The sequence below is a fragment of the Diabrotica virgifera genome, chromosome 4 (assembly GCF_917563875.1).
Source record: "Diabrotica virgifera virgifera chromosome 4, PGI_DIABVI_V3a".
NCBI lineage: Eukaryota > Metazoa > Arthropoda > Insecta > Coleoptera > Chrysomelidae > Diabrotica > Diabrotica virgifera.
The window spans coordinates 209,466,490-209,538,578 of NC_065446.1; positions in this window are offsets into that span (position 1 = coordinate 209,466,490).

Sequence of the window (72,089 nt, forward strand, 5' to 3'; positions counted from 1 at the left end):
CAATTATTGTCTGAGATCGGTTACTCTTAACGTTCGACATGCTTATAACGTTTTTTGCACGATTGATACCATTATAAATTATAAAATTAAACATTTTCGTCATATTGACTAGTTTCATTAATTTTATCAAGATAGATACTTTGGTTGTTAGGTAGTAACTAGGGTGCATAACAACAATGGAGAATTGAGTTTTTATTTAGTTGTCAATAATTTTAAGTACAATTTTGATTATTATAAATTAAAATATGAGCGAAAGTGAATTTGAAGAAATTGAACGGGCTTGGGAAGAAGGGTGTTCCGCAATTATTCCCAAAAAATCCAAAATCCGTTATCAAAATACCTACCAAAGTTTTAAAAAATGGTGCGAAGGCAAGAATTTAAGAATCGAAGAAAAGACTCTATTGGCATATTTCGTTCAAAGACATATGCAGTTGAAAGCTCCTGGAAGCCTCTGGGCAGAATATTCAATGATTAAATCCACCGTTTTTCTTTATGATGGCATTGATATTTCCAAGTTTTCAACTTTGATCGCGTATTTGAAGAGAAAAAATATTGGATACTACTAATGTATGCGATTCTGCAGAAGTTTCTGTTAGAAGTGAAACCACAGCCCAAACAAGTGGGATTTCATTAAATAATTTAACAAATTGTACCATAAGTTTCAATATTAATAAATAATTCGTTAGTTTTCTTTATTCTTTCAAAAAATAAATTAAAATTAAGAGATTTTTTAACTCGACGGTAAGTGAATTACTTACCGTCGAGTTGGAGTACTTACCTTCGAGTTGGATTACTTACCGTCGAATTGCTAGTAAATGTCACCTACTGACGTAAAATCTGTCACGGTAAACAGTCAAAAATGATCAATCGTGCAAAAAGTACGTTCTTATTCGTCTAATTCCAAATCGAATAATTCAACGCGAAATCACCGAAGAAAGAAGCGTTTTTCGGGAAAACCTTATTAACATTTTTAAAGTATCGAAAAAAGCTTATTATTTTATTTTTACAAAAGTTTACAGCCTCAAAAATAAACGAGTTACACTGAAAAAAAGTTGGCCCCTTTTTTTTGGTAAAAAAATCGTGATAACCTCCCTCTATTTAGCACCCTAAATGAAATTAATCGTTTGGCTTTACCATCTATTTTAACTGTATGTGTATTGTTTATATGATCTGTAAGTTTAATTGGTTTGAAGTGCTTATTTTTAAAAACATTTGGTTTTATATTAAAAAACATTTTCTAAAAATTTTTGAAAAATTTCATTTTTTCAAAATAACTTAAAAAGTATTAGTGATAAGAAAAATCTTAAACAGTAAAAAATGTAGGTTTTCCTATTATAAATATGCTAGTTTGATTTTGTTTCTCCGTAAGACAAAAATTGGTTAAGATATGGCTGTTCAAAGTTTGCATACACTCGGGATTAGTGGCCCGTTCAAGCTTTTTCAATTATAACTCTCTCAAAAATAAACACTTTAAACCGGTGAGACTGACAGATCATATAAAAAATAGATAAGTAAGTAAATTGTTTGTAAAGCGGTAGCGATTAATTTCAGTTGGGGAGCTAAACAAGGCGAGATTTTCATGATTTTTTACAAAAAAAAAAGAGGCCATGATTTTTTACAAAAAAAAAAATGCTAATACTTTTGTTAACAATTAAAACAAAGCTTTTTATAAACACTTTAAAAAAGTTTAAATGGATTTTTCCCGAAAAGTGCCTAATTTTTCGGTGATTTCACTTTGAAATATTCGATTTGGAATTAGACGAATAAGAACGTATTTTTCATGAGCTACAACTTTGTTTTTATTTGATTGATAGACTTTACTGTTCCACCATTTTTGCGAGGAACCGTCTGAAAACGTAGTTTCTTTGTCGAAAAGTCAACATTTTCAATGGCAAATAACTCGAAAAGTATTGACTTACGTAAAAAACTCTATAGAACAAAAGTTGCTTAAAATCAGTTAATTAACCAATTTCCGGTCTTATCTTGAACGTATGTTTTTTCACCTTCAAGAGGGGTGACTGTCACCCCCTAAGTAAAAGCAACCAACGGCACAATTTCAACTTTGAAGTGGAGGGTAAGTAGAACCTAAATCCAAATTTTCGTGCAATTAGGAGTTGCCCCTGAAAATCACAAGGTATCGCCGAATTTCCCGTTCATTTACTGGGCTAAAAATTATATTATTTTAGGTTTTAAGGGGAAAAATAAAATTAATTTTTATACACAGTTGGTGACGCCGGTGGTCGCTTGATGAGAGAATCTCTCACATTAACGCACTGACTCAACAATGTGGTGATACTAAGTAAACTGAGTCACTATCTGAGCGGGCGAGTCTATTAGATTGTCGAGGGAGGATAGTTAGGAGACTAAAACGAACTACAGCGCGTATAATTTCCCAACAAAAAGTTGTGCGCAATTTTCTGAAACCGTGAGAGAAAATATCATATAGGCGGGTTAAAGATCAAAGATTTTATTTTTTCGTAAAATAATGATGTTTTAAAGCTGTTTTTCGCGTATAACTCAAAAACTACCAGCTATTCCAAAAAAGTTCTTATTGCCAAAATTAAAGATAATAAAAAACTGAATACACTGCTCACTTAAATAACTGGAAAACAATGCATTTTAAAATAAAAATAAGACATACGGCATTTGTTGGCCAGTTTAGAATGCATATTTTTGAAAAAAAATATATAATTAAAAAAATCATAATTTTTAAAATTATCGTAGTTTTCATTTTCTTTTGATAATAACTCCAAACATACTCAACATACCTAAAAAATGATAATTAACGAAATTTTAGTTTTTTCTGTAACAAATATTCTACCTTTTTTACTATTTCTGTAGGGTAAAAAATAACCGAGATAGGTTTAAAACTAAAATTTTGCTGGAAGAATCATGTAACCGGGGTCATATAACATTTTAGTATTAGAAAAGTAGGAGGTTTAAAAGATTATTTTTAACGTGGTTTAATAGCCCTTGGAATTAGCTTTCAAATGGTTTTTACGTGAACCTGATATCGTAAAATTAACGAGTTATTTAAGAGAAAATAACATTTTTTGGAAAAAATTTTAAAAGATGTATTTTGAACCAATTTTGAAGCATACATTTTAATGCTATCAGCTTCTTCGGGGGCTCATTTGATAGATATTTCTAAACAATCTAAGAAATGTTTAATAAGTTTATGTTCTAAACTGCATCATTTCCCGGTTATTTAAGCTTGATTACTTAGATTTGGGTACTGGCCGAAAAATATATACATTCAATTACCTATAACTCACTTAAAGTTAACACTAAAAGGGTTTTTCTAGTAACGAATTTATTTAATTTTTTATAAGCTTTAATTTTGTGAATAATAATGTTTTTTGTAAAAACATAGTTATTTAGTTATTTATGAAAAATCGGTTAAAAACGCATTTTTCTCATGAAAAATTTAAATCTTTGATCTTTAATAACTCAAAAAGTATTTATTTAAATTAATAATTTTATATAATAAATTTTGCTTAGAATTTGTCCCTCTATTGAATTGTGCGGTTATTTTAATAATAATCATTTTCACCCCCGAGAGGGGGTGGCATCCACCCCCAGGATAAAAGTGCAAGTTGTCACCTTTGTTCCTTGAGATATCCTCTAACCACTCAACAATTTTAATTCAAATCGATGGAGGTTGAACGAAATCGGAGGTAATAGATCATATACACCTTCAGTGACTGCACTAAATGTGGTGAGATATGAATGGCTAAATGATGTCCTCTTAAATCTACAATCTACAAAAATTTCTTGATATTCCATGGTAGACATAATAGCTTTAAGATGTGTCGTGGGACATGGTTAGTCCATCCAAAAATAAATGTAAAATATTCCTATTTTAGCATTTTAACAAATTTTAAATGCAATGTGATATTATATAAAAATATAAATAATGTGTATCTGCTTCCGATCATTTAATCCTTTACAATTAATTAATAACTTTGGAATAACTTTGATTAATTGTTTTTTTTTATTTTATTTAATATTGATTGTTATTTAATATTAATATTATTTAATATTAATAATAATTATTTAATATTAAAAAAATTAATTTGAATAAATATTAAGTGTTTCAAAGTAAAACTTAATACATTTTTTTTTGTTTCAGGTAAGTGATATTATCCAACATCTTTAATAGATTATCTAATACACGGTGAGTATATTTAAAGAAAAGACGATTAGAAAAACAAATTTTTTTACTTAAAATCCATAGAAGGCTTAGAAATAAATTTTTAATTAAAATCAACAGATTTTTTTTCAAATTAGAGTGTTACTATAGTTACCATATTAGCCGTTGTTTGTAAAGTTTTTCACCCTTGTTATATTTGTATATTAGTCCAGAGAAATAAGATTTTTTTCGTGCCACATCCCCCTCCAGGCCGAAACCAAATTTTTTTAGTATTATGGACATCTATATTAATAACCTATATGTTTCCTGCAGCCCATTTTGATGATACATATACATAGTTATAAACAAATGACAATCAAAAAACGTTAAATTTTCGCTTTTCTCCTTTATTACCAAAAAGTGAAGCATTCTAAACAAATTTGAGAATAAGAAACCCATTGCAAAATAAGTAATAAATTTTGAAATTTTATAAATGTTCATAACTTATGTAAAAATTAAGTTAGAACCTTCTTATTACACGGAATGCTGAGACTTCTTGTGCTTAAATTATATTTTAAATTTCAAATTGGTCAAATAGTTTAAAAGTTATTTAATTTGTTTATACCAAATTCATTTTTTTGCAACACTCTAGTCAGGATATTATAAGGTTACTGTAATACTTCGGACAGTTTATGAAAGAAGAACATTTATACATAAATAATAATTAATAAAAAATGACAAAAAGTAATTTTAAATAGTGTAAAATTATTTTGCAAAAACCTTTTGATTTTTTGCTTCCTTATAAACAATTTTTTTTATGTAATTATGTTTATTTACAATCTACATCATTAAAAGAGTATTAAGTAAATTTGTTCCATGTTTTTGGGCATGAAGAAGAGACTTCCAATGATGTCTTATTCTATTTATGTTAAAGTTTTAAAACAGGTCCTGAGGCCAGGTTCTATCTAGTCTCCTTGTGACAGGGCCATTATGGAATAATTCCCTTACTAACTCATTGTCATGGTGAATGGTACGCTCGTTTTGTGATTCAGATGCTCGATGGATTTCTTCTCTGATGAAAGATATATTTAAGTCTTCGTGAAGTGTTTGATTAGTTACATACCATGGTGCATCCACTATTGACCTTAAAACTTTAGACTGAAATCTTTGGATGATATTCTGTGATGTTGACTTTGCACAGCCCCAGAGGTGCAGTCGGTAGTACCAAATAGGTTTGATTATTGCTTTGTACAAAAGAATTTTGTTTTGGATGTTGAGTTTTGATCTGCGTCCAAGGAGCCAATACATTTGCCGAAATTTTAAGTCTAGTTGTCTTCTTTTAGTCTGTATATGTTTTTTCCAAGTAAGACGTTGGTCAAGATGGAGGCCAAGGTATTTAGCGTCTGTTACTGTTGGTATTCGTACATTTTCCATTCTTACAGGTGGGCATGTGTTGTGGCGATTTGTAAACGTTATTTGAGATGATTTTGTTTTATTTACTTTTGTTCGCCATTTTGTGTACCATTCACTGAGTATGTCCAGATGGTGTTGCAGGTCTTGTGAGGTGTTCATTTACCGCTAGTATTGCTACGTCATCAGCAAAAGAAGCGATCGTAGTATTATGAGACTCTGGTATATCGGCTGTGTAGAGGGAGAAAAGCAACTGCCCGAGAACACTACCTTGCGGAACTCCGGAGTTAATAGGACAGAGGCTGCGAGGCTGGATTGTTGGTCTTTGAATTTTACTGAGAAATATCTATTTGATAAGTAGGATTTGATTAGGAGGAAATAGTTACTAGATAGTGCTAATTTTACTTTGTAAAGCAGACCTCTGTGCCAAACTTTGTCAAACGCTTGTGAGATATCTAGGAATACAGCGTTGCAGTATTTCTTTTCTTCGAGAGTTTTTGATATTTCATTTACTATTCGATGGACTTGTTGTGTAGTAGAGTGATTTTCCCGAAAACCAAACTGATGTTCTGGTAGTAATGTTAGGAATTCATGATCTGCGTATATTCTTTGTAGCAGCAATCTTTCAAAAACTTTGCTAACGATTGGGAGTAGGCTGATGGGTCGATAAGATGTTACTTCATTGGGCGCTTTGCCTGGCTTAAGGATCATTATGATTTCTGCAAATTTCCATATTTTTGGAAAGTATGATAAACAGTTAGAATAAAATAAAATAAAATAAACAATTATAAACAATTAGAATAACTTTTTAACCGTCACCCGTAGAAAAATTATTTTTTCATATTTAGAAAGACCGAATTTTTATACAAATTTAGAAAGAAAAACAATTGTCCTAGGAAAATTAGGGTCGAAGTTAGCCTCCCCTTTTTTGAAAAATAATTTTGCAATATTTAAAATTATTATTTGTTGTCATATTTTTTAATTAAATTAATAGTGTAAATCTTATTCTTTCATAAACTATTTAAAATATTTCTGTAGCTTCATCATTTTCTGACTTATAGTGATGCAAAAAAATTAATTTGGGATAAACAGATTAAATAATTTTTAAACTATTTGACCAATTGCTTTGTAATTTAGGGTATAATTTTAACACCAGAAGTCTTAGCATTCCGTGTAATAAGGAGGTTCTAAGTTAATTTTTTACATAAGCTATGAATATTTATAAAAACTCAAAATTTATGATATATTTTCCAATTTTCTAAGCAACCAATAAGGATAGACACATTAAGCGAACGCCATATTGAAAGTTTTTTATACGATTCATGAGTTTCTTACTCTCAAATTTGTTTAAAATGCTTTTTGGTAATAGACCAAAAATCGAAAATTTACCGTTTTTTGATCTTCATTTGTTTATAACTATGTATATCATTAAAATCGGCTGCAGGAAACATATAGTTATTATTATACAGTATACAGGGTGTCTGCGTAACTTGGAACCATAAGGGAAACTTTTTTAATATCAATTTTACGAAAAAAAATCATTCTTTATAAAGTGCTCTGCATAGTCTAAAACCGAAGATGCAATCATCAGATAGCAAATTTTGTCAACAGTATACGAGGTATGTCAAAAAATATGAATTTCGCTCAAGAGCAAACTACCTTTAAATTTCAAAATATCAAAAAATTATATTATGAAAAGTTATTTGTAATTCAAAACCATATTCAAATATGCCATAACAGCCTTCTACTTAAAAAAAAATTCTGAAATTTTCCTAGATTACCGATTCCGAACATCATTTTTATTTATTAGATATGTAATAACTCTTTTATTAGTAATTTTAGGAAAAAAAGTTATTCTTCATAAAAATCTGTACATGGTTTAAACCTCAAGATGCAACCATCAGTTATCCAAGTTTGTTAATTTTATACAAGGTGTGTCAACTAATATGAATTTAGAAAGAATTTAGAAATTCTTAACTCTTTCTTTCTAAATTCATATTATTTGACACACCTCGTATAAAATTAACAAAACTGGATAACTGATGGTTGCATCTTGAGGTTTAGACCATGCACAAATGTTTATGAAGAATAACTTTTTTCCTAAAATTAATAATAAAAGAGTTATTACATGTCTAATAAATAAAAATGATGTTCGGAATCGGTAATTTAGGAAAATTTCAGAATTTTTTTTTTCAAGTAGAAGGCTGTTATTGCATATTTAAATATGGTTTTTAATTACAAATAACTTTTCATAATAAAATTTTTTAATATTTTGAAATATAAAGGTAGTTTGCTCTTGAGCGAAATTCAAATTTTTTGACATACCTCGTATACTGTTGACAAAATTTGATATCTGATGATTGCATCTTAGGTTTTAGACTACGCAGAGCACTTTATAGAGAATGACATTTTTCGTAAAATTGATATTAAAAAAGTTTCGCATATGGTTCCAAGTTACGCAGACAGCCTGTAGATGTCCGTCCATACTACTCAAAAAATTTGGTTTTGGTCTGGAGGGAGTTGCGTCACCACGAGGATATTTTTTTTCTTATTTCTCTGAATTATTTTGAAGAAAGTTTAACTTAACGACATACAAAACTCTAAAAATTTCAAACTTATCCACCATTTACATGTTTTTCCCAGCAAACATTTGCTGGGCTAGAAATCCAGTTCAGGCCCTTCCTGTAATTGTTTGTCGTCATTATTTAACCCGGATCTGTCCAATACCGGATACATGTCTCCATCAGTCTCTTCCATTTATTCCTGTTTTGTGCTGTTTTAATCCAATCTTTATCGATCCGTTTTGTCATCAAACCATCTTGTTGGCGGACGACCTCTATTCCGATATGATTCTTGTCGTGGTCTTCAGTGTATTATTCGTTGTGTCCATCTGTTATCCGAGATTCTAGCTATCAGCAGTTCCATTTAAGGGTCATAATTCTTTCTATGGCATCTGTCACTCCTGTTCTCCGTCTTCTTTCCTTGTTTGTAATCCGATCCCTACGAGAAATGCCTAACATGGAGCGTTCTATAGCTCTTCGTGTAACACACATTTTATTTAGGAAAATTTCAGAATTTTTTTTTCAAGTAGAAGCCTGTTATTGCATATTTAAATATGGTTTTTAATTACAAATAACTTTTCATAATAAAATTTTTTGATATTTTGAAATATAAAGGTAGTTTGCTCTTGAGCGAAATTCAAATTTTTTGACATACCTCGTATACTGTTGATATCTGATGATTGCATCTTAGGTTTTAGACTATGCAGAGCACTTTATAGAGAATGACTTTTTTCGTAAAATTGATATTAAAATAGTTTCGCATATGGTTCCAAGTTACGCAGACAGCCTGTAGATGTCCGTCCATACTACTCAAAAAATTTGGTTTTGGTCTGGAGGGAGTTGCGTCACCACGAGGATATTTTTTTTCTTATTTCTCGGAATTATTTTGAAGAAAGTTTAACTTAACGACATACAAAACTCTAAAAATTTCAAACTTATCCACCATTTACATGTTTTTCCCAGCAAACATTTGCTGGGCTAGAAATCCAGTCCAGGCCCTTCCTGTAATTGTTTGTCGTCATTATTTAACCCGGATCTGTCCAATACCGGATATATGTCTCCATCAGTCTCTTCCATTTATTCCTGTTTTGTGCTGTTTTAATCCAATTTTTATCGATCCGTTTTGTCATCAAACCATCTTGTTGGCGGACGACCTCTATTCCGATATGATTCTTGTCGTGGTCTTCAGTGTATTATTCGTTGTGTCCATCTGTTATCCGAGATTCTAGCTATCAGCAGTTCCATTTAAGGGTCATAATTCTTTCTATGGCATCTGTCACTCCTGTTCTCCGTCTTCTTTCCTTGTTTGAAATCCGATCCCTACGAGAAATGCCTAACATGGAGCGTTCTATAGCTCTTCGTGTAACACACATTTTATTTCTTATTTTCTTGGTTACTGTTAAAGTTTCTGCACCATATGTAAGTACTGGCAACACGCACTGATTAAAGACTTTTCTTTTGGGAAACATAGGCAGTTCTGACTTAAGGACATAGCTCAGCTTGCCGAATGCTACCCTTTGCGGCGGCTTAGTTCGCAAGTTTAATTATCTCTTCATATGCGTATCTCATATTATTAGCGACCTAGAATTCCAAAACTGGATCCCAGAATACCAATTTGGATTCCGGCAAACTTATTCTACAGTGCAACAATGCCATCGCATATCAAATGTAATCAATAGAGCTTTGAACAATAAACAGTATTGCACAGGAGCCTTTTTGGACATCAGCCAAGCATTTGATAAGGTATGGCACCCAGGATTACTTTATAAAATCAAAAAATCTCTACCCAACAAATACTTTGACTTATTAAAATCATATCTAAATCACAGAGAATTTGAAACTAAAGTGGAAGATGAACTATCAAACCGTAACAAAATTCAATCAGGAGTCCCACAAGGTAGTATATTGGGTCCACTTCTTTATGTACTGTACACATCCGATTTACCAACCTCTCCACAAACCACCATTGGAACTTTCGCTGATGACACAGCAATATTTGCAACTGAAGAGGATCCAACAGTGCAGTATTAAAACTTCAAGAACACCTAGACCAAATTGGACAGTGGTTAAAGAAATGGGAGATAAAAGCTAATGAAACTAAGTCAACACATATAACTTTCACACTAAGGAAAGACCAATGCCCAAATATTAGCCTTAATCAAGTCAACATACCACAACCGAATATCGTCAAATACCTGGGGCTTCATTTTGATTCTAAATTAAACTAGAAACAACACATTTTAAAAAAGAAGAAACAAATTGAGTTGAGAGTGAAAGAAATTAATTGGCTTATAGGTAGAAAATCTCGACTCTCAATTGAGAAAAAACTGCTGATTTATAAAACAGTCATTAAACCTATATGGACGTACGGTATAGAAATATGGAGCTGTGCCAGCAAATCAAACACAAAATTTATCCAAAGAACTCAATCAAAAATTCTACTCACCATCGCAAATGCCCCGTTGTACATTTCCAACCAAACCCTTCATAGAGTCCTAAACATCCCGTTCGTCAGCACAGTAATTCAAGAAAGAGCCAACAGACACCACGAGAAATTTGAAGGCCACCCCAACCACTACTGCAGCCACTAAACAACAGAAGATTGCGAAGATTATGGCCCATAGATCTTCGCTGAAACTGAGGTGAAACCGCTGGGTGATGTACCTCATAACGCCATTTTAGTGTACAATACTATAGTTGATATAAGTTATTGTACTTGTTATCAAATTAACTCATAGAATATGTAATTCTGATTGTTAATAAATGCTTACAAAAAAAAAAAATATGCGTAACTCATGCCCCAAGTACTTATAAGAGGTAGTTTCTTCGATTTAAATGCCGTTTACTGAAATCTTTTCACTTAACACAAAATTTGAATGAAAAGGTTTTGAATGTAATCCTTTTACTTCACGTACTTCACGTTAAGAAGTTATATTTGTAGTATTAAAGTGGTATTAAAGAACGTTCAACTTAACGATATACGAAACGCTTAAAATGTCAATCATGTACGTACTTTTCTGAGTAAAATAATAAATTTTCTGGGTTAGAAATCTAACTAGACCGCTCCTGTAATTGTTTGTACAAAGGGTTTAAATAAACATCGACTTTCTCTCTCTTGTAATCTTGTATAGAAGTGGAGTGACATCCATCCGGCATTTTCAGTATCCCGCCTCTTACCATCATTAATACCAATCTTAAACTAATCTTCTAATCTGAATCGGTCTCATAATATTTCGTGTCCTTTGCAAGGACGAAGGGTCCTTCATCGTTTTAACTTATGACGAGATGATATACTCAGAAAGAGCCCAAATGCACTGCCATAATTAAGTGTCACGAGGTGATAATAAATGAGGGTTTACAAGTTGTAAGGGGCCTCTGCCGACTACCATCTGATTAATGATCGTAACTCCATGTTGAACACGCCAGGTTTTGTCAACTAAACACTAAACAACGACACCGTGACGTCAGATGTCGGACGGGTGACAGCTGATGTTGCAGAGAAGGATTATGGTTAACTGGTTTGTACTAACGTATTATATTAAAATACTTCTTTAAGTATAAGTTATTACAACCTTACTTCATTTCAGTTCCATTAATATTGGCAAATATTGCTACACAAGACACGATTTAATATACGGTATAATGCAAAAGTATAGAATAATTTCATTATTTCACTAAAAACTTAAAATACGGCACTTTTAACGTTTTAATGCCCGTGCCCAAATTTAACCTTTTACACGCGCTGGCGTATTTTGTACGCCAGATATAAGAATTCTACTGTAAATATATTTAAAAATTTAATTTTTGACCTTGTTTGTCTCTCTAACCTATCACTGGAATGTGCTTTACAATTTGGTTTTAGTTTCGTTATAATCGGCGTTCTGGGAAGATCGTAATTTACAGTTTATTATTTGTTGTTTCCGGTGGTGGACAATATGCGCCACGATTATATTGATATAAGTCGCAATATGAGTACATATGGCACAAAATATATTTTTCTTTATAAACAATACTTTTTCCTCCTGTAAAAAATCACATTTCAAAAAATTGTTTATTAGTAATTTTATTTATCATGGAATCCAGTTATAAATCCCAATTGGCTTACTGAGAAGGACCTCTAAGTATTCACTGATGCCGAATAAGGTTTATACCAAACAACTAAGTGTAATTAAAAAAAAAATAAACAAATCCGCTGTTTTTAAGTGTATCTTCTTGTGACGTATAAAGTACGCCACGCGTGTAGTTATGTTATAACTTGATGCGCTGGTAGTTAAAGGTTAAGCATGGATAATTTCCATGACAATTTGCCGATATCGTTCTCGATCTTGTACGTCATATAATAATTATTCATCCGATGACATAGGATAAGGAAAGGTATATTGGTGATACAAGTAATTTGGTGATAATTTTTAATCAGATTACCACACAGTTCCCTATGTACGCACATTCATGACACAGGGCTAGTAAGTTGTTACGAGTATAAGCAGGACAAACATATATTACGATTTCGCAATGCGCGCACCCGCTTTTAGTAAACAGACTGTTTTGACCGTTGCGTTGTGCGACAGTCGACAATGGAGCCATTTCTTATTGAATGTGAGAGACGGTTACGTATTTATTGGAATAATTGCTGTTTTCTTTATAAAACTTTATAAAACCATTCAATAAACTAATTATCAATAAAGAAAGCTGCATTGAATTCGTGATATAGCCAAGGTAAGTTAAATTCCTTAAATTGCGGTTGTTTCACCAAATTTTCTAACCACTATCACCAATATAGTTTACAGTGTCACCAACTTGCCTAACATAAGTTTGTATGTCAATTTGACATTTACTATCATTATTATTCATTTTTTGTTAAATCATCCGACTTGAGTTCATTAGACTATTTCTTGTAGGATTAGTTAAAAATATCGTGTACAAAACAAAACCTTCCAATATTCAGAAATTAAAATTTAGAATTACCACAGCTTTCCCCTCTTTCATACCATTTGCCAATATTCAGATCCGTACATCAAAATTGATTATACAACCGACTTGTAGATTGTCATTTTTGTTCGTAAGGAGACCAAAAATATGAATTTACCGTACCACATTTCGTAAACCTTAATAACCATTCGGGGTCGGAAGAAGCAAGAGTTGGCCAAGAGAGGCTGATAGGAAAGATTAAAGAGACATTTTACTCAAGACCAGTTGAAAAAGTGTAAAATGTGAAGACTCTTATCTAGGGATGGCGGTTTTTGACAAAACACCGGTTTTCGGTTATACCGGTTCTTTTTGCTTACGGTTTAACCTGGCGGTTATAACCGGCCAAAAAAACCGGTTTATAAAAAAACCGGTTTTCGGTTTTTTTAATCCAATAGGTTACAAAGTTACATTTACAATACACTTTAGTTTGCGATACTCCATTCGACTCGATATCAATATGATCAAAATTAGTACTATCGAAAGATATTACTTTTAACACGTTTGTATATTTGTAGAATATACAAACATTTTAACATTTTAACTCATTTAATACTTCCTGTATGGGTGTATCGTTTTAAAAACGTAGCGAAATTCTTGGAGATTCGTATTCGTAATCAGTAATTCGATATTCATAGTCAGAGCATTATTTTTGGTAATCAGAAAAAGTCATTCACCCACTTTGAATGTCAAGAGTTAAGTGTAAAAAGTAGATGATGTTTGCGTCTAATTCAAACAGATCACTTCTTATGTAAAATTATGATTACAAATACCTTTTCAAGGAAATATTATAATAAAACTTAATAATTCTTTCTGGCTGATGTGAGATTGCAGTTTCAGTTTGATTCTGTATTTTATAAAATAAAATAAAATTTGAATTATGGTTTTGTTTGGAAAAATTACTTGAGAATAATAATTATGATTGGAATCCGAAATAATACCTACCCTAATCCTAATCACCGTAAAAACCTAATAACCGGTTTTTACTTTAAAAAGAAAAAACCGGTTATAACCGGGACAAAAAACAACCGGTAAAACCGGTTATTGCGAAGTAAAAAACTGGTTTTAGGTTTAAACCGGTAGGTTTTTCCATCCCTACTCTTATCACCCTCTAGGGACCGTTCAAGTATTACGTAACGCAGGTGGTTGGCGGGGGGGCGATCAAAAATCTTCAAAAATTGCGTTATGCAATAGTTAAACGCCCATTACAGTGCGTTACGTAGGGGGGAGGGGGGTCAAAAATCTTCAAAAATCGCGTTACGTAATACTTGAACGCTCCCCTAGGTGCGACTCATAAGCGTATGAGTACTATTACACTTTGTGTTCCCGCTCATACCTTGGTGTATGAGCGGGACCCAAAAAAAAATTTTTTTGAGAATGTAGGGTTGGAAATAAACTTTGGAAAAACTAAAACAATGATCAAGTTATTACCTAGCGGACTATTGAAACTAGAAAACTGCCACATAGAAACAGTTAGGAAATACATCTATCTTGGCCACGAAATACAAATAAGCAGAAACAACCAAACATGGGAATTATCTAGAAGAATAGCTTTAGGATGGGCAGCGTATGGCAAACTAACAGACATGTTCAAGGAGAACATCCCAATAAAGCTAAAAAGAAAAGCATTCAGCTAGTGCGTACTTCCGGTGCTCACTTATGGAGCTGAAACACTGGCATTGACTAAAGCATCAATAAGAAAATTACAAGTAGCACAACGAAAAATGGAAAGATCCATCCTTGGCCTAACCTTGAGAGACAGAATACGAAATGATAAGAACTGGAGTGAAAGGCATCATAAAACGCATTACGAAGTTGAAGTGGAAATGGTCAGGACACGTTGGAAGACAGAGATACAACAGATCGACAAAGAAGATTTCTGAGTGGCGTCCAAGGGCAGACAAACGAAGTCGTGGAAGTCCACTTACCAGATGGACTTACGACATTAATAAAATAGCGACAAACTGGATTGCAGCTGCGCAGGATAGAGAAGGATGGAGACATCTTGAGGAGGCCTATGTCCGACAGTGGACAAATTTGGATGTGTGATGGTGATGACCACATTTGGCCACTGTTGTATGTTATGCTGGATATTTCGTTTCGATTTTCCTTCCTTCGCCATTACTGTCTCTATGTAATTAAATTCTTTATATTTCTAATCGCGAGTTAGAGGAGTCCTTCCTCGCCCTCTATTCTAAGAGACTCCATTTTGTTAATGTTAATGATGAGTTCATGATTTGCATATTCTTTGGTTAACTTTAGAATTATATAATCCATGTCTTCCCCATCGTTTACCATATCACTTGATCGTCAGCGAAGAAAAGGTTCTTTTCTCATCCCTGTGCATATTCTCCTCCAGTTTTTTAATGCTTCCTGAATACATAAATTAAAGGCGGGGATAAAAATAACATCCTTGTCTCAAGCCTTTATCTATCTTAATTTTGTCTGGCACCTTATATTAATAATAGCGTTCTATGCTGATCAAATCAATTACATGTTGGTATTTTTTTTGCAATTTGTTTGTTTTAGTCCTGTCGCCAGTGGGGGTGCAACGGCCTCCTTAATTCAGATGGACTTACCCAAGTTTTTTTTATGTATTTTGACCCGTAGAACACGAATTTTTTGGGTAACAGTCGATCCGGATGTCGATAAGATTGTTATAAACAAAGAACTTGAGAAATCACATAACAGCGATTTTTCGCAAAACAAAACATGTTTTGTATTTTTTGGGCCATTCTAAGCAAAAAATGTTTGTACAAGTTTTTTCGTAGGATGCATAGTTTTCGACATAAACACGGTTGAACTTTCAAAAAATCGAAAAATTGCAATTTCTGAACCCGAATAACTTTTGATTGAAAAATAAAATATCAATTCTGCTTACCGCATTTGAAAGTTCAGTCAAATTCTATCGGTATTGATTACTTTCCTTGCTAAAAATTAATTGTTTTACTGTTAAACAAAGCTATAAACACATAGTGATTGAATGATGTTTGTATTTCTCATTTGAAATCGAACGAGTAGGCGCGCATACATACAATTTCTACGTAGATTAAGTACATTAAAACGCATGCATTGGGCACGGGAAACACTATGTGTTTATGGCTTTGTTTAACAAATAAAAACTTAATTTTTAGCAATGCAAATAATCAAAACCGATAGAATTTGACTTGAACTTTCAAATGCAGTAAGCAGAATTGCTATTTTATTTTTTAATCAAAAGTTATTCCGGTTCAAAAATTGCAATTTTTCGATTTTTTGAAAGTTCAACCGCATTTATGTCGAAAACTATGCATCCTACGAAAAAACTTGTAAAATCATTTTTTGCTTAGAATGGCCCAAAAAATACAAAAAAATGTTTTGTTCTGCGAAAAATCGCTGTTATGTGATTCCTCAAGTTCTTTGTTTATAACAATCTTATCGACATCCGGATCGACTGTTACCCAAAAAATTCGTGTTCTACGGGTCAAAATACATAAAAAAAACTTGGGTAAGTCCATCTGAATTAAGGAGGCCGTTGTAGCCCCCCTGGCGACATGACTATTTGGTTACATTCCATTATATTAAAAATATTGTATTTTATTGAATTTATTTATTTATTTATTGAATTTATTAATACTATTAGGATTAACAATTTCAATGGATATGTAATATGTTGATGCACAATCTAGGCACAAGAAACACTATTTCATATTTTTATAATTATTCAGTTCACTTAAATCTTTTTCCGCCACCTTCCATACATTCAAACTTTACCTAAAATATTACAAATATATTTGAGTCTCCAGAGTAATCCCGATAATGCTTCGCCTGACTAATCTTTATATTCTATTGACATGCATCTCGTTTATTAACTTCCTATACAAAAATACACAATTCTCAGAGACGACAACGAATTTCTTAAAGCCGGTCCGCCGTTTGAAGCAACAGATAGAAAATAAAAGTAAGAAAGGGCAGAAAAAGCGAAAGAATAAATAAAGTGTTGGATGTCGCAGAACCATTTGATTACCTGCATGTATTGGGGAAGCTGACATAGTAGAATGCATTTATATGATTAACTATCGATTTTCTAAAGTAAACATGAGCAACTTGGAGTAAAGTGGTTGTAGGGTAGACGACGAACGAAGACGTGAAAATTTTGAGAACATAGGCGAGCCGTCGTCGTTTTAATGGGATAACTAAGGGAAGCAGTTTAGAGGACTTTCAATTTAATTGCATTTCGTTAATAATAGTCCATTGAGATGTTCCATTAAGAGTTGCATTTTTTAGAGGACGCAATTTTTTTTCTTTAATGTGTAGGGGTGGTCAGTAGAAGCTTAAGTTCAAGTTTGTGAGGTCGCCACCCTGGTCGCCCGGTCGCCATCTTGGAAAAGGGGTGAAAAGGATTTTCGCGTTTTATCTCGCAAACTAGCAACCCCACAGAAAATTTAGGTAAGCATAAAATGTAGTAAATTAAATTTTCTAAAATTTTATTTGAATTACTTTTTATCGTCAAGTGACCAACAAAAAAGTTATAAACAAAAATAAAACAATATGAAAAAATTTTTTTAGATAACGCTTTTATTTAGTTATGAGTGACTAAAAGTTAATATACAGGGTGTCTGCGTAACTTGGAACCATATGGGAAACTTTTTTAATATCAATTTTACGAAAAAAAGTCATTCGTTATAAAGTGATCTGCATAGTTTAAAACCTAAGATGCAATCATCAGATATCAAATTTTGTCAACAGTATACGAGGTATGTCAAAAATATAAATTTCGCTCACGAGCAAACTACCTTTATATTTCAAAATATCAAAAAATTTCATAATGGAAAGTTATTTGCAATTAAAAACCATATTCAAATATGCAATAACAGCCTTCTACTTGAATAAAAAAATTCTGAAATTTTCCTAAATTACCGATTCCGAACATCATTTTAATTTATTAGACATGTAATAACTCTTTTATTAATAATTTTAGGAAAAATAGTACATTATATACCGCGGGACTGAAGTAGTACATTTAATCCTGAAGGTAAAGTTTATGGCCCGACCGCAGGGAGGGCCATAATTTACCTGAAGGATTAAATGTACTTCAGTCGCAAGGTATATACGATACTTTTCGTACTTCCGGTATGATTTTATTAATTATTTCAATAATTTCAATCAGTTTTTTCTCTCTTCAACTCATTTAATAAACTGTCTTTAAAATAAGTTACCATAGTAACATTGCGTTGTGACAGTTATAATTTAGAAACATTGTCATTACTAGTGTCATTGTAAAGAAACATTGTTATTGATAATTATTGGTATCATGAGTGAAGAAGGTGTATCTGATATTGATAAAAGAGCAGCCGAAGTAGGTGAAGAATTGTTACCACCGAAATCTAGAAAACTATACGAGCAGCAGTACGATGCTTTTAAAAAGTGGTGCCGCTTAAAAAATGTGAGACAACCTACTGAAAATGCGCTGTTAGTCTACTTCGATGATAAATCAAAAGCGGTTTGTGCCTCAACTCTCTGGGCACATTACTCAATGCTGAAATCGGTTATTAACATTAGAGAAGATATTGATATAAGTAAATTTCCAAAATTATTAGCTTTTTTGAAGAGAAGAAATGAGGGATTTAAGCCAAAGAAGTCAAGAATTCTCACGTCTGAGCAGGTAGATCAGTTCTTACGGGAGGCTCCGGATGATAAATATTTAATGCTTAAGGTAAATTTGGAAATTTGTTTATATTCAGAAATTTTAAGAAATCAATTTTTTTGTAGGTTGCACTTATTTTGGGCGTTGCGGGAGCTTGTCGTGGAAAAGAGTTGGTTGATTTAGAAATCGACGATGTGAGAGATTTGGGCGATTCCTTCCTAATTGCGATTAGAAACACCAAAAATAAAATTGACCGAAATTTTGTGATCAAAAATTCAGAAAACAGTGCCATCAGTTTTGTGGCGATATTTCGGAAATATGTGGCATTGCGAAAGACAGGGACAACTCATTCAAAATTTTTTGTTCAATACATCAACAAAGAATGTACTACGCGAGTAGTAGGAAAAAACATGTTTGGTACAATTCCACGGCAAATAGCAGCTTTCTTGAAATTAGAAAATGCGACGTCTTATACGGGACATTGTTTTAGACGCACATCTGCGTCTTTGTTAGCTGATTCGGGAGCAACAATAGACGTGCTGAAGAGACATGGAGGATGGAAATCCTCCAACGTGGCCGAGGGATATATTGAATCGTCTATTAAAAATAAACAAAAAATTTCAGATAAAATATTTGGTCAAGTCGCCGATTCGTCCACTATAGTTATGCCACAGTCCTCATTCTCGCTTCCTGTTTCCGCAGGATCTTCGAAACAAACACCAGTTCAATATGAAAAGGACCTATCTGTTACTCGTCAGTTACCTGCTGCATTAACCCAGGAAAGACTGGTCAATATGACGAACTGTCACAATATTAATTTGAATATTAACGTTAATTACCATTCTAATTAATTATATTTTTCAATAAAATATCCCTTAAATTCGTTTGTTTGTGATTTAATCGTTCCGGGAGTTTCGTCAATATTTAATCCCGGAGGGATTAAATGTGACACTTTAGTACCTGTCACAAGGGAGTGAAGTTGTCACTTTAGGCCCGGAAGTACGAAAAAGTTATTTTTCATAAAAATCTGTGCATGGTCTAAACCTCAAGATGAAACCATCAGTTATCCAAGTTTGTTAATTTTATACGAGGTGTGTCAAATTATATGAATTTAGAAAGAATTTAGAAGGAGTTCTTTCTAAATTCATATTATTTGACACACCTCGTATAAAATTAACAAACTTGGATAACTGATGGTTGCATCTTGAGGTTTAGACTATGCACAGATTTTTATGAAGAGTAGCTTTTTTCCTAAAATTATTAATAAAAGAGTTATTACATGTCTAATAAATTAAAGTGATGTTCGGAATCGGTAATTTGGGAAAATTTCAGAATTTTTTTTTCAAGTAGAAGGCTGTTATTGCATATTTGAATATAGTTTTTTAATTACAAATAACTTTTCATAATAAAATTTTTTGATATTTTGAAATATAAAGGTAGTTTGCTCTTGAGCGACATTCATATTTTTTGACATACCTCGTATACTGTTGACAAAATTTGATATCTGATGATTGCATCTTAGGTTTTAGACTATGCAGAGCACTTTATAAAGAATGACTTTTTTTCGTAAAATTGATATTAAAAAAGTTTCCCATATGGTTCCAAGTTACGCAGACACCCTGTATAAAAAAATTAAAAGAAAGCAAAAAATAAAAAAAATCAAACTCGACTGATTATCCGTTGAGTTTGATTTTTTTATTTTTTGCCTTTTAGTAGATTTTTTTATATTGTAACTTTTAGTCACTCATAACTAAATAAAAGCGTTTCTTAAAAAATTGTTTTTTCATATTGTTTTATTTTTTACTTTTTAGTCTTACACTTTTCAAACATTAAAATATATCGTCATGTTTAAAAAAAAAGGATGTAGGTATATGACAGATACCTTTTTTGCATTTATTTTAACTTTTGATACATACATTGTACATTTTCTGTAATTTCTTCATATATTTTTTAAATCAAAATCATTATTTACGGCTATTACAGTTTACGCAGTATTTCCTTCTCTTGTAATACTTTACTATTGTACGGTGTAGACGCTGTTAATTTCTCTCAATGCAGTTCTTCGATGCGCAAGCCGTATAAAGGTACGTATTCATACAAGGGTAAACCTCGCTCGGTGTAGTAGCTCCATTTAGTGGATACGTCGGTGATCGCCGCTTGGCGCGTACACTCTTCGTTTCAACCGGTTTGCGGTTTATATGTAAGGGAGCGCATGCTGTATCCATTTGAGCAGCTACACCGAGCGAAGTTCACCCTTGTATGGATACGTACCTTAATGATCGCACTCGGCTCAATGAAACGTAAGCTTTGCAGGCTCAATGCAGGCTTTTAAGCTTGTCCTTACGCAAACACTTTCGGGCCCAAGTTCACGACAGTGCAGCGTAGTCAACAGTCGAACCTTGCGTTCGAAGCCCACGACAATACTAAAGGCAGCATTCGTACCTCTGCGGTGCCTTAACTTTTTTCGCTGAAAACTGGATAGAAATCGGACAGAAACTGGATAAATTTAAAACTTTATTGTTTATATATGAAGCATAACGTAAACAAATAACGTAAAAAGTCAAACTATGTATAGTTCATATAATTAGCTACAATCTGTAAAAGTTTCAAGTTTCTACATTGTAAAAACAAGAGAATTTAATAATTTTTCATTAAAATCGTTTTTTTTTATTTAAACATTTCATATACATAAAAAAAAATTGTTCGACTATTCGTGTATTGTTCCCGCGAATCCATATGTCTGCAAAATTTCATTCATTTTCATTGAAGAAAAGGCAGTCAAATTAACGTATAAAGATTTGACGCAAACGATTGAACTAAATATAAAAGCGTTTAATAAAAGCGGTTAATAAGTGAAAATTTTGTATAGTTTCCTTTTGGAGGTTATAACGTTTTTTCAGTTCAATTTACAATAAAATGGCATCACAGCAATTTTGTAGAGGGTTTTTCAGCGAACAATTTTCACTATAATGTTGTTAAATTTTATTTATTTATCTAGGTTTTACAGCGATCCAAACGTGACCAGATTCTCGAATGCTCATAGGGATACAATAAAAACAAAACGTTAGGCATATTTTTTTCTCTATTTATTGTTTTGTTCATACAATTTATTATGATGTTAACATTACTATGCTATTAGCAATTTTTGACCATTCTCCCCACTACAAAACTTAGAACCCTAAGCAGGTAGAAAAGGCCCAAGTAGTTGTTTGAGAACGAGTCACCTGTCCGGAAGAAGAATGATGCAACTGCAAAAAGCAAAACTTTTCAGAAGAGCAAAAAATCGATTTTTAAAATTTTAAAATAGGGATTAAATAAAGAGTAATCGTCCAGGAGCATTGGTATGGATTTTATTCTTACAACGCAACGATGTCTTTTATTTTCATCGCTATTGGTGCGTTTAACAGTAGAGACTCCAACCGTGGAAGAAATAAGAGAAATCATACATAGTATGAAAAACAACAAAAGTGCAGGTAGCAATGGTACTACTGCAGAATTAATCAAGCATGGGGGAGAAGCACTTATAACGCGAATATGTAGCCTGTTGACGAAAATCTGGGAGCGAGAGGAAATGCCGGAAGTATGGAGAGAGGCCATAGTATGTCCCATTCATAAGAAGGGAGATAGAGCAGTGTGTGAAAACTATAGGGGTATCACTCTCCTAGACGTAACATATAAGGTCCTCGCCAGAGTCGTAAGAAGCAGACTGGAAAGGCACTTAAACGAGCAGGTTGGTGAATACCAGGGAGGATTCAAAAAGGGCAGATCCACCATTGATCAAATATTCGTATTGAAAATTATTCAAAGCAGTACATACGAGCAACAGTTAAAGTTAAACCTCCTCTTTATAGATTTCAAACAAGCTTACGATTCTGTGATAAGAAGGCGTTTGTACCAGGCCCTAAGAGTACTTGTAATTCCGGAAAAGATGATCAGACTCGTAAAAATGACCTTAGTGAAGACCGACAACAGAGTAAGGATAGAAGGAAGCCTATCAGGAAAATTTGAAGTTAAAAGGGGATTAAAGCAGGGAGATCCGCTGTCCACAGTACTTTTTAATTTCTTGTTGGAGGCAATATTGAGAGAGAGTGGAATACGAACGAAAGGTATGATCTTTGACAACAGAAACCAGGTTCTGGCCTTTGCGGACGATATAGTGCTAATGGCAAGAACGGAAAGGGAACTGCTGAGGATTTTCAAACTTTTTGAAGTAAAGGCTAAGCAGTATGGACTGAGAATTAATGAGCAAAAAACAAAGTATATGGAAATGGGACAGACCTCAAATGAAGACACACAACTGAAAACTACCGCAAACAATGAGAATAAAGAGTATTGCTTCAAAAAGGTGACGGAGTTTGAGTATCTAGGAGTAACGCTAACAAGTAAAGGGGAAGAAAGCCAGAAAATCGAAAGAAGAATCTCGAGAGGAAGAAAGACAGTCGGAGCCCTACACAAACTACTAAGAGCCAAAAACATCTCCAGAGAGGCAAAATGAAGACTTTATCGAACAGTGATCCAGCCCACAGTTCTCGACGGGAGCGAAACATGGGTCATGAATAAAAACCAAGAAAATATGCTGAACATCTGGGAGCGGAGTGTCCTAAGGAAGATATTCGGGGGAGTAAAAAACGATGAAGACATTTGGAGGAGACGAACAAATGCAGAGATCAGAGAGCTGTACCGGAAACCAGAAATAAGCCAGATGGTCAGAACAAAGAGACTAAGTTGGTTAGGTCATTTTGCGAGAATGGCTGACGGAAGGTGGGCAAAGGACTCGCTGCTGAGAGGGGAAGGAAAGAGGAGAAGAGGACGACCCAGGAAAAAGTGGCTAGAGGCATGTAAGGAAGACCTGCAAACAATCGGGATATCAAATTGGAGAACTGCGGCCATGGACAGGAGAAAATGGAGAAAAACCGTGGAGAAATTCCAAGCCATGGGCCTTTAAGGGCTATATTATATATATATATATATATATATATATATTGGTGCGTTTATCATTAGTGATTGTTTTATTTGTAAGAAACCTATCGGGAAAATTATTTTTCAGTGAGAAACTCGATCCATCTTTACTCAGTATTGTTGGTGAACGTTTTTTCTTCTTTTTATATGGCGGAAATAAAGACAATTCTTTGGAAAACCTGAGATACAAACGATTCGCTAAGACAGTGACAAAAATGCATTTGATCTCTTCTCACTTCCTCCAACACAAGATGCATCCCGTTTCCACAGACCGAGTGTTTCACCAGATTCAGTCATGGCTCGGTAAACATTGTGATCCAGAAAATTGGGGTTGAAAAAAGGATGGAAAATTTGGGATACCAATCCAAACTTCCAAGCCTCCAGTACCTCCGAGCTTATTAAATTCATCTTTTGCAGATGCAGTGGAAACTGGAAGTGCGTGCGGTTACCGAAAAACAGGCCTCAAATGTTCAACAGTGTGCCTTCATTGTGGTGGTGAAAGCTGCTGCAACATCGTGGACAAATCAACATTATTTGAATAAAGTGAATTGGAAGATGAATTGTCGACAATGACGCCAACGCTAACTCCCATTATACCACAAAAATTCACCTCGGATACTGATTCAGATCTTGACTCACAGCCTGGCCCATCGAAAAGAATAGAAAAAGAATAACCATGATAGACCTTTTTCTATATTAAATAATAAAAAATATTTTGTCTAGAAATTGTCCGTGGATTAGGCCCACCAGTGCCCACCGATTTAGGGGCGAAATCACTGAAAGTGCGGTCACTGAAGGTTTCTACCTCCGATTTCGATGAACCTCCATTGATTTTCATAAAAAATTAATCCTCTAAGTAGTTAGAGGATACATCAAGTAATAATAGTGATACGGTGCCAACTTGCGCTTTTTGTATTTTAGGGGTGAAATCCACCCTTTTTTATAATGGTAAAAATGCAGATTTCAGCGTTGGGTGGAAGTTATCTCGGTTAATTGAATAAAATCAATATGTTTTGAATATTATATGCACTATTTACAATTTTAATTAATTTTTCAGCTCTTTTGCAACCACCCCTGTAATCGAAAATCATGAAAAAAATATTTGCGATTGAAAATTTTCGCGGACAAGCTTATAAAATTTCACGGTAGTATATTGTTGTTGCAATTACTGTTTGGTGTGAATCCACAATAACTCACAATTAAAAGGAGTTAGGTATGTGAAATATGTACTGGGAGTACAGGGTGTGAAAATTGCTATGAAATTAACAAAAAAAAACGCTAATTTTTTAAACTACCTCCTATAACATTGTGAAACCTTATATTTTAAGAAACAAAATATCAAGGAAAATCCAAAAGTGTAAAAATATACAGGGTGTTCAATTAAAAAAAAAAGATAAGTTTGTTTCAATCTTTCAATACGGCTGGCCCTGTATATTTTCAAATATTTTTAATGCCCCAATCTCATCTAAATTATTTTTTTTTCGTATCTCTTACTACAAACGAGCAATTTGGCTTCTACGCACCCTTTATATGTACCTACAAAATCTCTGCTATCAAATTTTTTTCAAAAAAATGTTATTGGTTCTTTTAGAATAACTCTGTTAATTTTTACGATACCAGGTTTATCCGGTAACCATTTCAAAGATAATTGCAAGGACTATCACATCGTATTAAAATTATTAATATTTTAAATTAATTATCTTTTAAATGACAAAAGGTTAAATATGACCCTGGTTACATGGTACTCACAGTAAAATTTAGGTGTAAACGTTTCTATCTCGGTTATTGTATATCGTACGAAAATTAAAAGATAAGTAAAAGCTTTAAAAAAGGGAAAACTAAAACTTAATTTTATATCATTTTTTACGTACCTATATCGAGTATTTTTGGAGTTATTATCAAAAGAAAATGAAATTTACGAAAATTTAAAAAATTCAGATTTTTGTAAATCATATTTTTTTTCTCAAAAATATGCATTTTAAACCAGTCAAAATTTTTGAGGTCATTACACACGTTGAAATAAAGAAAGGTTTATAGGGATTACTTTAAAATTTAATTTTTGTTGAAATGACGTATGCTTTATTTTTCATTTTTTCCTAAAAAATTGGAAAGGGCCCTCCTATTAAATGAACTAAAATTTGCAGACATATGCATTCGCAGGAACAATACATAAATAGTCAATAAAAAAAAATGTTTATTAATTGTTTAAATAAAAAAAAACGATTTTAATGGAAAATGCGTAAATTCTCTTGTTTTTTACAATGTAGAAACTTGAAACTTTTACGGATTGTAGCTAATGATATGAACTATACATAATTTCACTTTTTACGTTAATTGTTTATCTTATGCTTCATAAATAAACAGTAAAGTTTCAAATTATGAACATTTATATATTTGTCTATATAAAAATCGGCGCTTATTCGTGTCAAATTTTAATACGATACGAAACAAAACTTCAACCAAAACACGAATTCAAAAATTCGTGTTTTCATCGTAGTTTTAGAGAAATAACCAGTAGAGACGTTTTGTGCTACAATTAACATTATAATTCCTTTTTGGCGTAGTAATTAATTAAACTCTTTTCTTTAGTTCAATCGTTTTTGTCAAATCTTTGGACGTTAATTTGACTGCCTTTTCTGCAATGCAAATTACTAAAAATTTGCAGACATATGGATTCGCTGGAACATTACACAAATACTCAAAAAATTTTTTGTTTATTGTTTAAATAAAAAACGATTTTAGCGGAAAATGCTTAAATTCACTTGTTTTCTACAATGTAGAAACTTGAAACTTTTACAGATTGTAGCTAATTATATGAACTATGCATAATTTCACTTTTTACGTAAATTGTTTACGTCATGCTTCATAAATAAACAATAACGTTTCGAATTTTTTGCCGATTCCGACTACTTTTCATGTTTGTACATTATATGTTTGATACATATTTAAATAAATATGACGATATATTTTAATGTCTGAAAAGTGTAAGAATAAGAACTAAAAAATAAAAAAATATGAGAGAAAAAGCTTGAAAGAAACGCTTTTCTTTAGTTACGAATGACTAAAATTAAAAACATTATAAAAAAATCAACCAAAAAGCAAAAAATAAAAGAAATTGAAAAATTCTAACACATTCGTTAAAGAAAAGCGTGGGGCGAAAACCGTATATTTGATGAAGACGCGCCACGCTTTTCTTTGGCGAATGTGTTAGATTTTTTTCAATTTGTGTTTATTTTTTGCTTTTTAGTTGATTTTTTTATAATATTTTTAATTTTAGTCACTGGTAACTAAATAAAAGCGTTTCTTATAATAGTTATTTATATTTATATTTTATATTAATATAAATAGTTATTTATGATATAAGTGTTAAAAGTACAATTTTAAGGCACGCATGTGAAAGTTTTCACGCAGGCACGCAGAATGAACGAAGCGAATTCTGCAATTCACATGAATGCCTTAAAATGGACTTTTTAACACGTATATCATACAATATTTTTTCTACAAACGTCTTACATATCAACAATTATAATATATTCATTCTCAATTACAGCACAATACCTACAAAATTTTTTACTTGAACTTGACTGACATTCCATTTTTATATTTTTCTTGACATTACATCAAAACTGCCTTTACTGTCAATACGTAAATCATAATAACTATAGAATAACATCTACTTTTATTGTTGTATATTCTAACAAATTTTAATAGTTTTTTTCTACAAACGTGTTAAAAATGCAATAATACAGTTTAAATTAAATTTTAAAAAACCTTTTAAACCAACCTTTTCAAATTGCGCAAGTTGTACTATTAAAATAATGTTAATATAGGAAATATAAATATTTTGACGTTTTACAATTTGACAATTCAGTTTTAACTACAGTGTCTTAAAATTTTTAAAGCACTAGTGCCTTAAAGTAGAATTTTTAACGCTCCTATGGAGTGCTAAAATAGTTATTTATGAAACAGTTCGTGAAGTATGCTTTTTTGCGAAGGCGCGCGATTTTTAGAGCACGAGCGACAATAGAGCGAGTGCTATAAATCGCGTAAGTTCGCAAAAAGTACTTCACAGTAAAACAAATAAAAAAAGCTGTAACTCTTCGTCACTGGAATTCATTTCTATACTACAATTTTTAGAACATTGACATTTAAAAATTCTAACTACTTTCAAACCACAAAACTGTCAAAACTTTTGTTGTAATTCATTGCTCATTTTGTCATCACCATGACAACGCGAAAGTTAAGGATTGTCACCATGACAACGCGAAGGTTAAAATTGTTACTTCACGCACAATGTAAATCCTTCACGCACTGCTATCTATAATGACAGTTTTTAGAAACTAAAATCTTGTACATAATATGACATATAGTAGATACATTGCATTTTTAACACGGTTGTAGAAAAAAAAAATTTCATATTTTTTATTTCATACTAACTTGCGTAATTTTAATGCTATCGACTTCTTCAATAGCTTGTTTGATAAGTATTTTAAAGTACTTTAAAAAGTGCTTACTAGCTTAATTTAATAAAATGCATCGTTTTCCTGTTGTTTAAGCTTAAATATTTTGATTTGAGTACTCGCCGAAAAAAATATATACATTCAATTACCTATAACTCACTTTATGTGTATACTAAAAGGTTACTGTGACAACGTGCTGATTTGGTTTTTTATTAGCTTCAATTTTGATAATTATAACTTTTCTGAAAAAAATTACTGTTTTTGAGTTATTTACGAAAAACCTTGTTAAAACATGCATTTTTTTCACTAAAAATCAAAATTTTTGATCTTTAACAATTCAAAAACTGTTCATTTATTTAAAAAATTTTATATAACATATTTTACTTAAAATTGGATCCTCTATAGATTTCTGGGTGTATTTTTAATCAAATAATTTCCTCCCCCGAAAAGGGGGGCCTCTCCCTCAAGGTAAAAGCGCAAATTGGCACCATGTCACCTTTGTTTCTCGAGGTATCTTCTAACTACTCACCAATTTTCATAAAAATCGATGAAGGTTCAACGAAATCGAAGGTGAAAACCTTTAGTGACTGCACTATTGAATCATTTAGGACATTCGTGTGCCTACTGATTTTAATATATAACGCATATTAAACAAGACAGAAACATTTTACGGTCTCCTATTGTATTTAATCGCCTTAGGCAATACCTCTCAAATTGCAAAAAAGTAGTGGAAAACAATGAGAAATTCCTTTTTCGGAATTAATTTATCCACTGAATAAATTTCCGATTGTCTGTTCGGGGAAAATCATTTCTCTATTTTCCATTCCCTTTAGAGTTGAATACACGAACGTAGACGAAACTGATAAAATAGGAATTAATTAGAAAATTATTTAAAACTTAAAAGTAAATATATGTGCTTATAATATTTAATATTATAATAACTTATTAGACTAATAATTGGCGGGTGTATGTGAAAAGGGATATAAGTCAAAAAAGTATAATTTTGGGAAAACGGGTTTTTGTGATTTTTGTGACGTAAATGCAATACAATATTATTTTTCAATAAACTGTGTATTTGCTTCTGTATATGACAATTAAATCGCAAGAACACATTTTTTGTAGTAAATATGGAGTATGTATATCGAATATTTTTTGAAAAAAATAAAACATAATATACCCCTTTCCACAATTTTTTTTTTATTAAAACAAAACATATCTAATCTAAAAACGTCTAAACAATAATAAATTACTAGTAATAATTATTATTACTAGTAATTTATTATTGTTAATTATCCTCTGTTAGTTACCCCGTAGTCAGATGCATCTGAAAAAATATCCCTTACACTATCTGTAGTAGGCAAATTTTTGTAGAAGTCATGAAAGGTTTGATTTATATAAATATGGCAACAACTCAATTAGGTTCTTTTTTTTCTCTTTAATAATCGTATTGGCATTTTTGTAAGACATTGGTATGTTAACATGCCGCGGCCACTCTTTTCCTTTTATATAAAGATAAATAATTTAAAGATTGAAATAGCTCTTCTTCTCTTAGGGATGTTTTGTATAATATTTGGCCAGGAACATTGGTATATCGTAACCATTTAATGTCCTTCCAAATAACTTTCTGCCCATCTTCATTTTTTTTTCTTTGCTGAAAAACTGATTTGAGAAAAGCAGAGTATTAAAAAAAGTTGGAAATGTCCATTTCAGTTACGTCAAAGGGTCTTTAACACCACAAAGCCTTACGAGATTCATCCAATCTCTTGGATGTTCAATGGGACAAGGATATCGTTTTTTCTTTTTTTCGATAATCGAGTGGTCGCTGTCACACTCCATATAAGTGTGACCAGAAGTTAAGAATTTATGGTCAATGTGTTAAAGACTGGAATGTTCTTTTAACGCAAGCATGAACATGATAGATACAAAACAATTCTTGTTTTGTCTAGCACATGTATCTGAATAAAATGTAATTGTTTTTGTCGTGGATGGAAGCTGCTTAATGTGTTTGCTTAGACACGATGCTATTTGGTTGGCGCCTCTTGCGGCAATGGCTTCGTCCCACATATAACAGAAAGCTTGTTGATCTTTGCATCTGTGGAGGATAAGGTTAAATGTCCAAAGTTGCCTTTTGTAAAAAGCAACCGATGTCTGTAGATTCGGAGTTGGAAGGCACTGCTGAAGGTCAAAGCTATATACTAACTTTGAAGGGTCTTGACGTGAGCTTTCTTTGTCTGCCTTTTTTGCATTATAAGCCATTTCAGCTTGTTGCTGGTGTTCACCTAATTCATTTTTTATGTTTTGTAAGTTTTCGTTTGCCTCGTCAGCTCTAATTAACATATTATATCGATTACATGTGGCGCATGTGTCTTTTTGGGCATTTTAATTTTTAAGTTTAACGAATGAAAGACGCGTTCGTAAATAAATCGTGAAACAGGTTGTTTATCAGCAGGAATCCATTTTTTATATTCCTGATAAAGTCCAGAAAGCGTTTAAGTTGAAGGAAGATATCTCATACCTGCATGTTCTCTACAGTAGTGACTTTCATAAGAAGGTATTGACTTAAAATGTTGCTCTGCCAAATTCCTATCCGAATCTGAAATTTTGCTTGACGTTGCCAAGCCTCTTTTATCATGACGACAAACACTTCAACTATTCCGTTTAATATTTATTATTTACAATTATTGATACCAGCAAACTGCTTAGAACCCACACAATGTAAAAAATAGATGCTAACGACACACGATACGTGCAAAAGTATTCAACTTGTAACAATTTATCAACCGGTTAGATTTGTCGCTAAGATCGTTAAATTTTTGTTTTTAACAAATCTTGTGAAAAGGGATATAAGTCGACATATTACTGTTGTCATTAAATTATTGTTCAAAATTATGTGAAGTAAATATGTTGACTTATATCTATTAACCCAAATGCAAATCAGAAAAAAATTTGAACGCGTTTGATCATATTATGTGAACATATACCTCTATTCACAGAATATTTTATTATTTTGACATATAAGTATACATAAGCCCGTATTACTTTAAAAATTTTATTTTTAATCAGTTATATCATTTTACACATACAAAATCTCGCGTAAATATGTGTAGAATGACTTATATCTCTTTTCCTCTAAGTGTAATATCCATTTTTGGTGTACTTAGCTCATTTTTAACATTTTTCGACTTATATCCCTCTTCACATACACCCGCCAATTAGTCATAAGATGCAAAAGACCATCGATTGAGTATTTAGGCCACTGCTAAACATGTGAACATTAAGCAAGAAATTCATAAACAAATGTTGCATTGAAAACTTATCATAATAAGGAAAGTGTATGAAAACCTCAGACTCCTAATTAAATCGTGAAAGATAACATCGTATAGCCGTAATTGATATTGAAAAAATTAAAAAATATATAAAAAAATAAACTCAAAAAATTTGAAAAAAGGATAATACTTAAATAAAAACAAAATTAATAGAAAATAACAAAATAAAAAAACAAAAACAAAACATAATTATTAAAAAATGGAAAAAGAGAAAATCATAAAAAAGCAAAAACATACTTAATATTTTTTTAAAAAATACACAAAGAGGGCCTCAGAGCGCTCGCAAACACAGAAACTTGTTGTCGCCACTGGTGGCTGCTACAAGCATGGACTCGGTGCACACACTGTGTTCCCGGTAGCAGGTTCTCGCTACTTAAAGCCGCTGGCGACCACAACTGGCTGTGTTTGCGAGCGCCCTAAATCTCTGATCTCTAAAGCCAAACAAAAAAACACAAAAAAAAACAAAAAAGGCGTAAGCCAACAAAAAAATCACACAAAAACAAAAAAATCATAAAATTCTTGAGTTCCGAGCCATTGGACCGAGCTCAATTGGGCTTGGTACAATGGCTTGGGGCCCAAGCAAGCAATTTTAGTTCCGCGGTTAAGTAAGTAAGAGGAGGATCACGCTGGACCTAATTTTTTTTGCATTCGATTAGGATACCACATGGAATCTTATTACCCAGGATTCCATTGTGAAGAGCATTTGGCTTCGATTGTTGTGCCCTCATTGCGCATCAGCGTGCTATGGGGGGGAAAGGGATGGCCTGGGGCATTGGAGCGAGGTGGGGTGATCCCTGTTTGTACTCGGGTCAAAACACCTCGCCCCAATGAATTGTTACACCCGAATGTACCTTTTCGATAGGGTGGACATCTCCCACAGGTCGGGTTGAATCAAATTGCTTGCTTGCTTGCAAATCTCTGATGTGTTGAAACGGATTTAAAATTTTAGCACTGTGACAAAAAATTAATATTTTAATATCTGTTAACTATCCTCGTTTTTAAATAGGTGTGATTCAAATTTACCCCGCCATAATGATTGTTTGTAATTGGTCCAACCACAGGCAAGTTTACACCACTAAATTATAAAGATTTGTCACTATTGACATTTATAAAATTTTGACACTAATGACATTTAAAATTCATAGATTAATTAAACGATGTCAGCGATTTTTTTTGTGTTTTCTGTCATAGTTTTTAATTTTTAGATTTTTAGTCTACGTTTATTTAAAAAACACTTGTTTTTAGAACTTTTTGGCGACGTATTAGTATAATATATTATTTATGGATTACCATCGAGTACCGACATGATCAACCAAAAAAGAAGATGGATCTGGTTATTTTTTTAGTGACATTAGTGGGTGTGAATCTGTCGCATTAGTTTACTCCTCCTATTTAAAAAATGAACCATAGTAATTAATATTTTCTAATATTTAGTATAGTATGTTTACTACAAAAGCCATATTATGTAGGTAAAAAATTTTGACGTAAGAGAACTGTCAAAACATTAGAATGTGACTTTTCATTATTGCCATGTTTATTATAAAGGTCAAAGGTCACATTCTAATGTTTTGACAGTTCTCTTACGTCAAAAATTTTGACATACGTAATATCGCTTTTGTAGTAAAAATACTATATTAGCATTATATAAGAACGGTCCTGGTAAACAGACAGTGTGGTCGATTTAAATCCACTCCGCAAAAAACTTCAAATACTGAGGCCTTGCGAGCAGATAAATCACCAAAATATTTGCAAAGTGTAAATAAGTGAGTTAAGTAATTTACAGTGTGAATTTAAAAAGAATTTTGAAAGTAAGATCCATACATTATTAATCTAACCTAGTTTTAATAAAATTATATTTTTCTACAGCCGTGCTAAAAGAGCCACTTTCACGCACGCATTTCGTTTCCGAAAGTTGCACTTTACCGCACGGCGTGCGTGAAAGTAAATTTTCCCGCACGGCGTACGGGAAAGTAAAATACCTTGTAATATGGCATTATAATATATTATAATACATGCAATAAACTAATATTTAGATAATATTTACTAATTTATTTCAAATTTATCTTATTTTGTTCATGTTTTAATGAAATTAGCGCGATAATTCGATGAAATAAAATTATTTTGACATATTATTTAAAATCAACTACATACTTTTAATGGGAAATAAGCCACAATTTTACCAAAAAAAATGATTTTATTAACGTTTCGAAGCCCAAACGTTTCGTTGTCAAAATACTACTAAATAAACAAAAATGTTGTTGCTAAGTAAAAAACTTCTAATAATTTATTTAATCTGACTCATTTATATTGGCAATTCAGACGTATATTTTACATTTTAAAGTAGAAGACTTTAAAATGATATCGCCAATATTTATTAGTTGCGTTCCTGGGACGACTTTACTAAAAGATAGTTCATTCGATTACATGAAATAAATCCCAACTTAAGAATATCCGTCACAAAAAAATCATAACATGTGATCTGTTTTTATCACGAGGTTTTTTTCCTGGTTTTCCCTCGTGATTTACTATGGAATTTCTAACACGAGAATTTTACTGCCATCGTTACATTTGGTTGTCTTTTTAAACAGATCATATGTTATGATTTTTTTGTGACGGATATTCTTAAGTTGGGATTAATTTCATGTAATCGAATGAACTATCTTTTAGTAAAGTCGTCCCAGGAACGCAACTCATAAATATTGGCGATATCATTTTAAAGTCTTCTACTTTAAAATGTAAAATATACGTCTGAATTGCCAATATAAATGAGTCAGATTAAATAAATTAATAGAAGAATTTTTTTACTTAGCAACAACATTTTTGTTTATTTAGTAGTATTTTGTATTTTGACAACGAAATTCGATTTGGGCTTCGAAACGTTAATAAAATCATTTTTTTTTTTGGTAAAATTGTGGCTTATTTCCCATTAAAAGTAGTTGATTATAAAAATGCCACAAGGAAATAGCTTCAGAACAACATAATATTTAAAGTCAGATCAGTAGACAATTACAATGGTTTTGAATCGTCGTCATGGAAACCAATATCGTCGTCGTGGTAACCCATTATATTGAAAGTTTGGTTTTGACAACCTTGTCAAAGAATTAATTTGTGTATTTTAACTTCTAAATAAAAATTGATATAACTAAATTTTTTGTGGTTTTTTTCCAAACGTACGGCCCTAGAAACATTATTGTTTCTAACTCATGCGGAAAGTGTTTCCCCGCACTCGACTGCTTGCCCGAACTCGGCTATCGCGTCGTTCTGGTCAACGGCAGTCTCGTGCGTGAAAGTATCACTTTCCGCACTAGTTAGGAAAATAACTATTTTAACTACTAACAGTAAAATTACAGTCATAGTCAAGTTTTTTGGCACTGATAAGAAGTCAAGGTCCTATGTGGGTCGACTAGCCGAGGCTTCTTTCCGCAGTGCTAATTACTAATACATTGGTTTAATTATAGGTAATTAAGGTACTTTGTACATACAGCGAAACCCCGATAACTCGGATTAATCGGGACCACGGCCGATCCGGGTTATCGAAAATCCGGGTTAGCCGGAGAATATAGTAAAAATTAATAAAATACGGTATACTTACAGATAAACTCCGTTATAATTGAAATACGACTGTATTACACACAATACAGTCACAATAGGAATGATGTTATGTTATTTAAGAACAGTGGAGACTAAGACCATTTTTAAAAAAATAATTTTTGAAGTTATACTTCTTTAGGCGCGATTGAGACTAAAATTTTATAATACTGCGCGCATGCGCACACAGAGAGTATGGCGTTTAGTTGCTAAATCTTTCAAGTTATGTATAAATATATCAGTGCAAGAAAGGTGTGAAAAGAATATATTAGTGTTTTTAGTAAATATATTTATTAAAAAATTTTGTCTTTAGATTTGTCTTCCTCATGAGTAAGATGTGTATTATTAAAACATTTTATTGTTTATTTATTATATTTCACCTTGTGTGTTTGTTACCGTGAATTGTCAGTAGGTACGTCCGAACCGATACAGACACAGTCCTCGTAGCCTATTTGGTATAGCATTCGGCTAGAGATCGAGAGGTATTGAGTTCGAATCCGGAGCAATCCTATACTTTTTTTTATTTTTTTGTAAGTGGTAAGCACAAAATTAGTTTCATGTTTAAAAAAAATTAAAACAAACTGTTTAAAGTATATTTATTTTTAAGAAATCATATAATAGAAGTATAACTTCTTACGTGCGTACAAAGTACACACACATTCTTTTTTTAAATAATCTTTTAGTCTTTTTTAAAAAATGCTAAAAAGACAGTTTGAAATAAATAAAGGAATAACAGGTGCTTGTTGTTTCCGATAATCCGAGACGTCACTCTGCCGCCGTGTGTCATGAGTCATTTTTACTATCGTATATATAGTTCAAATTACACAAATACCCATTATCTGTCAAATATTATATTACATACATTTTTATTGTTGAAATGTTTGTCTGATGAAAATCGGTCCGGGTTAGCCGGCCTTCCGGGTTATCGGGGGCCGACTTATCGGGGTTCCACTGTACTTATCTATCGAAAAATACAGAGTCGGATTTCTGAACTCGACCACCCTCGACTGATCGACCACCCTCGATTTGACGGTAAATTTTGTTCTTATTATTTTTCTAATTCGAATTTTTATCGAAGTATAAGCTTATTAGGTAATAAAATTAATTCGCTTGTTGCCTATATCCCTCTTAATTCCTCCGTAACTGTACTGTCGATAGTTTGCCAACAATACTTGAAATATTAGCTGCAAATTCGTAATTATTTCTTATACTCCGCGCCGGTGCATTCTGCAACTAATCAGAATCCAAAAAGAACACACAAACAACCGTTTCAATAAGTTAACCACGAAAACAAGCGCTCCTCATCACCATGGATATAAACAAGTGCAACAGCATCGTAGTTGGCCGTGCGATAGAGAACAGTTGAATGTTGGCGGCTCCGCCTCGCACTGCCAACAGGTCAATATCTAACTAGGTCAATCCTCGTACCCAACGAAAAATCTGTCTGGAGGTAGGCAACCCCGCCCGCCAAAAGGTCATTGGGTAATATGCACCCAATCGTGCAAATTATCATAATCCTGTGATTTTCTAGTGAAAGTCTGCGAAACTAGAAATCTGTGGAAATAGTCGTAGATCATGTGAAGCCTTGACCTAGGTTAATATTTATCTCCTGTTGTAGTCAAGTAACTACTAAATACACACTGTTAAGATTGATAAGAATAACATTAATAAGAATAAAATTTATTACGCATCATGTGCGATTTTTTGTGTTTAAAATTTAGGAGTTGTTATTACAGTGAGGAGAAATAAGTTTCAATTATATTGCGATGAAAAAAATTGTTGTTGTTTTTATTTACTACCTACTCATTAAAACTTTAATTAGGTTCTACTTTAAAAACAATAATTTGCATATATAGAAGTCCAAGTCTCCGTGTTTTGAATGTGTCTTTGAATTCCAGTTTTAATTACATACCGGGTGGTGATTCGTAAAACGGGCCATAGGAAACTCAATGTAAAATTCTAAACTGTTGAATTCCTGCTTCCCTAATTATTTTACATCAAAAATCATGAGAGAATATTTGTAGAGAATTGAAATCTGTATTATAATCAAAAGCTAAAATTGTTCTACGATTTAAATGCATTCCAAAATTTTGAAAAATATGATACATTTGCCACAGTAGGTATGTGTGTAAAAGTTAGGCCACACGTTACTATTTAACTGACAGTGCTCACACCATTGACTGAATAAAAAATCTTTAGTACTAATACTTTCTCCGGCGCAACTGAGCGTAGCTTATCAACCGTATTGTTTTTAAACAATAAATGATAAAATAAAAATATTGCCAGTTCAAAAATGTGAAAATAATAACTTCATTCTGACACATTATTGCACTGTGTGTGGCCTAATTTTGAGCTGAAAAACTGAAAAATCTATCACATTTTTACAAAATTTTGGAACATGTTTAATTCGTTGAACAATTTTAACATTTCATTTCAATACAGATTTCAATCCTCTACAAATAGTTTCTAATGTCTTTTGATGTAAAATAATTAGGGAAGCAGGAATTCAACAGTTTAGAATTTTACATTGAGTTTCCTATGGCCCGTTTTCCAATTCACCACCCGGTATAAACTCACCGGCACAAAATTCCTTCATCCAAAATTTTTGATTAAGTTTGACAATCTCTAACTTTATTATTTGTAGTCCAATTTTCAAGATTCTTACATCAGTTTGTAGGTACATGTATAAATACTGGTGTCGCGTGTTATTATTCCTGTAACAAAAATTGTTTGCTTTGATGTCATTATACGGGGGTGAATGGAAGTGTTGTTTTTTCTACTAATTTTAAAAAATTATGTGGAAAAATTGGAGGGCTGATTTTGTTTCATACTCCTTTTGTATTCTATTAGAGGTATCACCAAGGTTTTGTTTTTTGATTTATACGAATATCTCTTTTCTTGTAAGAGCTGTAAATAAAAACACTTCTTTGAAGGTTTATTTAATTAAAAATCTCAAACGCACTAAAATTAAAAAAAAAAAAACAAAACAAAATTAACAACAAAACAAAACAATTCAATAGCGGCTATGTCCACCTCTTGCAGCAACGACTGCTCGCAATATGTTCAGCATCGAATAAAGATGTGTTATCCTTGCATGGGGAATAGCTCGATATTCTTCTACCAGGGCCATAACTGTAATAAATTTTCTGGAGGCCCAGGATGACGACGAAATTTTTAATTCATCCCATAAATGCTCAATAGGATTGAGATATGGGCTGCATGCGGGCCTTTCTAATCTTATCAGTCTAACCTCGATTTTATGAGTCAATCAGTGTTTTTATTTACAAAAAATGGTACAGCTCTTACAAGAAAAGAGATATTCGGATAATTCAAAAAACAAAATTTTAGTAATATCTCTGGGATAATACGACAGGACTATGAAACAAAATCAGCTGTTCCATTTTTCCACAGAATTTTTTAAAGTTAGGAGAGAATACAACGCTTCCATTCATCCCAGTACAAACTGGTGCAATAATCTTGAAAATTGGTGCACAAATAATAATAAAGTTATAAATTATCTAACTTAATCAAAAATTTTGGGTGGCGCAATTTTGTGCCGGTGAGTGTATTATACTATTATATTAACTTTAAAATATTATCTCGCTAAGTATGTACCGGGTGTCCCAATAAGAATGCTCTCGGCCGTATCTCAGGAACCGTTTATAGTACAGCTTTCAGAAAAAAATATTTATAACAAATGTTGCCTCGGGAAAAGCCTGGAAATTATTTTCTTAATTGTAGGTTCACCGCTAAAGGGCGTAATTGAATATCAAAAATTAAAAAATCAAAATTTTACAAAATTGGCCAAATGAAAGGGCACTGGAAATCCGATCATCGTATTCTTCATAAAATTTTGCGCATATTTGATTTCACAAGTTTAAGTCTACCTTTACAAATAAGAGGTGGGGGTGAGTGGGAACCCTGTTTTGAAAAAATGGCTGTAAGTTCGGTTCTGCTAAATCGAATTTTGCAAACTTGGTCTTGTTGAAAACAGCTCTTTTTCGTTAATGTAACAGTTATAATCTCGAAACAGCCTCTTACGTAATGTGCCAGCTAGGAGGCGTTATTTAATTATTTTCAGAAATCTAGTTTTCTTTGGAAAATATTAAATACAAGTATGCATTTTTAATCCTTTATTACAAAATTAGATCAAATTAGCAACAGAATAGTAAAAAGCGCATGTCGATACATTTTTTCTGTCTCGAGATATTGTTACGCGATTGACTCTACTATTTTATTTATTTATATCTTTAGGCACTAAGTTTAATTTAAATAAAGGAAGACTTACTTATATTATTTTATTTACATCACTTATTTATTTTAATAATTACAAATAACACCAACTAACACATCTAATTTATTTACAACTCAAATTTATGATTTAATTAACTAAACATAATAACTTCGACAACTAATATATACATTTCATTAAATCCGATTCGAATACAATATATCACGCGTCGCGGCTCGTTCATTGACTGACTGCCCTGTGCTCGAATTCCTGTTCTTAAATACTCTGACAGCGGTCGCCTCGAATCGCCGTGGAAGGTCTGGCCTTTACTCGTAACCCCGGGAAGCATCGAGAATAATTAGGCCGGGTTGTGAGGCGTCACAATATCTTAAGAAACGTGTAAATTTTAAACGTAACCGTTACTGTTACTGTCACCGGTAAACAAAGTTGAGCAAAGGTAGTGTGCTGTGGAAAAAACAAAGAAACATTTTCCAGATCTCAACGTATATAATTAATTAAAACAACAATAAGACAAACAATACTATAAAATATAACAAGGAAATAAAAACAACTACTTAGTGACGACTTAAATGTTCAAATTATTGCCCATCATTTTTTATTCAAGCGTTTACTCTCTCAAGAGTAGATTGAACAGCAGTCTTAATTTGTGCTCTCGAAATGTTTTGAATGGGGTTTCGTATTCTCTGGATCATTTTTTCTCGAGTAAGCCTAGCTGCAAAAACAAGGTCTTTATCCGTCCCTATACCTAAATAAAAATGAAATACCAAACCGTCCCCACACCAAACAGTTAAATCTGGTGATATTCAGATAATTGGACCCTTGCTTTTCGATAATACTACTATTGGTGAACGCTATCTAATTTTTTTAAGGAATGAATTGCATCTTCTTTTGGAAGATATACCGCTAGCAGTTCGTAGGTCCATGTTCTTTCGGCACGATGGTTGCCCGCGCATTTTTCCAGAGTAGTAAGAGATTTTTTAGATGAGTCTTTCGCTGATAGATGGATAGGACGTGGAAGCCTATTTTTTGGCTCGCCAGATCACCAGGTTTAACTGTTTTAGACTTTTATTTATGGGGGCAGATTAAAGACCTTGTTTTTGCCGCTAGGCCCACTACTCGATAAAACATTATCCAGAGAGTAGGAAACGCCATGCAAAACATCACGAGAGCAGCAATTAAGACTGCTGTTCAATAGACTCTTAACCCTTAAACGCCCAAGGGTGGGTAAAAAATGTCCACCTAATGCGTATTCCCTTGTAACTTATTTATTACGTGTTTAAAAATTTTTCAAAAATTATTTATTGTTACAAATACAGCCCTTAATCTGATGTTAATTTGGTTTTACCGATATTTTTGAAAATACAAGTAATATCTTGAGTTAAATATGGGTGGGCATAAAAAGTACACCTTTGGTAAAACTTGTTACTAAAGGTTTCTCTATAATTTCTCGTTGGTAGGAACATAATCCATATAATTATCGACGTATAATTACATTATCGACATAATTATCCGCCAATGAGGAGGCTGAAAGGAAGAATGTGGAGAAAATCGACAAATCTGAATTAATGGCAGTTACTGGTATGTTAATTTTGATTTACATTGTAATTTTGTTTTAAGGTTTGTAAATTGTTTATATTAATATTTTAGAAGATGCTGTGTTTCTTGAGCATCAGATTCTTAAGTTTAATTCATTTCCAACAACTCTCAATAAATATATTAGCTATTTTCAAGGTGGACATTTTTTACCCACCCTTGTGCGTACATGGGACCTAAAAAAGGTTGGGCGTTTAAGGGTTAAAGAGTAAATACTTGCATCGAAAATTATGGGCCATAATTTGAACATTTAAATGGTCACTAAGTAGTTGTTTCTATTTCTTTGTTATATTTTATAGTGTTGTTTGTCCTATTGTTGTTTTAATTAATACACGTTGACATCTAAAAAATGTTTCTTTATTTTTTCCACAGCACACTATCTTTCCTTAACTTCGTTTACCGGTGACAGTAACAGTTTTGTTTAAAATTTACACGTTTATTAAGATATCTCGAGATAAAAAAAGGTATCAACATGCGTTTTTCGCTAGTCTGTTGCTAATTTGATCTAATTAAATATTTTCTATGGGAAATAAGCCACAATTTTACTAAAAAATGAATTTATTAACGTTTCGAAGCCCAAATCGGGTTTCGTTGTCAAAATACAAAATACTATTAAAATAATCAAAAATGTTGTTGCTAAGTAAAAAAATCTTCTAATAATTTATTTAATCTGACTCATTTATATTGGCAATTCAGACGTATATTATACATTATAAAGTAGAAGACTTTAAAATGATATCGCCAATATTTATGAGTTGCGTTCCTGGGACGACTTTAATAAAAGATAGTTCATTCGATTACATGAAATCAATCCCAACACAAGAATACGTCGTAAAAAATCATAGCATGTGATCTGTCTTTAAAAAGACAACCAAATGCAACGATGACAGTAAAATTCTCGCGTTAGAGATTCCATAGTAAATCACGAGGGAAAACCAGGAAAAAACCTCATGATACTATCCCGACATCGTAAGTATTTGGTCATACATTTAATTTATCTTTAAAAATGACCAAATACTTACGATGTCGGGATAGTACCACGAGGTTTTTTCCTGGTTTTCCCTCGTGATTTACTATGGAATCTCTAACGCGAGAATTTTACTGTCATCGTTGCATTTGGTTGTCTTTTTAAAGACAGATCACATGCTATGATTTTTTACGACGGATATTCTTAAGTTGGGATTGATTTCATGTAATCGAATGAACTATCTTTTATTAAAGTCGTCCCAGGAACGCAACTCATAAATATTGGCTATATCATTTTAAAGTCTTCTACTTTAAAATATATAATATACCTCTGAATTGCCAATATAAATGAGTCAGATTAAATAAATTATTAGAAGATTTTTTTTACTTAGCAACAACAGTTTTGTTTATTTTAATAGTATTTTGTAGTTTGACAACGAAACCCGATTTGGGCTTCGAAAAGTTAATAAATTAATTTTTTAGTAATATTGTGGCTTATTTCCTATAGAAAATACTTAATTATAAAAATGCCACAAGGAAATAGCTTCAGAACAACATTAATTTGATCTAATTTTGTAATACAGGATTAAAAATGTATACTTGTATTTAATATTTTCCAAAGAAAACTAGATTTCTAAAATAATTAAATAACGCCTCCTAGCTGGTACACTAGTCAATAGGCTTTTTCGAAAATTATAACTCTTACATTAACGAAAAAGAACTGTTTTCAACAAGACTAAGTTTGCAAAATTCGATTTAGCAGAACCGGACTTACAGCCATTTTTTCATAACAAGGTTCCCACTCACCCCCACCTCTTATTTGCAAAGGTAGACTTAAACTTGTGCAATCAAATATGCGCAGATTTTTATGAAGAATACGATAATCTGATTTCCAGTGCCCTTTCATTAGGCAAATTTTGTAAAATTTTGATTTTTAAATTTTTGATATTCAGTTACGCCCTCTAGCGGTGAACCTACAATTATGAAAATAATTTCCAGGCTTTTCCCGATGCAACTTTTGTTATAACTATTTTTTCTGAAAGCTGTATTATAAACGGTTCCTGAGATATGGCCAAGTGTCATTCTTATTGGGACACCCGTTAGATAATATTATAACAAGTTTTTATAACGTCATTCCCTGCATCAATCCTTATATCCGGTCTCCTTGCGATCTCTAGTTTACATTTTTATGCACATTTTTGTGACTGCTGAATCCGAAAATTAGGCAATAAAAAATATAATATCGATAGCATAAGAGACGAATCTACACAATCTTTCAACAAAATAGGTAATACGACTGGCTGCAAAGCTAGGAACTGTAGATAAAGTAGAAACAGCAGAAGAGAAGTACTGGTTAGTAAAAGAATGCATAAACCAAGCAGCAAGGGTGGTTTGGTGATATTTGGACAAAACTAACAGTCCCGAATGGATCACATAATTATGGCATAAAAGAAACAGAAAATCAAAAGAAAAAGGCATGTCATTATCATTTAGTCCATTAAAATGTTACATTTTTTAAGCCTTACCTTGCATTTGTTAGATTAGTCAATTTTATTTCTTTAATGTGTAGGGGGATCATTAGAAGCTTAAGTTCAAGTTTTTGGAGTCGTCACCCTTGTGCCCCGGTCGCCATCTTGGAAATGTATCTCCTAAGCTATCAACCATACAGAAAATTTAATCACACATAAAATGTAGCAAATTAAGTTTTGTACAATTTTATATTTATTACTTTTTATCGTGACGTGACCAACAAAAAAGTTATAAACAAAAATATGATAGAATTTTGTAAGAAGTTTCCTTTTGGAGGTTATAACTTTTTTTCCGTTCATTTCACAATAAAATAACATCATAGCGATTTTGTAGAGGATTTTTCAATGAACAATTTCCACTATAAAGTTGTTTAATTCTATTTATTTATATAGGTTTTACAGCGCTCCAAACTTGACCAAATGCTCGAATGCTCATAGGGATACAATAAAAACAAAACGTTAGTCTTACTTTTCTATCTATATATATATATTTTTTATTCATACAATTTATTATGATTTAAACATTTCTATGCTATTATTAATCTGTTTTTGACCTTTATCCCCACTATAAAACTTATAACCCTAAGCATATATAGAAAAGGCCCAAGAAGAATGACGCAACCGCAAAATGGAAAATTCTTAAAAAGAGCAAAACACGATTTTTGATATCAAAATCATAAATTATGATCAAAATTAGCCATTCACCACACCGTGATCAGGATCTCGAGATATAAGCGTTTTTTGGGGTGTGCCGCTTGTTTATGAAGTATCATAACTTTTTTCGTATTGTATATTTTGACTTAATATTTTCCAAAAAACTTCTTCATGAATTATATTTTATTGCTGTGCTGGTTAAAATTATATACTAAAAAGTTTGTCACTCAACTTTTTTAAGTAAACATGAAACTAACGAAATGTGATGTCAAAATGTTTAAAAATTATTAACCCCTTTTTTAATGTGTCTAAACATTTTGGACAAATTTCGTTGTTATGTACATACTTTAAAGATAACACAGTAAAATTTTCAAAGGGAAATATTTACAGCGACCGAAGATACAGCGAGGTAAATTTGAAAAATCATCAAAATTGATTTTTGGCATTTTTTTATAAACTTTGATTTTTGAACATGTTCCACCAACTTAAGATAGAAATAAACTTTATATTCGGATTCAGCGACCTCGAAAACATAAAAATCGACCAAAATTGGTCATTTACCTTAAATTTGATTTTTGTGATCGGCATAACTCTTGCACCCGCTCGCTTAAAGTATAGATAGAAAAGTATTGTTTTTATTGTATTTCTATTAGATTTCGAGAATCTGGTCAAGTTTGGAGCGGTGTAAAACCTAGTTAATAAATAAACTTAAACAACTTTATTGTGAAAATTCTTCATTGAAAAATCCTCTACAAAATCGCTATGATGTTATTTTATTGTGAAATGAACGGAAAAAAAGTTATAACCTCCAAAAGGAAACTTCTTACAAAATTCTATCATATTTTTGTTTATAACTTTTTTTTTGGTCACTTGACAATAAAATAGTCTAAGAGCTGGGAGCGGATTTTGTGCGTGATAAGTAATATGGAAAAACTATACGGGGATATGTTGAATTAGTTGTGTACATGACTTTCACCAACGGCCGGAAACCAGAGTTGGGGCCGAGGGTAGTTATAAGGGGTCAAAGTCGCGGATTTTATTATTTTTTTTATGACGCTCATGATCGAGATAGTGCACCAAAATTTGGCAATAAGTAGGTCATGACGTACCTAAGCAAAATCTCTAGTGGCTCAACGCTGCGGGGCCGACAAAGGGGTGGGGGTAGGGGTGTATATAAAAAATATAACGGGTTTTTTGCGACGTTCGTGATTGAGATAGTTCACCAAAATTTGGGTATAAGTAGACCATGACATAGATAATTAAAATCCCCAGAGCCGGAAACCAGAGTGGGGAAGAAAGGTAAGTTATGAGGGGTCAAAGTTTCGTTTTTTATTATTTTTTTTTGTGACGCTCATGATCGAGATAGCGCGCCAAAATTTGGGAATAAGTAGGTCATGACGTAACTAAGTAAAATCTCCAGGAGTGGAACGCTGCATGGTCGACAAAGGGGTGGGGCAGGGGTGAATATAAAAAAATGTAAGGGGTTTTTTGCGACGTTCGTGATTGAGATAGTGCACCAAAATTTGGAAATGAGTAGACCATGACATAACTAAGTAATATCCCCAGAGACGGAAACCAGAGTAGCGGACGAGGGTAGTTATAAGGGGTAAAATTCGCGGTTTTTATTATTTTTTTTGTGGCGCTCATAATGGAGATAGTGCACCAAAATTTGGGAGTAAGTAGGTTATGACGTAACTAAGTAAAATCTTCAGGGGCGGAACGCTGCTTGGGATACAAAGGGGTGGTAGGCAGGGGTGACTATAAAAATATATGAAGGTTTTTTTGCCGTTCGTGATCGAGATAGTGCACCAAAGTTTGGGAATAAGTAGATCATGACATTACTAAGTAAAATATCCAGGGGCGGAACCCTACGTGGGGGACAAATGTTGTGCCGGGTCACAAAAAATATAACACACACTGTGACTTTGACCCCTTAAAACTACCCTCATCCCCAACTCTGGTTTCCTGCTCTGGGGATTTTACTTAGCTAAGTCATGGTTTACTTATTCTCAAATTTTGGTGCACTATCTCAATCTAGCACGTCGCAAAAAACCCCTTATATTTTTTATATTCACACCTACCCCCACCCCTTTATCGGCCACGCAGCGTTCCACCCCTGGAGATTGTAGTTAGTTACCTCATGACCTACTTATTCCCAAATTTTGGTGCAATATCTCGATAATGAGCGTCACAAAAAAAATAATAAAAACGGCGAATTTGACCCCTTATAACTACCCTCATGCCCAATACTGGTTTCCGGCTCTGAGGATTTTACTTAGTTATGTCATGGTCTACTTATTCCCAAATTTTGGTGCACTCTGTCAATCACGAACGTCGCAAAAAACCCCTTATATGTTTTGTATTTGTGCCTGCCCCACCCCTTTGTCGGCCACGCAGAGTGCCACCCCTGGAGATTTTACTTAGTTACGTCATGACCTACTTATTCCCAAATTTTGGTGCACACTCTCGATCATGAGCGTCACAAAAAAAAATAATAAAAACGGCGACTTTGACCCCTTATAACTACCCTCATCCCCAACTCTGGTTTCCGGCTCTGGGGATTTTACTTAGTAATATCATGACCTACTTATTCCCAAATTTTGGTTTACTATCTCAATCACGAACGTCGCAAAAAACCCTTTATATTTTTTATATTCACCCCTACCCCCACCCCTTTGTCGGCCACGCAGCATTCCGCCCCTAGAGATTTTACTTAGTTACGTCATGGCCTACTTATTCCCAAATTTTGTTGCACTATCTCGATCATAAGCGTCATAAAAAAAATAATAAAATCCGCAACTTTGACCCCTTATAACTACCCTCGGCCCCACCTCTGGTTTCCGGCCGTTGGTGAAAGTCATGTACACAACTAATTCAACATATCCCCGTATAGTTTTTACATATTACTTATCACGCACAAAATCCGCTTCTATCTCTCCTTTAAAAAGTAATAGATATAAAATTGTAGAAAATTGAATTTGCTACATTTTATGTTTTATTAAATTTTCTGTAGGATTGCTAGTTTACGAGATACAGTGCGAGATCCCTTTGCACCCCTTTTTCCAAGATGGCGACCGGTGGACAAGGGTGGCGACCCCAAAAACTTGAACTTAAGCTTCTACTGAACCCCCTACACATTAAAAAAAATAAAATTGACTCCTCTAAGAAATGCAACCCTAAATGTCACATTTCAATGGAGTAATTCTAGTTTTACAATCCTGTGTGGGTCCTAGCCTCCTGAAGAATATTTCGGCAGTCGTCCACTAAGCACTTATTCCCATATTTCTCATGCCTTCATCGATGTTATCAACGAACGTTGTTCGGGGTCTTCCCTTTCTTCTCTGGCCAATGGGTCTATTAAGGAGCGTTTTTCTAGGTGGATCATTTTGTTCCATTCGCATTGCGTGTCCTACCCACCTCAGAGACCGTCTATCTTAAAGTATTTTACTGTATCTGGTTCCTGGTATATTCTACATAGTTCGAAGTGTATCCATTTCTAGATACTCCATTGTTATTCATGGCTCCTTATAAGGAGTTCTTAGTACTGAGTACTCTATCTGTGGCGTATCTATAAATACGCCTTAGAACTTGTGTTTCAAAACCTCTTAACATGTTTTCATTACTTATTTTGTTAGAGTCCAGATCAAACTATATCATCTTCATCATCAGTCAGCCCTCATTTTTCCATTGTTGAACATAGGTCTCCAGATGTTTCCATCTTCGATCTTCTCCTGTTCTACGCCGCTGCTATCCAATTCGTCACAATTGTACATTTTTGACTCTCCTACAGTGTTTTCTGTTCTCCCAACACTCTTGATATCTTCAGGATAGGCAAGGATTTGCACTAAAAAAAGCCATAGGAACTTATACAACTTGTATAAAGAAATGACTCTTATACAGGGTGATTGATTAGTGGGGTAAAGCTCAATAGATCCGCTATAGTAATAGATAGCAATAAAAGTTAATAACAAAAATTTTAACCACCTTTGAGCTTCACATTACAAAATTATTTAGAATGTTACGGGGTGTTCTATAACACAGTGGCAGACCAAACTTATGTTTTTTTTTAAATAGAACACCCTATATTTTATTTTAAATTCGAAATCCTGTTAACTTCTCCATAACAAAAGTATAAAGCTTTGTTATGTTATACAGGGTATTTACAAAGTTATAACCAATTTTATATAAAAATCAAAACAAGTTCAACTCCATGTATAAAAAAAATAAACAAAACAGCAATGGTTTATTAATGCCATATTTTTTTTCGTATTGTCAAAATTTTCAAGAATGATTAATATGGCTCATTTTCTTTATATCAAATACAGGGTGACTCAAAACGCAAGTACATTATTTTCTCAGTAATTTTAAATGGAACACCCTGTATTTTATGTCACTATTGAAAAGTACCGTTACCGTACTTTAATTTTTAGATAACATTCCCTCTGAATAAATTTATTAGTTTTCGAGATATTTTCATTTTTAAATGGATCAGTAGTGTGGCCACCCAAATCAACAGAATTTAATAAACTGGACCTATTTTTTGGGGTTACGGTAATAATGAAGTTTGTAAAATACCTTTAACAACAAGGGATCAGATGAAAAATAGAATACAAAGTGTATTTCAATGTGTTAAATTATAGTCCAGAAAGCCACTGCGCATCCGCTAGGAAAAATATTCTAATTCGGATTTTTTGCACAATCTTACTCAAAAAGGACCCCTTTTAACAAATTTGCATGTTGCCAGGAACAAAAGGTGGTCAAAAATTTTTAAAACATTTTTTTTTGTTTTTTTCCTAAAATTATTTTTTTTGCATCGAAAAAAGTTTTTTTAGGTTTTTTGGATCATTCCAAACAGAAAAGGTCTTTGGTGACTTTTCTCTAAAAATGATAGTTTTTGAGATATAAGTGATTAAAAATTGAAAAATTGCGAAATCGGGCATTTCTAACCCCCAAAAACTATGTAAAAAACTGAAAATTTGAATGTTGCCAAGGTAGGTAGATATTCTTTAAACATTATTGATGAAATCCCGAAGAGTTTTTTGCAATACAATATTCAAAACTCCTTTGTTTTTTAATTGCTATTCAAGCGTGCGCGACACTATTTTCCACCGACAGTATGGTGCAAATGAAAGGAATAAATTCGTTATTTCGTAAACTGGCGACATTAAGGAAAAATCCCGAAACAGGTCGATGTTTATTTTTAAGTTATAATATTGTGGCATATATGGTATACTAGTGACGTCATCCGTCTGGGCGTGATGACGTAATCGATGATTTTTTTAAATGAGAATAGGGGTCGTGTGGTAGCTCATTTGAAAGGTTCTTCAATTCTCTATTCAGTAATGTAAACATTTACATAATTACTTATACAGGGTGTCCTTCTACTTCTTTTTTTGTCAAATAATTTAATTTAATAAACATTTTTTGGACACCCTGTATAAATAATTATGTAAATGTTTTTATTACTGAATAGAGAATTGAAGAACCTTTCAAATGAACTAGCACATGACCCCTATTCTCATTTAAAAAAATCATCGATTACGTCATCACGTCCAGATGGATGACGTCACTAGTATACCATATATGCCACAATATCATAACTTAGAAATAAAAATCGACCTATTTCGGGATTTTTTCTTAAAGTCGCCGGTTTACGAAATAACGAATTTATTCCTTTCATGTGCACCATAGTGTCGGTGGAAAAAACAAAGGAGTTTTGAATATTGTATTGCAAAAAACTCTTCAGGATTTCATCAATCGATGTTTAAAGAATATTTTCCTACCTTGTCAACATTCAAATTTTCAGTTTTTCACATAGTTTTTGAGGGTTAAAAATGGCCGATTTCGCAATTTTTCAATTTTTAATCGCGTATATGTCAAAAACTATCATTTTTAGAGAAAAGTCACTAAAGACCTTTTCTATTTGGAATGATCCAAAAAACCTAAAAAAAACTTTTTTACATGTAAAAAAATTATTTTAGGATAAAAACAAAAAAAAAAAACGTTTAAAAAATTTTTGACCACCTTTTGGTCCTGGCAACATGCAAATTTGTTAAAAGAAGTCCTTTTTGAGTAAGATTGTGCAAAAAATCCGAATTAGAATATTTTTCCTAGCGGATGCGCAGTGGCTTTCTGGACTATTACAAATGCTTCGTAGAGTAAGTAGCTCATTCAATGATCGTTTTTAGGCGTGCATAAATGTGTTAGGAGGTAATTTTGAACACCTTATGTAATTAAATATTAAAAATATTTTATTAAAAGTTGCTTCTAATTTTTTCAAACATGTTTTTTTTTTGTAAAATGTATTACTGATAAATTATTTTTCGTTCTTTATTTGTTACATTGTTACATTTACATACAAAAGTAGTGTTTAATTGTCTTCACAAAATGTTGTATTTTGTGTTTGTGTGTTTTTTTTTGTAAAATTTATTACTAATTTTCTTTCTTTATTTGTTACATTTACATAAAAAAGTAGTTTTTAATTGTTTCGAAAATGTTGCATATGGTGGTTGTGTTTTGTTTTTGTAAAATGTATTACTAATAAAATATTTTTATTTATCTATTTGCTACATTGTTAGATTGATTACCGGATTGATAATCAGTAATCGTCAATTGTCAATTCAGTCATGGCTTACGGAAAATTTAGATAGACGCCTAAAATAATTTGCTCCGAAAATTGAAAATATCTCGAAAACTAATAAATTTGGACATAGGGAATGTTAAATAAAAATTAAAGTACGGTAATGTTACTTTTCAATAATGATATAAAATACAGGGTGTTTCATTTAACATTACTGAGAAAATAATATACTTGCGTTTTGACTCACCCTGTATTTGATATAAAGAAAATTAGCAATATCAATAATTCTTGAAAATTTTGACAATAAATAAAAAAGGCATTAATTAACCATTGCTGTTTCACCTATTTTTATTTATACAGGGAGTTGAACTTGTTACGATTTTCATACAAAATTGGTTATAACTATGTAAATACCCTGTATAACATAACAAACCTTTATATTTTTGTAATGGAGAAGTTAAGAAGATTTGGAATTTAAAATAAAATACAAGGTGTTCCATTTAAAGAAACAAAAGTTTGGTCTGCCACTGTGTTATCGAACACCCTGTAACATTCTAACTAATTTTGTAATGTGAAGCTCAAAGTTGGCTACAGTTTTTGTTATTAACTTTTATCGCTATCTATTACTATAGCGGATCTATTGAGCTTTACCCCACTAATCAATCACCCTGTAGGTGTCGATCAGAACTGTTTGCGTTATGTGCCTTTCTGTTTTTAAAGTTTTGTTAACTGTTATTTTTTATTGTTAATTTAGTTTTGTTTCGGTTAAAACACATGTTAGATAATAACACCACCTATTTTCTTTGTTTCTAAAGGTATCAAGAACATTCAAAAAGCAAGCAAAACCTTCGCAATACATAAGGCTTCAATATGATTTCGATATGTATCGACAATTTTGTACCCTGTCCTCCCTAACTTGACGTAAGAAAAATTTTCTTCCACATGGTATAAGTTCAAACAAAAAGTATGAGTAAACCTTTGCCCAACTGTGTAAATACCAAATAAAAATCTAAAATAATAAAAAAAGATAGCAGTGTCCTTTAATCTGTTCACGAAAAAATCAACTATGAAAATGACCATAATTTTAGCTATATATATCCCTATTATTATTAGGCTATTGATTATGTTCAAAATAAGAGAGCTAAAAGGAACTACAACGTTAACGGGATTTTATTGCCCCATGTGGTCAATGGGCCTCTAAATTTGAAAAAACCGCGGAATGTTACCATTTAAATGGGTGCGTTTTTGAGAAAGGGGCGAATAAGTCCCTAGGCACAGGATGAATTAGGGTGAGTTCTACGCACTTTTAGTACAAACGCGTCTACTGGAAAATTGTTCCAGGTTAAATTTAATATCAAAATAATACATTTTAAAGTCAAAAATATTTTTTTTACAAAAATATATTCAAAAGAAAAGCAAGAGAAAAACACGAAAGACGGCAATTTTTTTTTGCCCCATAACTTTTTTCCACGGGGATATAGGTATAGGCATTGCTTTAGCGAAAAATAACTTTCATTCATCCTTTTTAAAATGAAGTTTGTTAAAAGTCTCTAGGATTTATAGTTTCCGAAATAGGATTTTTCAAAATTCGCCACTCACAGCATTTTTGGGCCATTTTCCCCATTATTTCGCAAACATTGTTCAGTAACATTTTTCTACGCATATGTAGGTGTATTCAGTGGTACATTTAGTAGAAAGAGAAGTCATTTACCTTTAAAATGGTCTATTGTATAAGAATATACGGCTCTTTTTAAGCAAGTTATGCGTTTTCAAGGTTTTATACTTTTAATGATTTTTGATATTCTTAATGATTATTTTTTAAATTTCTCATTATGACTTTTTTCTTGTACATTTAGGTATATACATTGTGGAAAAAGAAATATTATTTTCTTTACTTTAAAATGGTGTACTGCAAAAATTCTAGGACTATTTTTAAACAAGATATCCGTAGGATATCCAAGGGTATCCGTAATTTGAGAAAAATTATTTATTTATTTTATTTTTTTTCAATTAGAAGAATATAGTTGCATATTATAACATAATTTTTAATTCCAAATAACTTTATTTAACCATACCTCGTACACTATTGATAAATTGTATATCTGATGATTGAATTTTGGGTTTTAGACTATGCAGAGCATTTTATAAAGAATAATTGTTTTTTATAAAGTTAATAATAAAAATTTTTTCCATATGGAACTTAGTGGGTCATATTGCATGTGTATTGTGTATTATGTCACATTTTGAAAAAGCATATGTTGTTTAAAAATAGTCCTATGTAGAATTTTTTACAATACACCATCCTAAAGTAAAGAAAATAAGGTTTCCTTTTTATTATACAAAGTATACAGGGTGAGGCAAATAAAGGGCCTATTAGAAATATCTCGAGAACTAAAGGCAACAGAATTATGAAAATTTGAATTAAGGGGTTTTGAAGAGTCACCTCTTTAATGAAAATATTTTCATCTATTTGCTACTTCCGGTTATACCGGAAGTTGCTTATAACTTCGTTTTTTTAAATGAGACACCCTGTATATTTTTACATTTTTGGATTCTCTTCGATGTCTTCTTTCTTAAAATATGAGGTTTTCTAATTTTGTACAGGGTATTTTAAAAGATAATTACGTTTTTTTATTAATTTCGTAGCAATATTCACACCCTGTAGAATTGTAGTAGTTTGACATCTAAAACTCTACTTACGTTCAAATGATTTTTAATATAGTCTACTATTGTTAAGAATAATTAGTATAGCTAAATTTTTAATTTTAGTATACAGGGTTGGTCGAAACTCGGAAAGAGTATTTTCTGAGTTTTCTTAAATGGAACACCCTATATCTTAGTATTGTAATGAAATTATATTTTATGGTACTTTTTTATTCCTTAAGCATTCTCTATACCTAACTGTTTTAATTTGTGCTTAATTGTTAATCGCACCAACAATGTTAACTACGGAGGTATTTTGATAGCTAAACCATTATTGGTAATTTTAAGGATCAGTCTGGATTAATATGTATTTATTTCTGCAAAATTATTTGTGATTGAATATTTTCACGGCCAACCTAATAAAATTTTACGTATTTTTTGTTGCAATTAATGTTTAGCTTGAATCACCAATAACTCACAAATTAAAGCAGTTAGGTATAGGGAATACTTATAAAATAAAAAAGTACCATAAAATATCATTTCATTACAATACTAAAATACAGGGTGTTCCATTTAAGAAAACTGAGAAAATATTCATTCCGAGTTTCGACCAACCCTGTATACTAAAATTTCAAAATTAGCTATACTAATGATTTTTAACAATAATAGACTACAGTAAAAATCACTTGAACGTAAGCACAGTTTTTAATGTCAAACTCTTACAATTCTACACGGTGTGAATGTTGCTACGAAATTAATAAAAAAACGAAAATATCTCTTAAATTACCCTGTATAATATTACAAAAGCTTATATTTTAAGAAAGAAGATATTGAGAAGAATCCAAAAATGTAAAAATATATAGGGTGTCCTATTTAAAAAAACGAAGTTATAAGCAACTTCCGGTATAACCGGAAGTTGCAAAGAGATGAAAATATTTTCATTTAATAGATCATCCTTCAAAACCCCTTCACTCCAATTTTCATGATTCTGTTGCCTTTAGTTCTCGAGATATTTCTAATAGGCCAGTTATCTGCCTCACCCTATATAGTACCTAAATACACAATAAAAAAAGTTATAATGAGGAATTTAAAAATATTTATATAATATATCAAAAATCATTAAAAGTATAAAATTTTGAACAACCATATCTTGTTTAAAAATAGTCTAACAGCCTTTCACAATAGACCGTTTTAAAGGTAATTGACCTGTCTTCCTATAATTGTAAACTAATTAATTGCATATACCTGAAGCTGCGTAGAAAAAAGTTACAGAAATAACAAGTTTGAGAAGTAACAAGGAAAATAGGCCAAAATTCCTTTGAGTGGCGAATTTTGAAAAATCATATTTTGGAAACAATAAAGCATAGAAACTTCTACCGAACGTCCTTTTAAAAAGTATGGATGGAAGATTTTTTTGCTGTGGAGCAATGCCTATACCTATATCCCCGTGGAAAAAAGTTATGGGGCAAAAAACAAAATTGCTATCTTTCGTATTTTTTTCTTGCTTTTTTTTGAACATATTTTTGTAAAAAAAAGATTTTAGACTTTAAGGTATGATATTTCGATAGTAAATTTAACCTGAAACAATTTTCCTGTAGATGTGTTTGCACCAAAAGTGCATAGAACTCATCCTAAATCGCCTTGAGCCTAGTGACTAATTCACCATTTTCTCGAAAATTCACCCCTTTAAAGGGCAGCACTCCGCGGGTTTTCATATTTAGAAGTCCATTGACTATATGAAACAATAAAACCCCGTTAACGTTGTAGTTCCTTTCTAAAATACATAATCCATAGCCTATATATTGGCCTTGCACCAAATACTTGTTCAGCATACACATTTACTTCTTGTATACTTGTATCTCCCAAATTACATACCAACAAGTTGCGATCTTGCCTCACATTCCTGATGTCCTTGCTAAGGTTAAAATAATGTGTTGAATTAACTGTACATTTTATTTGGCTACACAAGTAATTTAGACGCAATGAAGCACAACAATTGGGAACAGAATATTTGGTGGAATGGAGGACAATCTAGGCTAAGCGGGGTTAGACCGATATTGGCGGTCAGAGACGAATCTTCCACGTTCAATTTGAAACATGAATTTATTTTACTTTGGTGACAGTGGCGTGTTATACTCAAATTTTAGGAGTATTGGTGCTTTCCGGCATTGGTCGCTAGATAGGTTTGTACGCGACTGGTCGCGCGTGATATTTTCTCTCACATATTCAGCTTTTGTCTTTCTTTACAAAATAAAACTTTTAAAACAGATTTTAAACTTTTTTTATTAAAAAATAAAAATGTGTACCATTTTTATTCAATTGCAATGCGGAGGCAAAACAATCTTACTTTTCAATTAGAATACGGAGCGCAGTCCAGTCCTCTGAATCGCGATTTTCGGCTCTTATTGGAGCCTCATCGGAAAGAACGTAGGCACTGTTCTCCATACCCCAATTGACCAGCGTCGAGAGGTTTTCCCACCCATTGCAACCGAAGTGAAGGTATTAGGTGACTAGCGTCATCTGGCAATTGAAAGATGAAGTTAGTTTTCAATCCTAATATCAAAATTAATAATATTGAAAATATTAAAAATATTACTAAAAGATTTTTAAATTGAAAACTTATTATTGGTACATTTCCCTGGTGACACCTCCAAGGCTTCTACAATTTGCAAGCCAAATGGATGCAGCAGTGAAGACAAAGGGAAGGAATTCTACACTATGCAATTCACATCCCCCGTCTGCAGCTCGGTAAAGTTCCAACGGAAAATGCACCTGGTTACTCTACGGAGTAATACGACTATAAAATAAAAATGTATACCATTTTTATTCAGTTGCAATGCGAAGGCAAAACAATCTTACTTTTCAATTAGCAGTCCAGTCCTCTGAATCGCGATTTTCGGCTCTTATTGGAGCCTCATCGGAAAGAACGTAGGCACTGTTCTCCATACCCCAATTGACCAGCGTCGAGAGGTTTTCCCACCCATTGCAACCGAAGTGAAGGTATTAGGTGACTAGCGTCATCTGGCAATTGAAAGATGAAGTTAGTTTTCAATCCTAATATCAAAATTAATACCTTCACTTCGGTTGCAATGCGTGGGAAAACCTCTCGACGCTGGTCAATTGGGGTATGGAGAACAGTGCCTACGTTCTTTCCGATGAGGCTCCAATAAGAGCTGAAAATCGCGATTCAGAGGACTGGACTGCGCTCCGTATTCTAATTGAAAAGTAAGATTGTTTTGACTTCGCATTGCAACTGAATAAAAATGGTATACATTTTTATTTTATAGTCGTATTACTCCGTAGAGTAACCAGGTGCATTTTCCGTTGGAACTTTACCGAGCTGCAGACGGGGGATTTGAATTGCATAGTGTAGAATTCCTTCCCTTTGTCTTCACTGCAGCATCCATTTGGCTTGCAAATTGTAGAAGCCTTGGAGGTGTCACCAGGGAAATGTACCAATAAGTTTTCAATTTAAAAATCTTTTAGTAATATTTTTAATATTTTCAATATTATTAATTTTGCTATTAGGATTGAAAACTAACTTCATCTTTCAATTGCCAGATGACGCTAGTCACCTAATACCTTCACTTCGGTTGCAATGGGTGGGAAAACCTCTCGACGCTGGTCAATTGGGGTATGGAGAACAGTGCCTACGTTATTTCCGGTGAGGCTCCAATAGAGCCGAAAATCGCGATTCATAGGACTGGACTGCGCTCCGTATTCTAATTGAAAAGTAAGATTGTTTTGCCTTCGCATTGCAACTGAATAAAAATGGTATACATTTTTGTTTTATAGTCGTATTACTCTGTAGAGTAACCAGGTGCATTTTCCGTTGGAACTTTACCGAGCGGCAGACGGGGGATGTGAATTGCATAGTGTAGAATTCCTTCCCTTTGTCTTCACTGCAGCATCCATTTGGCTTGCAAATTGTAGAAGCCTTGGAGGTGTCACCAGGGAAATATACCAATAAGTTTTCAATTTAAAAATCTTTTAGTAATATATTTAATATTTTCAATATTATTAATTTTGCTATTAGGATTGAAAACTAACTTCATCTTTTTTTTATTAATTAATAATAAGAACATAATTATATAACATAATATAAATATGTACATAATATTATGATAAGATACAAAAAAAATGATCAGAATTAAACCAATATTAATCAATCTCCGTATCTTCATAATTTACGGCACCACACTGTAAACAAGTATTACAAGAATGCTCTGGACAAATTGGTTGATGACAAGAATTACAATTTTTTTTAATTTTCTATTTTTGTGGTGAGGACAAAATGAACAAAACTGAATATCTGATGGTTCAAGTTGTGATGCGTTCCGTAATGTTTTTTTTTATTAACAAACTCGCATCAGCCTGTACGGCTATTATCGAAAATGATAGTTTTGGTAACAATAATAATAACTATAGAATACTACAATTAAATTTTATATAAACAGTCTATTGCTTTTAAGTATTGAAGGATCACTTTGGAACCGCACTTTGAGAATAGTATTTTCAAATCGTCCGGGATTCCGAATTGAACTCTTTCCGCACTGTGTAACGGGCACTCCACTAGAAGGTGTTTTTATTGTCAGAGGGGTCTTACAAGCATAACACTCCTGTTGAGGATCTCGTGTCATCAAATGACCATGCGTGAGGTGGCTATGACCAAGCTGCAATCGCGAGATGATCACTTGGGAAAATCGATTTGTGGAATTATCAGACCATCGTTGAAATGTTGGTTTTATCTCAAATAACTGCTTCTGGTTTTCATGCTATCTGCTATTCCATATATCAACTATTTTGCTGTGGAAATATGATTTGAGATCTGACGCTGGAGTTGTTGGATAGATCTCTATAGTTGCGTCCTCTAAGGCTTCTCGACTATGTTTATCTGCCAGTTCATTTCCAGCGATTCCAATATGAGATGGAACCCACAGGAAAGCAACATTTTTGTGATTTAGTTTGTGCAATTCTTGTCTTATGAGTTTGGCCACAGGGTGGGGAGAATAGATTTTAGTGATGATTTCTAAAGAATTTAAAGAGTCCGTAATTATGAGAAAGTTAATTTGAGAACTTTTCCTAACATGACATAGGGCTTTACATATCGCAAAGAGTTCTCCTGTTAAAATAGTGTTTGTCCCCTCTAGTTTATATTTCTTTATTTCATTCTGTGTTACAAAGGCAGATGCAACACAATATTTAGTCTTTGATCTATCAGTGAATAACTGTTCGAATGAGGAAAATTGAGAAATTAAGGTTTGATATTTAGAAATAATTATGTGACGATTGGTTTCTTTCTTATTTTCTGACACTAGATCCATTATTAAATGAGAAGAAGATATTAGCCAAGGAGGGGGAGTTGGTATTTTGCTAGGATAGATTTTGGGAACTTTAAGGTGTAGTTCATTTTTGATTCGTTTGCATTTTTCTTGAAAGGGAATGTGAGTTTTTGTATGATGAGTACTTGAAGAGCAAATAGTTTGGTGACATTCTGAAGAGTACCGCTTCACTGCATATGAGAGTACTAATTCCTGTCTTCTTAAATCTAAAGGTAGTTCACCGAGTTCGGCCTGAAGACTTATAATGGGAGTTGTTGTAAATGCACCACATATTATTCTAAGAGCGTTGTTTTGTACGATATCTAAAACTTTTAGAGTTGTTTTTGAAGCAGATGAGTAAGCTTGGCATCCATAATCAATCTTGGAACGGATCAGATTTTTATATATTGTGAGTAGAGTCCTACCGTCCGCTCCCCAGTTTGTACCATAAAGACATTTCAAGAGGTTTAGTCTTTTTTGACATGCTGCTGAAATATATTTAATATGTTCTTTCCAGGTTAAAGCTTGATCAAATATTAGACCTAGATATTTAATTGTTTCTACATATTCGAGTCTCTGGCCTCCAAATTTTAAAATACGTATCTCCTTTATCTGTTTTGGTCTCTTTGAAAATAGGATACAGCGAGTTTTGGATGAATCAAATTGAAAACCACTCTTTTTTGACCAAGATATAAATTTATCGAGTTGATCTTGTAGTAATTTGGCCATACTCTGTATATTGTTTCCCTTTAAGAATATTATGAGATCATCAGCATATAATCTAGCTTGAATTGGTTTATTCATTGATTTGATTATATCATTAATAGCTATAAGAAAAAGCGTCGGACTGATCACTGATCCCTGAGGTGTGCCATTTTCTTGATATTTCACAATAGGTAGAAGACCGTTTACTTTTAGCTTGAAATTTCTATTTAGGAGAAAATTTTTAACAAAAGCGAGTATATTTCCTTGATAACCCCATGATTTCAGTGTTGATATTATTTTGTGATTCCAGGCCATATCAAATGCTTCATGCAAATCAAAATAAATTGCAATACATTTCTGGTTGTTACAGAAGGCGTTATTAATATGCGTTTATAGATCTACTAAGTTGTCGGTGGCCGATTTTAAAGGGCGAAATCCAGATTGTTCATTAATCAGATGGTTGTTTTCTTCCAGACACCACAATAAACGTTTATTTATAATTTTTTCTAAAAGCTTACACATGACACAAGTTAGAGAGACAGGACGATAAGAATCTGCTTTGTTTCGTGGTTTATTAGGTTTTAAGATGGGAATAGTTATAGAGGATTTCCATAATCTGGGAAATTCATGTTTAGTCCATATACGATTGTATATTTTTAATAAAATTTCTAAAGCTTCTTCAGGTATGTGTTTCAGAAAAGAAGCTGGAATGTCATCCGGACCTGGAGATGTGTCCTTTAAAGAATCTAACATCTCTCTTATTCCTCTGATTGTGATAAGTACATTTATAGGTTCATTATTGTTTACTATGTTGATAGGAATACTTTCTTTTTGTTCTTTATATGTTAGGAAATCTTTACCATAAATAGAATTTGAGGATGTTAACTGGAATGTTTCGGCTATTTTTTCTACGATTTCTGCATGGTCTGTTGTAGATGATTTATTGTCTAATTCTAATGAATCTATTCCTTGATATGAACTCGAGCCTGTTATCTTCTTTATTTTCCTCCAAACTTTTGATACAGGTGTGTAATTATTTATCGTTTCTACATATTTTATCCAGGATTGTCTTTTAGATCTTGTGGTAACCAGTTTGGCTCTAGCCCTACTCCTTTTAAGTTTGATTAAATTTTCTAGATTTTTGTGTCTTTTGTACTTTTGAAGAGCTTTTTTACTTAGTTTAATAGCTTCTTTACATTCGTCATTCCACCAGGGAGTGACTTTATCTCTTTCAATGAACGTTGTTTTTCCTATTGCTTTTATAGCTGCTTCGGTTATGATTTTATTGAATTGTAGAATTATTTCGTCTATTGTATTATCTAAACAAATCATTGCAGATTCACTACGGATAATTTCTTGAAAAAGGCCCCAGTCAGCTTTGTCTAACCTCCATCTCGGATCAGGCTTAACTGGCGTAGATTTAATCAAGTGTTTTTCTATTAAAATCGGATAGTGATCACTCCCATATAAGTCTTTTTCTACGTATCAATTGTGATTTATTTGAAGAGTGGGCGTACAAAGTGAGATATCTATAGAAGAAAATGTCCCTGCCGATAAGCTTAAGTGGGGGCTACTACCATCGTTTAGTATTGCAAGATTTAACGTGTTCACAATATTTTCAATCTTTTTTCCGGTAGATGTAGTTTTAAAGGAACCCCAGTTAGTGTTATGCCCATTTAGATCTCCCAGTATAAATTTTGGATTAGGTACCTGATTTATTAGGTTTACAAGATGTTGTTCTTCTAGGTTATAGTTTGGAGGTATATATATTACATATGTTAACTTTTTGTGTTGTACCAATTTGTACAGCTACAGCTTCCAGATTTGTGCTTAGAGGAATTTCTTTGGATATTATTTGTTCTTTTACATAAATGGCAACGCCCTGAAGCGTGACCAGCATTATTTCTATTTTTAAAATATGAATTAAAAGATTTTAGATTCATGCAGGTGGAATCTTTAAAATTAGTTTCTTGAAGACAAATAATTTGTGGTGTGTATTGATTGATTAACAACTGTAACATAGGTAAACGAGTTTTAAAGCTATTTAAATTCCACTGTAAAATTTTGTTATACATAATGATTATATTTTATTAATGAACACAAAAATTAAAAAGTGGATGAATCACTTTCAGAATCCAAATTCGTTAAATTAAGTGGTAAATTAATTTGTACAGCTAATTTTTTTCTCAATTTAGTGCAGCGATATTTTGTTGTTCTGTCTTTTAAATGTGGGTGAATTTCATCCAACATAGTGATAATAGCTACGATGTCAGAGTTATAATCCTTCGCTACCGTTACTGCATCAGAGCAGCCGTAGCAATTTTCTAGTAGACTTTCAACTTGCTGACTGCTGAGGCAAAAAGGAGGCGAGTAATTATCTATATATGTTTTAGTATTGTCTGAAAACCTTATGTTTTGTTTAGGTTTTTTTTCTGTTTTGCTCTTTTTCTTATTTTGTGTTATAGTTGGAGTTGCGAATTGGACATCCTCAGAAGTAGGAGAAGAAACAGCAGAAGCGGTACGTTTTTGTGAGTTATTTTGTGTTGAGGGATGATCGGACTTTGTATTGTCCACCAAAATATTTTTGTTTGTCTCAAGATTCATAGGGGTATTTAAAGTTTGGGAGAGGGGTGAGTTTGATAGTTCTGGATTTTGTGTCGTAGATAGCTTGGACATATCTAGGGGTACGTTTTGTTTTATTAGTGAACTGTGGTCTTTGATGGGTTGTGTATTATTGGAAGAAGAAGCGGTAGTGGTGTCAGAAATAGAAAGTGCTGAATTCTGGGCCTGAGTTATGTTGTCTGATTGATTATTGCTTCCTGTAGGTATTATACTCATAGGTGGTGGAAATGAGGCAGTGCATTGTAAAGCATTGTGTCCTGCCTGCTTGCATTTGAAACAGTTGTGGCTGTCTAGTGTTAAATATAACCTATTTACTATTCCATCTTGTTGTATATCAATGTATTCCGGTAAAGATGCATTTTCTGGAGACGAGATGTAAATTTGTCTTCTAAAACTAAGTATATGGCTGTAAGCTGGGTCAGTAGCTCCAATTCTCAGTTGTATCATTGGCGATAATAATGTTACGCCTAGATTTTGTAAACATCCTGTGATTTCTTCATTAGAAATTGTGGGGCTTGCATTAGATATTAGCAACCTATCTGATGGGGTAATTAACCTTCGAGCAACTATACGAGTGTTATTAATTGTGATACTTCCATTATTTTTTAGAAAATCGTCGACTGTTTTTATCCCTCAAGTATATGCATACTCGATTGTTAGAGATGCGTGAACAATATATTATATTATGTGGGTTCACTATTGGTCCAATCTGTAGGAGATAGTCTTGTATTTTAAAACCATCTATTGATGTAAATACTACGGCTTGATCTCTGTTTGGTAGTAGATTCGAGTTCTGGGCTAACGCCGCTGAATACGATTTAGTAGGGTTATTGACGTTCTGTGACATGTTAAATATTATGAAGTAGGTAAATTAAATAGGTACTCACTAAATTTGTTATCATTCAATGATAACAAAATCTATCATCACCCAATGATTAATAGATGTGTTGTTTTGCACTTCACTAACAAAAACTTGTGAAATTAAAAAGCAATTATAAACTAATCCCATAATGTTATTTTGGCAATTTTTTTTGCAAGAAAATTCCGGAGGCTTAAAATTAAGTTTGTAATTGTCGAACGATTTACAAGATGAGTTTTCATCAAAGATAAAGCCAATTCCTTTAAAAAGACACGACCGACGTTCTCTGTTATATCTTTATATACAATGCGACTGTTGATGCCGCCAATATATAACATTAAAAAATATGTGGTAAGTGGCCATCTACAACAAACCCATGAAAGAGAATATAGGGTTTCATTTCATGGACCACATCCACGGCGCCTTTTGTTTATAAACGAATATTATAAAAGGATATTATTTCAGGTTTTAAGTGGAAAAATAAAATTAATTTTTATACACAGTTGGTGGCGCCGGTGGTCGCGCGATGAGAGAATATCTCACATGAAGAGCACTAACTTAACAATCTGGTGATACTAAGTCACCCGAGTCACTATCTGAGCGGACGAGTCTATTATATGGTCGAAGAAGGATAGGTAGGACACTAGAAAGAATTACAACGCATATAATTTCCCAGAAAAAAAGTTGTGCGTAATTTTCTGAAACCGTGAGAGAAAATCTCGTATAGCGACCACTGCAGGGTTGATGTGTTTGTACTAGATACCCAAAAGCATAAATTTTACAACATAAACCACATTCAAATATTAAGTAGCATCTTACGGATACTTTTACTGTCTAAATTGGATAAAAAATACAATTTTTAAATATATTTAAAGAGAAAAACTATTATTTTTATGGTTATAATTTTTCTTTATACGTTTTTGTGCGTTAAGAAGGTTTCGAGGTAAACAAAAAAACTTTTTTTTGCATTTAAATTTGGGAGACACCCCCTCTGTGGCTCAGTGGTAACAACCTTTGAATTCAGGAGTCGATAGCTATAATCTCATCAAGCGAAGAAATTTTTTATTTGTTAAAAATTAATAAGTCACAATAGTGTCTATCCTTGTAGGATCGGTACTCACCGGAGGGACCGCAGCCGTTCGGATAGAATTAGTAGACTTTTCAAAGTATCAAGATATTTTCTCAACACGCACACTACACTAGGTATCTGATTGCAAAATCAACTGTGCCATGCCAGCGGCCATTAGTTGTCGAAGCATTAAGCTAATTAAAAAAATAATATAGGCATAAATGCGGTTAAATTATTTTTACTGTAACTTTATCGAATAAAATGGTAATTTTTTTTGTCTAATCAGCGATTCCTGGTGCATATTTCGTGCCCTCACTCGTCGACACTAGTCGGTCAAAGCTTTTTTTAAAATTCTGTCCTCTGTTGATGTCTCGCCACTGCCTTCTCCTATTGGCTTGAGCAATACGAGCTTCTTCGGTATTTTCCGACTAATTCGTTACTATTATTTCTACAATTTTTATTTCCATAACGTGCATGCAATGCATCATTGACAAGGCGAGAACGGCGTGTTCGTTAGAAAAAATATTCCCATGAGATTTTTTTGCATAATCACATTCGTGAGACATCCGAGAATAAGGTCCAAGGAGTCGCTCACGTGAAAAGTGATTTAACAATTTTTTTTAATTAAATTTGCAAAAATTAATATTTTTGGCCCGTACAAATTTTTGTTAGTTTTTTGGACCATTCTGGACAAAAAAGGTCTCTTGTAATATTTCTTTAAAGTTGATCGTTTTCGAGTTATAAACAATTTAAAATTGAAAAAAACGAAAAATGGCGATTTTCAAGACTTTAAGTATTGGTTAAAAGTTATTATTATGAAAGTCAGAAAGTGACTAAATCAAAGCTTAAAGCCCCCCAATACAAGATCCTGTAGAAATTTTTGTCATAATTTTATTACTAAGCTGTTATTTTTAATTAATAATAATGAGCGCCAGCACGTATTAGGCGGGCGTCTATGGTGAGTGCGAGAGAGATGCCATTCCGCAGTCCAATGGGGCATCTTACTCGCACTCACATTTACAGCCACGTCAATACGCTCTTACGGCTCATTGTTAATAATTAAAAATAACAGCTTAGTAATAAATTGATGACACCAATTTCTTCAGGATCATGCAGGGCGGGCTTTAAACTTTGATTTAGTCACTTTCTGACTTTCATAATAATAGTCTTTAACCGAGTTATTAAGTCTTAAAAATGGCCATTTTTGCGTTTTTCAAATTTTAAATTGCTTATAACTCGAAAACCATCAACTTTAGAGAAAAATTACAAGAGACCTTTTTTGTCCAGAATGGTCTAAGAAACTTAAGAAAAATTTGCAATTTGATTAAAATTTTTTTTTTTAAATTTGGACCACTTTTCTCGTGGGCGACTTCTTGAACCTTATTCTGGGGTGTATTACAAATGTGATAATGCAAAAAAATCTCATGGGAATATTTTTTCCAACGATCCCGCTGTTTTCGCCTTATCTATCACTAGATTTAAAGTTTTTGACGACGAACTGGGTAAGGGTAATTCAGATTTTTTTTCTGCAGAAAACTCATTACCTTTAAATTGTCTTTTAATATGCTTATTTCGATGCGTCCCTTTACTTAGACTTCCGATTAAATGACTATCAGATCAAGTCATTTTTCCGATTTTCAAAATAATAAATTTTGAAAAATTTCAATAATATCAAGGACGGTTGAGTGATATCTCGTTTTAAAGTTCGTTCAAGCACCTTTTCAAAAATACCACACACATTATATTTCTTTACAGTAATTTTGAAAAAATCAAGTAAAACCGTACAAATATTAACTTTAGAACCACAAATTAGTGGATGATTTTCACAAGGTGAGGTTTGCTTTTTTTTTCCAAAATAAACGATATTTCAATATTTTTTAAACTTATTTATCAAAAACTGTACTGAATGATTCGATTTATATCAGAAAATGTATTGTTAGATAACAATAAGCATAACTAATATAATACAGGGTGAGTCAAAACTAAAAGCACTTATATTTGAAATATACTTTTTAGGATGACAAAAGTAACTAAAAACTAAGTTGGGGGTTGAATAATTTATTTTTATATTATTTACAATCTTTTCATATAGGTACTAAACTTATTTTCTCATACAAACATGTTTTTGCACGGTAAACATAAATATGGCGGCGTGTTCTATCCTCAGGTGGGGTCAAAATCAGATATGTGATAGTGATAAAAATACGACTAAATGTCAACTTTCATAAAAACATGCATCACCAGTTACGAGGCATGTGAAATACTGGAGGTAGATGGGCAGACAACATACAGATTCATCAGAATCATGCACATGTCAAAAAAATATACGCGGTGGGGTCACCGCTTAAAGATATTAAGTATGTATCTAGTTTACAACTTCAAAAATAGAGGGTACCATCATCTGTATTATGGTCACTATAGAAAATTTAAAAATATACAAAAACATTTCAAATTTGTTTGTGAGGGTGACATTATGTAGACCAGTTTTTAACTAAATTACATCAACCCTCTAGAGGGTCGGACACAATCCCCAAAATCTTTAATAAAAAGGGACGTTGAGTGATACCTCATTTTAAAGTTCGTTCAACTGCCGTTTCAAAGTTACCACATACATTATATTCCGTTTTAGTACTTTTGGAAAAATCTTGAACTCATCCTCCAAAAAAATTTTGGAATTTTGAACTCCATCTTTAGCACATTCACCAACACATATTCATCTTCACACCGTAATGTTCCTTTATAAGTGTCTGCATATGCAGTCGCGTCCGTGAATGTGTTATCCTTACGGTTTAACTTGATTTTTGCAAACGTATTAAAAAAATATAATGTATGTGATATTTTTGAAAATGTGGTCGAACGACCTTTAAAGGAGGGTGGCACCTTTTCAAATGAACATACTGTATAGATACCTACACTGTATTTCCGCGAATCACCTCCTGGTGGATGCGGTAAATTTCTCAATAAAAAAGCGTAGGTACTTATATGGACAACTCGTTGGTGATAAAAAAGTGAAAAAGGTAGTATGCATTTTTATTATTTATTAAAATATACAATTTTGTCAAAAAAAATTTAAAAATTATCGGGAAGCAACCCCTCTTATCACTTGTTGGTTAAAAACCTTCGTAGGCTAATGCAGAACAACTTTGCTAAAGATCATCACATGACCAAATGCATTGTTTAGGATTCTATAAAGGACAGGTATTTAACATTCACTTTTATTTATATAGAAGAGCATCCCCTCCATTTTACAAAAATTGGAAAATATGGGGTCAAAAAATATACGTTCAAAATAAGTCCGGAATTGGATAAAATGACCAATTCTAAGCAACTTTTGTTCTATAGAGTTTTTTTACTAATTCAATACTTTTCGAGTTATTTGAGAGTGAATATGTTCATTTTTAACAAAAAAAAAATATGTTTTTGGACGGTTTTTCGGAGATAACTCAAAAAGTAAGTATTTTTGCGAAAAAAATATTCTTAGCACAAATATAGTTTATAAAAAACTGAAAAAAATGGCTATTGAACCAGCAGAAGCAGAGTTGTAGCTAATGAAAAGTAGGTTCTTCTTCAAATTCCAAATCGAATATTTCAATGTGAAATAACTAAAAACGGGGCACTTTTAGGTCACATATTAAAAATTCATTAAAACTTTAATAAAGTGTTTTGAAAAAGGTTTATTTTTGTTTTAAAAAAAAACTTCTAACATAAAAAGTAATTGAATTACGCTTAAAATATTGTTGGTGCCTTTTATTTTTTGGTACAAAAATGGCGAAAATCACCCCCTAATTAGCTTCTCAAATAAAATTAATCGTTACCGCTTCACAAGTTACTTTACTTATGTATTGTTTAGATTATCTAAAAGTTTCATTGGTTCAAAGTGTTCAGGTTTAAAAAATTGGGTATAAAATAAAAAAATTTTTTAATTATGAAAAAAAAAAAGGAAATTCTTTGTGGAATTAACTTAAAAATTATTAGTAATACCAAAAATCTAAAAGAGTAATAAAATGTACGTTTTGCTTTTCTGAATATTTCTAAAAATTGGTTTTGCTATGACTGTTCAAAATTTGCCTAAACTCGTGATTAGTTACTCGTTCAGGCCATTTTAACTACAGCTTTTTCAAAAATAAGCACTTTGAACCGATGAAACTTACACATAATATAAATAATACATACATAGAAAAAGTAACTGGTGAAGTGGTAATAATAAAATTTATTTGTGATGCTAATTAGGGGGTGATTTTCGCGATTTTTTTACCAAAAAATAAAAGGGAGCAACAATATTTTGAGCGTTACACACCGGAACACTTTAAAAAAGTTAAAATGAATTTTCCCCAAAAATTTTCCTCCGATTTTGGATTATTGCACATTGAAATATTCGATTTGGAATTTGACGAAGAAGAACCTATTTTTCATTAGCTGCAACTCTGCTTCTTCTGGGTCTACAGACCTCGTGTATACACCATTTTTTTCAATCTTTTACAGGGTGTTTCATTATTTATTGCCCATATAGTAACTGGAGAAACCTTAGCACAAAATACGAAGATTTAACATTAAACACTAAAATAAAATATGGTTCCTTACTAAGTTACAGGGTGTTTTATCTAAAAATTTAAAAACTACTTTTGCTCAGCATTTTAAAACTATTCGACATATCCTTTTCATACTTGGCAGAAAGTGCGACTACTATACACCCTACTAAATTATGATAAACAAACGTTTCTAGCTACTACCAGTGGCGTACGACAGAGGATGGTGAATGGTTGACCCTTCTAAAATTCTACGTCACTGGAGGAATTACTATTTTAGTGCCATTTTTAGATTCTCCAATATTTTCTACGTAAATAATATACTCTTTATTGGTAACGATAAAGTCATTAGTTTTCGAGATATTTGAAGTTAAATATGAAACGGCACAGTTATTTTGATTAATTTATGATATGATTCGTATGATTAAAATTTAAAAATTATTTGTACCCAGTACTTTAAAACTATTTGGCGTATCCTTTTCATACTTGTGAGAAAGTGCAGGTACTGTACACCCTACTAAATTAAGATAAATAAACGTTTCTAGCTACTACCAGAGGCGTACGACAGGGGTAGTGGCAGGTTAACCCTTCCCAAATTCTACGCCACTGGCAAAATTGCTATTTTAGTGTAATTTTTTGATTTTCCAATATTTTTATGTAAATAATATACTCTTCATTCGTAACGATAAAATGATTAGTTTTCGAGATATTTGAAACTAAAAATGAAGGGACACAATACATTAATCAAAAATGACCGTGTCGTTTCATTTTTAACTTCAAAGATCTCGAAAACTAATGACTTTATCGTTACCAATGAAGAGTATATTATTTTGATAGAAAGTATTGGGGAATCCAAAAATTTAACTAAAATAGCAATTCCGCCAGTGGTGTAGAATTTGGAAAGGGTCAACCATTTACTTTCCCCCATCGTACGCCTCTGGTAATGCCAGAAACGTTTGTTTAATACAATTTAGTAGTTTGTACCGTACCTATACTTCCTGCCAAGTATGAAAAGGATACGTCAAATAGTTTTAAAATGCTGAGCAAAAATAGTTTTTAAATTTTTAGATAAAACACCCTGTAACTCAGTAAGGAACCACATTTTATTAAAGTATTTTAGGTTAAATCTTCATATTTTGTGCTAAGCTTTCTCCAGTTACTATATGGACAATTATTAATGAAACACCCTGTATAAGCTATATTTTTGCTAAGAATAATTTTTTCGCTAAAATACTTACTTTTTGAGTTATCTCCGAAAAACCGTCCAAAAACACGTTTTATTTTGTTAAACATGAACATATTCACTCGCAAATAACTCGAAAATTATTGACTTAGTGCCTAGAAAAACCCTATAGAACAAAAGTTGTTTAGAATCAGTTATTTTATCTAATTCCGGTCATATTTTGAATGTATATTTTTCACCTTAAGAGGGGGGTATTCAAAATGGAGGGGATGTAGAATTGTAAACTTTTTCTTATATAATTATAGACAATGTCAACTACGTATTCCCAAATTTTCATCCTTCCTTTATTTTTTTTTGGGTCAGATTGTTCTTTGATCGGGCTAAGTTTGATTCTATAAAGAACGAACACACAAACATTAATTTTTATTTATAAAGAAATTGACATACTTATTCCGAGTTGTTTGGTAATAATATATGGTACAATATATGTATTTGGCAAACATTTGTGTTTTATAAATAATGTTTAGATATATGTATGTATACCTGTTCCTGTTATTATCAAAAGATAAATAAACCTCATAATATGCCTACGTATTTCTGCAATATAATCTAGAAAATCAACATGCAACTCAAATATCAATTACATTAAATTGTTGATTGTAGTGAGCATTCACATATTTTTCCAAATATTTGTGGTACTTGATAATTGACTTAATTATTTTCATGCAATATACATATTATATTGTATGAAATATTTTTGTCTTTTAATTTGGAGAGAGAGATTTTACAGCTCACAAAAATCACATAAATCTTTTGAGCAGGTATCTTGTCTAGGCGATGTATTTCTGTCGCAGCTATATTATACACTAAGCATCAAAATTAACGAACCACCTTAAAAATGGGACATTTTTGATGTCTCCTGTTTCCTAAACCTCTTGTCCGATTTTAGTGAATTTTTCAGCATGTTATAGCTTTACTATTCAAGAATATCGATGTAATAATATTTTTACTAATCGTGTTAGTGTCATTGTATACCTGATGTAACAATAATTTGTGTTTTTTCCTCAAAGTTTGGAACACCCTGTGGAATATTCTAGCATATATAAAATATTGAAATTACAAATCAACTGTAATCTTAGGTTTTTTAACATCTTGTTTTTTATATCATTGGCTTATGTGGAATAATAAAAAGTTAGGTACTTTAACAACTAGCCATGTTATTCATCACTACAGGGTATTTCTAAATAAATGCGACAAACTTTAAGGGGTAATTATGCATGAAAAAATAATGACCGTTTGCTTTATAAACATATGTCCACAAATGCTTCGTTTCCGAGATAAGGGATGTTGAATTTTTTCTTACAAAATGACGATTTTTTTATACTCTTAGGCTACGGCTCCACGGGCGAGAAACTGACTCTAGCAATAGCAGTAAAATGAACTTAAGGTTCCGCGGAACGGAATGGGAATAGCCCAACTGAACCGACTACGCACAAGTCCTGTAGTCGGTACAGTTCGGCTATTCCTATTCCGTTCCGCGGAACCTTAAGTTCATTTTACTGCTATTGCTAGAGTCAGTTTCTCGCCCGTGGAGCCGTAGCTTAAAGCCGGACTCAAACGACTCGTGTACTTCTCGAATAATCGTTACTTGCGTTACTTACTATGTCTTTTGAGAGGGTTACTAGAACAATTCTTTGACAATTAATAGTAGTATTTACATTATTATTATTAGTGTTTGACAAATAGTACAATAATTGTACTAGTAACCCACTCACACAGCATTGCCAGTATACGCAAGTGACGATTATTCGCCAAGTACACGAGTCGTTTGAGTCCGGCATAAAACCGGTTCAGATATGCCAATGCAATTTAGTAGGGTTTAAGAGGTAGTTATTGCGCGTTTTTTGACATACAACTAAGAGTTTTATATTCACCATTGGCGTGCATAGGGATGTATCTAAAATATTTATATCCGTATGCACGCCAATGGTGAATATAAAATTCCTAATTGTATGTCAAAAAATGCGCAATAACTATCTCTTAAAACCTACCAATTTTCATTTGTATATCTCAATCAGTTTTAGAGCGATAAATAAATCGTGAGTTTGTAAGAAAAAATTCAACATCCCGTATCTCGGAAACATATCATTTGCGGACATATGTTTATAAAGCAAACTGTCATTATTTTTTCATGCAGGATTACCCCTTAAAGTTTGTCGCACTTACATAGAAACACCCTGTATTGATGAATTACATTACTAGTTGTTAAAGTACCACTAAACCACTTAAAGTACCACCTAAAGTACCACTAAAGAACTTTTTTATTATCCAACATAAGCGAATGAGTCAAAAAACAAAATGTTAAGAACGCCGAAGGCTACAGTTGAGTTTTAATTACAATATTTTATATACGCTATAATATTCCACAGCGCGTTCCAAACGTGGAGGAAAAAACACACTATCATTGTTACACCCGGTATACAATGACACCTACCTCTTTAGCAATATGTTATTACATCGATATTCTTGACTAACAAAGCTATAACATACTAAAAAATCA